General features: G+C 55.7%; 2 protein-coding genes across 6 annotated transcripts; one reads left to right on the top strand and one right to left on the bottom strand.

The window, feature by feature from the left end:
• The first annotated feature begins 10,905 nt into the window (after positions 1-10,905).
• Positions 10,906-55,792, top strand: TMEM179 (transmembrane protein 179). Of its 2 annotated transcripts, XM_015459383.3 has the most exons (5): positions 10,906-11,084; positions 13,033-13,942; positions 50,386-50,523; positions 52,125-52,203; positions 53,582-55,792. In XM_015459383.3, exons 2-5 carry the CDS (start codon positions 13,761-13,763, stop codon positions 53,756-53,758), a joined length of 576 nt encoding a protein of 191 aa, XP_015314869.1. In that variant the 5' UTR covers positions 10,906-11,084; positions 13,033-13,760; the 3' UTR covers positions 53,759-55,792. The 2 variants fall into 2 exon arrangements, with proteins under 2 accessions (XP_015314869.1, XP_002696834.2); XM_002696788.7 differs by lacking the exons at positions 10,906-11,084; positions 13,033-13,942 and adding an exon at positions 44,051-44,520.
• Positions 55,732-65,549, bottom strand: C21H14orf180 (chromosome 21 C14orf180 homolog). 4 transcript variants are annotated; one of them, XM_010817271.4, is made up of 5 exons: positions 65,335-65,549; positions 59,931-60,057; positions 59,504-59,630; positions 57,965-58,000; positions 55,732-57,577 (listed from the first exon to the last, which is right to left on the bottom strand). In XM_010817271.4, exons 2-5 carry the CDS (start codon positions 60,039-60,041, stop codon positions 57,372-57,374), a joined length of 480 nt encoding a protein of 159 aa, XP_010815573.1. In that variant the 5' UTR covers positions 60,042-60,057; positions 65,335-65,549; the 3' UTR covers positions 55,732-57,371.
• Positions 65,550-68,975: the final 3,426 nt, after the last annotated feature.

The raw sequence follows: 68,975 nt of genomic DNA, 5'->3' as shown, positions 1-68,975 counted from the left end.
CAGGACCACGGCGGGATCACTCAGGGCGCCTAGCTGGCCATGCCAGGGCTCCGTCCGTCACTCTGGGAAGCCTGCTCTTCCCTGAAAGGGCACGGGACCCCTCCCTGGAGCTTGGGGGCAGGAGCTCTGCAGAGAGAAGACCCACTTCAGGACCTTATATAGTCCCTGCTCCAGCAGGGGATCTCGGGGCCTTTGTGGAGGTGCAGTCCACCCAGCCCTGGGGACCCCCTACACCCGGCCAGAGCTTCAGAAGTAGGGCCACTGAAAGCAGGGTGCTGGCCAGGCCTCCAGCCAGGAGGTGGGGAGACCACGGGCTGAGGCAGGACCACCGCAGCCCCGAGCAGATACACGGGAGGCAGGAGCACTGAGCTCTCTGATGCTGGCCCCTGCCCTCCCCAACCCCGGGCGGGTGCAAGGACCCCCCAAACCTGCCGCAAGCCCCTCCCCAGGCAGGGGCGCGGCTGCCCTCCTGTCCATTTGGGGCCCGGCGAGCCCTCTGGTGGCGAGATGGGGCATCACCTCCCCTGTCTTTGGCAGGTGGTTCCAGACTGGGGGGCGGGGTCCCCGAATCTGAGTTTGTCTATATGAGCGACACCAGCCCCGGGTGGCACATGGCTCTGCAAATCAGCTGACCACAACAGTAATTTTTTTCTTTTTGGCCGTGCCATGACGCTTGTAGGATCTTAGTTCCCTGACCAAGGATTGAACCCATACACCCTGCAGTGAGACCTCAGAGTCCTAACCGCTGGACCACCAGGGAATTCCCAGGAATTTTTGATATTGTATCTTATGTGATTTTTGGAATTGCTGTAACAAAACTCGTACATACATATATATGAAAGTGAAAGTTGCTTAGTCGTGTCCAACTCTTTGCGAACCCATGGACTATACAGTCCATGGAATTCTCCAGGCCAGAATACTGGAGTGGGTACCTTTCCCTTCTCCAGGGGATCGAACCCTGGTCTCCTGCATTGCAGGTAGATTCTTTATATCTACATATGGGGAAAAAAGTTGCTTATTACTAACATGCTAAATATAAGTTAAATAAGCAGGGTGACAATATACAGCAGAGTACATCATGAGAAACGCTGGGCTGGAAGAAGCACAAGCTGGAATCAAGATTGCCGGGAGAAATATCAATAACCTCAGATATGCAGATGACACCACCCTTATGGCAGAAAGTGAAGAGGAACGAAAAAGCCTCTTGATTAAAGTGAAAGAGGAGAGTGAAAAAACTGGCTTAAAGCTCAATATTCAGAAAACTAAGATCATGGCATCTGGTCCCATCACTTCATAGAAAATAGATAGGGAAACAGTGGAAACAGTGTCAGACTTTAATTTTGGGGCTCCAAAATCACTGCAGATGGTGATTGCAGCCATGAAATTAAAAGACGCTTACTCCTTGGAAGGAAAGTTATGACCAACCTAGATAGCATATTCAAAAGCAGAGACATTACTTTGCAAACAAAGGTCTGTCTAGTCAAGGCTATGGTTTTTCCTGTGGTCATGTATGGATGTGAGAGTTGGACTGTGAAGAAAGCTGAGCGCCAAAGAAATAATGCTTTTGAACTGTGGTGTTGGAGAAGACTCTTGAGAGTCCCTTGGACTACAAGGAGATCCAACCAGTCCATTCTAAATGAGATCAGTCCTGGGTGTTCTTTGGAAGGAATGATGCTAAAGCTGAAACTCCAGTACTTTGGCCACCTCATGAGAAGAGTTGACTCGTTGGAAAAGACCCTGACGCTGGGAGGGATTGGGGGCAGGAGGAGAAGGGGACGACAGAGGATGAGATGGCTGGATGGCATCACCGACTCGATGGACGTGAGTCTGAGTGAACTCCGGGAGTTGGTGATGGACAGGGAGGCCTGGCGTGCTGCAATTCATGGGGTCGCAAAGAGTCGGACACGACTGAGTGACTGAACTGAACATGCTAAAAACCTAAAAAGTGGGAGTAAATTTGATGCTGCGCACTGTACCTTTTTAACAATAAGTAATAACCAGTCGTGGAAACAAGAATTAAGTGGGAAAAAGCCCCATCGATTGCATCAAAAGATGCAGTTCCAACAAAAATTTACTTTCTCTGTCAGCTTTCTATTGAAATGTATAATGTAAATTATTTACACCCAAATTTGTGCTTTTGATTGTGAGCTGACAACTGTAAAAATAGCCTAATTCAAACATAAAGGTAATTAAGAGTCTTATGAAGTATAGAAAATGACATTTCAGTTTATGTATATATTTTAGTGGGTGGCCCCTGTGGGACTTGCTGGGGTCAGGTCCATCCCTTCCTTATTTTTCACAAAGATGTGCACAAAATACATTACATTAAGATAAAATTCTAAGAGCAAAGAGGAATGAAAATACAGGTAAATCAGAAAGAAATTGTGCCTATTAAAGATTCGTCTTTTATCATTGATTATGGAGGGTTTCAAGTCACAAGGTTTTGTGGAGTCTTTTCAGTTTCGAAAAGACTGAGCCAGCACATTTCTGAAATGTCAACGCACTGATATGTGTAACATCATGAACGAACTTCAGAAACACGCTGAATAAACGAAGCTTTACCCATGAGCGCTTCTCACAGGAAAGCGCTCTCTCATTCTCTCTTGTCGTCTGTCAGAATTCCTGAGGGCTATCCACTGTCCTCAGGGAGCTGCTTTGGCTGCGTTCATGTTTTCTGGTAGGTAATGCCCTCGTTACCCACTCCAGTGTTCTTGCCTGGAGAATCCCAGGGACGGGGGAGCCTGGTGGGCTGCAGTCCATGAAGTCTCGCAGAGTCGGACACGACTGAAGCGACTTAGCAGCAGCAGTGCCCTCGTTATCAGATGTATCAAGAGTCGGTAATGGGAAGTTTCATTTTCTCTTTAACTCTGTGTGCATCCCGCCTGACACCAGCGACGCTGGCTGACGTTACCTGAGTGCTCTCTGGGCACCATACTCAGCGCTGCACTGCACTCCGTCTTCAGGACACAGAGGTGTGCAGCTGGCGGCATGGCCGTCCTTCTGCAGGTGAGGACGTGGGCTTGCCCGGCCTGCATGTGGCAGGACGGGTGGAGTGGACGCTGCTCTGTCAAGAAGTCGGAACTTTAAAAGTATCACCTGCTGTTAATTCTGTGTTTACTGCATATGTGTGATTTCTGACCTTAGGAACCGATGGAGATTTTCCGGGAGCTCTCACACATGCTCTGTTTGGCATTCGAAAGGAATGCACTTTCTTTCACGGGAATGCGAAGTCCCGTGCCTCTGTTAATTTATGATGGTTAGCCGCTCTATTAACGCTCCTTCCCTCTACTCATGTTTTCCATCTCCCAGTTGCCGCTCGAGGTGTGTTGGTCTCCAACTGTGACTGTCATTTAGGCAAATTCTCCCTGGGTTTCCAGCAGCTTTTCTCCACACATTTTGGAGCAAAAGGTTAATAACTGTGATGTGGTCTCCTGGATGTGTCAGTCTGGCCCAGGTGGAGGCTCTGCTGTGGTCTCTGCCAAGCCTGGCATCTCATTTCTAAATTTAATTTCCTACAAGACTGTGTGTGATTCTTGCTCCTTAAGGATTTTAGAAAACAAAACAAGCATCCCCGCTTCTTTTCCCAGTAAAATAGCTCTGAGGACAGGGAGGCAGTGAGGCGCTGAGCGCTGCCTGCGCTGGGTTTGGGGGCAGGTTTTCTTGCTCCCAGACCCACTGTCCTCCAGCCCTCTCAGGAGCTACTCGGCTGGTGGACAGAGGGCTCGTGAAGAATTGGCTGGGACTCCTCTCATGGGAGCTGGGGCTTCTGATTTGATGACTTCGATGCTCGCTGCTGCCAAGCTCAGGCGGTGTGTCCCCCAGCGCAGGGCGGCCCTGGGGAGTCCCTGGGAGGGCCTGCTGTGGGTTGGGCTTGGGAGCCTCACGGACGGGGCCGTGTTTGCCACTGGCGGCTCTGACATCACACCAGGGAAAGAAATCAGCTGTGGCCATGGTGGACAGCCTCATCTCCCCATCATTCAGGGGCCATGAGCACAGGCTGGAGATGCCAGGAACTCAGAAGTGAAGTGCTGACCCCAATTGTGTCTGGGGATGGATGGTTCACTTTAGTGTAGCTTGACTGGGCCACAGAGGGCACAGCCATCGGGTCTAACAGCACTCTGAGTGTGTCTCTGAGGGCATTTCTGGAGGCGATTAACATTAGAATCACTGAACTGAGTAAAGCAGATTGAGCTCCCCAGTGGGGGTGGGCCTCACCCAGTTGGTTGAACCCTGATTAGTGAAAATGGTCAAGTAAGAGGGAACTTCTCCAGCCTGACTGTCTCCCAGCTGGGACATTGGTCTCCTGCCTTCTGACTCGGCTGAAGCATACACCACTGGCTTCCCTGAGTCTCCAGATTGCTGGCAGCAGAGCGGGGGCCTTGTCAGATGTCATAATTGCACAAACCAGCTCCTTATAATAAATCTCTCTCTCCCTCTCTCCATATAGATATACGGATACAGGTGTTGTTGTTCACTTGTGACCCCATGCACTTCAGCATGCCAGACTCCTCTGTCCTCCACTATCTCCCAGAATTTGCTCAAATTCATGTCCATTGAGTCAGTGATTCCATCCAACCATCTCAGCCTGTCACCCACTTCTCCTCCTGCCCTCAATCTTTCCCAGCATCAGGGTCTTTTCCAAGGAGTCGGCTCTTTGTATCATGTGCCCAAAGTATTGGAGCTTCAGCTTCAGCATCAGTCCTTCCAATGAATATTCAGGGCTGATTTCCTTTAGGATTAACTGGTTTGATCTCCTTGCAGTCCAAGGGACTCTAAAGCGTCTTCTCCAACACCACAGTTCAAAAGCATCAATTCTTCAGCACTCAGCCTTCTTTATGGTCCAACTCTCACATCCATACATGACTACTGGAAAAACCATTAGCTTTGACTAGATGGACTTTTGCTTGCAAAGTGATGTCTCTGCTTTTCAATATACTGTCTAGATTTGTAATGGGTTATTTTCCAAGGATCAAGCATCTTTTAGTTTCATGACTGTAGTCACCATCTGCAGTGATTTTGGAGCTGGAGAAAATAAAATTGGTCACTGCTTCCACTTTTCCCCCTTCTATTTGCCATGAAATGATGGGGCTGGATGCCGTGATCTTAGTTTTTTGAATGTTGAGTTTCAAGTCAGCTTTTTCACTCTCCTCTTTCACCTTCATCAAGAGGCTCTTCAGTTCCTATTTGCTTTCTGACATTAGAGTGGTTGGTGTCATTCAGTTGCTCAGTTGTGTCTGACTCTTTGCAACCCCATGGACTGCAGCACCCAGCCCTTCCTGTCCTTCACCATCTCCTGGAGTTCGCTCAAACGCATGTTCATTGAGTCGGTGATGCCATCCAACCATCTCATCCTCTGTCGCCTCCTTCTCCTCCTGCCTTCAATATTTCCCAGCACCAGGATCTTTTCCAATGAGTTGGCTCTTCACATCAGGTGGCCAGAGTACTGGAGCTTCAGCTTCAGCATTAGTCCTTCCAATGAACATTCAGGCTTGCTTTCCTTTAGGATTGACTGGTTTGATCTCCTTGCAACCCAAGAGACTCTCAAGAGTCTTCTCCAACATCACCGTTCAAAAGCGTCAATTCTTTATGGTCCAATTCTCGCATCCATGCCTGACTACTGGAAAAACCATAGCTTTGACTACATGGACCTCTGTCAGCAAATTAATGTCTCTGCTTTTTAATAAGCTGACTAGGTTGGTCATAGCTTTTCTTCCAAGGAGCAAGCGTCTTTTAATTTCATGGCTGCAGTCACCGTCTGCATATCTGAGGTTGTTGATATTTCTCTCGGCAATCTTGATGCCAGCTTATGGTTCATCCAGCCTGGCATTTCACATGATGTACTCTGCATATAAGTTAAATAAGCAGGTTGACAAACTCAGCCTTGCCTTACTCCTTTCCAAATTTTGAACCAGCTGGTTTCTCCATGTCTGGTTCTAACTATTGCTTCTTGATCCCCAGATAGGTTTCTCAGGAGACAGGTGGGTGGTCTGGTATTCTCATCTCTTTAAGAATTTCCAGTTTGTTGTGATACACACAGTCAAAGGCTTTAGTGTAGTCAATAAAGCGTAAGTAGATGTTTTTCTGAAATTCCCTTGCTTTTCTCTATGATCCAACGAATGTTGGCAATTTGGTCTGTGGTTCCTCTGCCTTTTCCAGACCTAGTCTGCATACCTGGAAGTTCTCGGTTCATGTGCTGTGGAAGCCCAGCTTGAAGGACTTTGAGCACAGCCTTACTAGCACATGAGATGAGTGCGATTGTATGGTAGTTTGTCATTCTTTGGCATTTCCTCTCGTTGGGACTGGAATGAAAACTGATCTTTTCCAGTCCCATGGCCACTGCTGAGTTTTCCAAATATGCTGGCATATTGAATGCAGCACTTTCGCAGCATTATCTTTTAGGATTTTAAATAGCTCAACTGGAATTCCATCACCTCCACTAGCTTTGTTTGAGGTAATGCTGTCTTTTAGGTGGAGTTTGTTACTCCCAGGCTCAGAGGAATGAGGTCACTCCGCAAGGTCACAGAGCAGTGAGCAGTAGGGTTGGAATAGACACCAGACCTCTCAGAAGTTTTACATTTCATTTGTATTTCATTAGTGGTCAACCTTAAATTTTTTATTTTTTGACCACCCTGTGTGGCATGTGGAGTCTTAGTTCCTCCACCAGTGACTGAACCTGGGCCCCGCAGTGGACGCACAGTCATGGCCATTGGATCAGAGATGTCCTTTAAGGTTTTAAAACAAAAGCATCAAAGTGGTTTTTCCACTCACATTGCATTTTAATCACGTCTATTTCCTCCCTTGAACAGGACATGACACTTGGCACCCACTTAGTCCTTTCTTTTTTCATCCTCATCTCTTTCGTTTGGCTGACTGTCTTCCAGAATTTTAGTTTCCAGCTGTTATTAATGCCTTTTACTTTGATTATCTACTATTTTAGGAATCTTTTCTTAATAATCACGTTAAACGTTATGACTGCATTGCTGATAATTATCAAGAATAATTCTGTGTTTTACGGTTTCTTTGTTCCTCATCATTCCTTCGTTTCAGTTTTTCCCTGTTTCTTGAATTTACTTTTTCATTTTGCCACTGTCGGTGTATGAGTGCTTTCGCTCTTCCATCGAGGCTCTGAGCAGTTTATTAGTCTTTCCATATCTGACAATATGATTTCCCCTTACACTTGCATCACAATTGGCCTGGGCATTGAGGAAACAAATGTTTTCCTTCCATAGATGTTTTCCTTCGGAGGACGGTTCTGCATCGTCTCCTGGTCTTTTTAGGTTGCAAAGGAGCCGTCTGCTCACCACTCACCGGGTGATCTGTTTATTTACAGAGACAGCTTTTCTTTTTCATTCCTGATGTTCAGAATATTCATCTGCGTGTACTGGGTGTATGTCCTTTAAAGAAAAAATTATTCCATAAGTCAGACAAAGAGAATTACCATATGATATCGCTTATACGTGGAATCTAAAAAAAATAAGATACAAATGAACTTATCTACACAATAGAAACAGAGGCACAGACTCAGAGAATAAATGTACGGTCACCGGGAGGAAGAGTGGGCGGGGAGGATAGACCAGGGGGTTGGGACGATGCACACTGCTGTATTTAAAACAGAAATCCAACGAGGACCTGCTGTATAGCACAGGGAGCTCTGCTCAGACTCTGTAATAACCTAAACAGGAAATGAATTTGAAAAAGCGTGAATATATGTGTGTATATAAGTGAACCACTTTGCTGTACACGTCAAACAGCAAACATAACACTGTTAAACAACTGTACTCCAATATAAAATAGAAACCTTTTAAATTAAAATAAGTTATTCCTGCCTGATAGGTAGCTGACCATTGCTACCAGACAGTCATGGACCAAGTCTTTGTCAAGATCAGGAAAAGTTTCTTTACTTAAAAAAGTCTAAAAAATGTTTTATTTAAAATTTTATTTTATTTTTAAAATAGGAATTTCATATCCTGAACATTTAAGGTGTAAGGCATGATGGTTTGATATACATACACACAGTGAAATGATCACTGTGGTCAAGCTGACTGACACCATCTCCTCACTTAGTTACGATGACAGCGCGTGAAATCTCACATGACCAGGGCTCAGCACAGCCAGCTGGATCACCAGGCTGCATACGCTAGTCAGCCTACAAGGAATATTTTCTCTAAAAATACTTCTCCCTGCTTCTTCTTCTTTTCATCTTCCCTACTGTATCCGCCTGGGGCATCTGTTATACCCTAGGATCTTCCGGATTCCATCCAATGCTTCCCCACTGTATCCGCCTGGGGCATCTGTTATACCCTAGGATCTTCTGGATCCCATCCAATGCCTCTGGATCTTCTCTCACGTCTGTCGTCCTTTCCTAGAAAGGTTTACTCAGCTGCAAGTGACAGGCCCCGAGGGTAAGTGGTTTAAACCACGGGGACGTACGCTATAGTGCCTTGTGAACGTTTACCACTCATTCACCAAGAAGCTGAAGGATGGGGGTCCAGGGTGGGTTCAGTGGCTCTAAAGTCTGCAAGGCCCGAGGCTTTTGCATTCTCCTGTTCGCTAGATTTGCTGCCTCTTAGTGACAATGTGGCTGCCAGAGCTCCAGCCATCAGGTTCACAAGTGTTTAAAGGCAGGAAGGAGGGGAGGCCAGGCTGGCATGTCTTTCCACGAGCCTTTCTTCTTTTGTACGACGGAAGGTTCTTGCCCAGAAACCCCTCAGCAGGCTCCCAGCTGCGCGTTGTGTGACAGCACTTGCTCCAAAGGACACTGGGAGAATGAAACGCTGACTCTTTTCAGGCCACAGGGCAGGAGTTGGGCAAGGGGGGAAAGCTGGTGGCTGCAACAAACAGCTAACGCCCGTTCTTGTTTCTGTCTCAGGTCCGGATAGACTTTTGTGACTGCATTTCCTGGGTTCCTCCCTCAGTGCTCAGCCCAGTCTGAGCTGCTGGCCTTTCCGTGAACTTCACCCACGGACTTCATGGCAGGAGCTCTGATGCTCTTCCCTGGCGGTCCGTCTTGTCCTCTGGAATCTCGTGATCTCTCTGAACTTTCCCGTTTCCTGTGAGAACTCTATCTCCTCATGAGTTGATGTTTGTGATTTTAGGGCTTCCCTTGCACTTTGTTTGCACTCAGTCGCTCAGTCGTGTCTGACCCTTTGCGACGCCATGGAGCCTGCCAGGCTCCTCTGTCCACGGGATTCTCCAGGCAAGAATACTGGAGAGGGGTGCCATCTCCTATTCCAGGGGATCTTCCCACCCAGGGACGGAACCCATGTCTCCTGCATCTCCTACACTGGCCGGTGGGTTCTTTATCACTGAGTCACCAGTGAGGCCTGCACCTTCTTGCTTTCCCTCAGTTCTCTGGGCTTTCTTAGTTCTGTTTGCATTTGTGAATAAAAGACCAAGCTGATTACAATGTGTTGTGAATGGTACAGCTGACACGTCAGGAGTCTGGCTGTTTTTAAGGGGGTCTTCTCTGTCTCCCCAGAGCCGTGACCTTGGTGGACACCTGCTGTGTTGGCCGCTGGATCCCCGTTTGTACAGCCTGGGGGCCTGCGGGCCTGGGGTATGACCTTGTTCACCTGGGCGGCTCTCGCCTCCCCGTAGCCTCCTTCAGCCAAGTCTCCAGGTCTCACTGGGCTCAGCCAGTGAAAACGTTGGGAGGAAAGGGGGCTCCGGTCCCACCTGGCACCTCAGGGGAGGAAGCAAGTCAGACCTAAACCCAAGCAGCTGAGACACAAGCCAGGGGGAGGGAAGCTGTTCCAGACGGGGTGCTCTGAGGCGAGAGAAGCACTTGCCTGGAGGAGCTGTGGGGGTGGGCAGGGCCTGGCGGGGCATAGCATGGTGGGCCCTGGTCTCTTTCCAGAGAGCCAGAGATGGTCTCTAAGCAGGGTGGTGCTGGGACACACTGGTATCTAAGGAGAGCAGGAGGGGCAGGCATGGGGCGGGCATCCAGGGGAGACAGGATGGTGGATGCCAGGCTGGGGGGAGGGTGAGCGGGGCCCAGGGATGGTGCTGACCCTGGGGAGAGCAGGGAGAGGGGGCTTGCGGGGTCTGCTGCCCCCACCCCCCAAACCTCAGGAAGGACGTTTCCCTCCTCCTCCTCGCAGGTGGGGCAGATGGACAAGGGGGCGCTGGGGCTCGCCCTGCCTTCCGCTGAAATCCACCGGCCACCTGCCCTGAGGGTGCGGAGAGGGCAGGGCACGAGGACCAGGCCACAGGGACCCAGCCTTGGTGAGAGCCACTTAGGAGAGGCTGGCACCCCAAGGATGGAAGCCGGTCCCCCAGCACAGAGGTGACCCCAGAGTGTTTCTGGGGGGGGGAGGAGGAAGGCCCGAATGCCAGGCCCCCAAGGTGGGGCGGGGTGGGGGACAGAGGTTCTGGGCTCCTCCCCGGGTCCCTGCGGACAGTCCCCGGGCCCCCGGACCAGGGTGTGGGACGCAGCCCGGGCGGCTGCCGCAGGTCAGGCGGTCAGCACTGGGTCGCGGGAGTGGGCGGCCCGGCCGCTTGTGGGTGTCCGGGCCGCTTGTGGGTGTCCGGTTGCCTCCCAGCACAGGGCCCCGTTCCCGTCTCGTCCCCGCCGGAGTCTTGCCGGCACTGGCCACGCGAGGGGGCCCGAGCTCCACCCACGGCCCTGGCTCCCGAGACAGGGGGGCGGTGGGCGCGGCCTCCGGGACCACCCGGCTTCCAATAGGAAAACGCGGCCCTCTCCCGGCGCCCGACGGGGGGGGGCTGGGAGCAGCCCTCCCGGCCCAGGGGGTCGTTGGGCTTGGCGCCCCAAGCCCGCGGAAGAGGTCGGGGAAGAGGGAGGAGGCGGGCTCTGCCCCAGGGGCGGGGGCTTCCTGCGGGAGGTGGCACCTTTGGCCGCAGCCCCGGTGGGGAGGAGAGAGGGGCTCGGGCTGTCGGAGCGCGTCCCGCCCGAGGAGCGGTGTCCATCTCATGGACTCAGCAGCCCGGGAGGTCGCGCCACGGCCCCTTTCCCCTCCACGAGGAAGTTCCCCTCCCCACGAGCCCCGGAGCTGGGGGGCAGATCCACCCCGCTTGCTGGGGCTGGAACTGAGGTTCTGGGTGAATAATGGACGCTGCACAAACAGGTATTAACGCGGCTCCTGGGGCGGGGGAGACGCATCCTTATTAATATTTATTAAACCCGCGGCCCGTCATTCAAGAGCCTCATAAATATTAATTCCCAATTAAACATTTATATGAAAGAGATTGTTTCTCCTCCCCCTCGAAGAACCTGTTTGAAGCTGGGGCTGCTGGTGGCCGTAGGGGACATGGGGCCTCCAGGGAGGGGCACAGGGGCTGGGGCTGGCAGTGGGGCGATCCCCTCTGTGCCTGGGCCCTGAGCAGCTCCTCCCGCCCCCCTCACACCTCATGCCAAGTCCCGCAGAGGTTCCACTGCTGACCGGTCAGGACACCTGCAGCGGTCCAGGCTCCTGTGTCGCTGCTCAGCTGGTCTCGAGTGAGTTACCAGTGAGGTCAACTGCACAGGGCAGTGAGGTTTAGGGGGCAAGGCTGTGGGTGAAGGTCTGGCAGAGGGGGAAGGGCTGCCCCTCAGACAGACTGGCGAGGCCCCGGAGTCCCCTGCAGACTCCAGGCCACAGTGGCGGGGTCTCCTGCCCCGTGGGCCTCGGGTGTTGACGTGGAGGGCTGGTAACCAGTGGTCCTCAGCCCCTGCCCAGAGCTCCCTCTCTGAGCGTGTGTGACAGAGCAGGGTGGGCTCTGACTAGGTCGGGACACTTGCATTATGCCGGGGCGGTCGGGGGCCGTCTCTGTGGCCCTCGGCTGCGGCTCTGACCCCAGACACCACTTACCAGGGTGGCGTCCTGCAGCGCCTGCCTTTGAGGAATCTCGCGGCGAGGACCCTCCTGTCTGCCCTGCATGGCAGGCTTTCTGCAGTTGTGATGCATACGACTGCCTCCCCGCGTCCTGGCCCACCCGGGGCAGCGCCAGCTTTCTGAGTGCCAGCCTGGTGGGCGGGAGCCACGGCCCTGCGGTCTCCAAGCCTGTGGCGCAGTTGCCCGGCACACCCTGGGGCTCCCCTGGGGTGCCTGTGGGCAGTTGTCCCCCAGCGGCCCGTGCCCACAGTTCTCTCACACTCGCCTTCACGGTCCCGCCTGCGGTCCACCTGAAGCCAGCTTTGTATAAAGACCAGCCTTCTCTCCCCAGTGATGAGCTGCGTTCCCAGTGCCGTGTCTCCCTGGCCGGGCATGGGTCACTGGTACCCTCTGAAGCCCACGTGTCCCCAGGGGGGACCCCCGTGGGGTCATCTATGTTTTCAGGGAGCCAGCGCTGTCTTCCTGCTATTTTCCGGTCTGTGTCCCCATTCCTGGGCCTTCAGTCTCTGCGGGCAGATTTAGGAGGAGTTTCCTAAAAAAGCCTGCTGAGGCTCGGATTTGCAGGACACTGGTCTGGACACTCACCTGGGCACAGTCGGCCCAGCCGTGCTGACTGCGTCTCTTTATCGCATCGGTCAACGTCAGCATCCTTCCTTGGAGTCCTAAGACACGCACGCGCAGTCCGCTCGGCAGGGCTTAACTCCCGGCTTGGCTGCTGTTTGGGCTGCAAGCTGTGGCTTACCTCCTGCGTGTTACCAGCAGTGTGGAGTCTTACCATGATTTCTGGAGGTTTATCTTGTGGCCCGTCAGTGCCAGAGGCTCTCGTGTTGAATTGCTTACATTTTCTACGAAGACGGTCGCATTATCCATGCATCATGAGGGTCTTCTCCAACTCTCCCTCCTCTGACTTCATTTTTTCTGTCCCACACATTTCCTGGGTCTTTCAACATTATGTTCAGCAGAGTGGTGGCGGGGGACAGTCTTGATTTACCTCTGATCTTGGGGAGTCTTAGATTTGTCCTTTAAGTCTGCTGTCTCCTGAGGGGTGTTTGAAGATTGAGTTTATCAAGTAAAAATGTTCTCTTGCATTCGAAGCCTTCCAGGAGTTCTTAGAGATTAATAGGTGTTGAGCTTTGTGCAGACCTTTGCTGTGTCTGCCGAGATCACTCATGTGGCTTTTTTCCTCCTTTGCTCTTTTCAGGAGACTCCGCTCCTCTAAGGGCGAGCTGTCCGGACCCTCTGGACCGGGGAGTGGTGTTATTTTGAAGCAGGGCTTGTGGACTGGCATGGATCATGAGGAACATCATTGCTTTATGAACCTCTCGGAAAGAAAAAGGGCTGCCTGTGAACCCAGGAGCCGGTGCCTGCGGGCACAGCCGGTGCCTGCGGGTACAGCCCGAGTTTACATTCGCCGGGTGCTCTCCGGACCTCTCTGACGCGGGTCTGCACAGCGCGTGCTTGTGCAAGCGGAAAAAGAGAGGAGACGGACGGACGGGCTCAGGAGGCCCTGCGGTCCTCGTGCCAGGAAGGGCGCTCCCGACCACTTCCCACCCTGAGCCTTCAGGCCCCTGTTTTCTGCACGGAATGGTCCCGGGTCCCCGTGAGGGTGGACAACGCTGTGCTCTGGAGAAGATTCACCCCTGCTGTGCCCAGCTTGACGCTGGTGCTTCTGGAAAGGTGGCAGACGCTTTCCAGAAACCATCTGGGACAGCGGTCAGACGGCGGCCCGGACTTGGGCTCCTTCCTCAGATGGCCGTCCTGAGCTTAGTCCCCCGACGGCCAGGCTTTGCCTCGCTGCCTCCCTGATGGAATGGGACGCTCCCCGGGGACCCCAGCTGTCCCGTGTCCCGCCCTGCCCCCCTTCCTTGGACACACACTGAGGTGGTTCTGCGTGGACCCCTGCAGGTGGCACAGCCTCGTGGTGAAGGGATGTCCCCACCAACACCGCCCTGTGAGCGGCCTCTGACCCTCTGGCCACACCCGCGTTCCTGGGGCTCCTCAGGGTCCCTGAGTCACTCGCCTGACTCACAGAGCCCAGAATGCTCTCTGCTCAGTGACGGTTTTATCATAAAGGATGCAGACCAGGACCAGCCGAACGAGGAGACGCCTGGGTGAGCCCCGAGCTGCTAGGCTGGCCCCTCGTGGCTCAGGACGGCCCCCTCCTGGCCCAGCCCTGCATCCTGCCCGGAAGCCCACCGGAGCAATTATCACGTGGCCTGACGGCCAGATCTGGGCCACGCAGCTGAGTTAGGCTCCAGCCCCCTCCCTCCCCTCCACGCTTGATCTGTCTGGTGTCGAGCCCCCCACCCCCTCCAAAGCCACTCATCAGCATGAGCTCAGGTGCGGCGCTGGGTCTGGGGTCTGGGGAGTACAGAGCACCACCCCCAGGGCTCCAGGAAGGAGCTCTTTGATTCCCCGTCCCCCTAGCCTGGCCCCAGGGAGGCATGTGACACCCTGCAGCTTGGGCGGAGGGAGGAGGGGAGGGAAGGTGCAGGAGGCACTGGATCCCGAAGACTTCTGTTCGTCATCCCCCATTCCGTTCAGAGTCACATGAGTGAACGGTGGTCTTTCCTGTTCTTTGATTGCGGACAGGCTTGTCCCAGCCTCTCACAGGGAGTGTGGAGAGCCTGGTCTCCAGGGGTACTGGGTACTGGGTATTGGTTACTGGGGGCATGATCCTGGGGCAGCCGTGAGGATGAGGTGCCCCCGGGGGAGAGGAGTGCTGCCCAGGGCCCCCAGGGAAGGCTGCCCTGCAGGACGCTGCCCTGGTTAGTGCTTCCTGCCCCTCGGCCGGGTCGCCCCACTGCCTGCCTGTGGGTTCACACACGTGGCCCCGTGCAGGGCGGAGAAGTCGGGTGGGAGGTGGGGGTGCAGGTCGGCGTGGCTGGGCTGTCAGGCTGCGCCCACGAGGTTGGGCACCCAGGGACGCTGCACGGGGTGTGGTGGGAGGTCTGAGGGGCTTCAGCAGAGCCTGTGCCTCCCCCTTGTCCTTTCCAGAGCGGGTGTCTCTGCAGGGGCGACGGGACCTGTGTCTGCCGTGTGGAGCCGGCTCTCACGGGAAGGCAGTGGGTGATGCCTCAGCCTGGTGCTCAGGGACACACACTGTCTGTGTCCCCCAGGTTCAGAGTGCCATGCAGTTCAAAGCACCGAGTGAAATGTCTGTGTCTACAGCTTGGGTGGGGAGGGCGTGGGCAGGGCTCAGGGCTGGGGGGGTGGGGTAGGGGGGTGGGGTAGGGGGGTGGGGTGGGTGGGCCCCAGCCAGGGCACGAAACTCGCGTGTGGCTGCAGCTGTCCTCCCCCCAGCCCACATGGACAGGAGCCCACTGTTGCGGCCGCCCGTGCCCCCTGCATGGCACCCCCTGTCCCGTGCTGCTCCTACCTGCCCTCCCAGCTGGTCTCGGGGAGGGTCCGGGCAGCTGCGGACTGTGAGTTGGGCTCACTTGGGGTTGCGAGCTGCCCCTCACTCGACAGGGTGTGCCCTGTCCTGCTTCCCTGCCATGTGCCACCTCCGGGGCCAGATGGCACCACCCAGAGGTGCTGGGGGACAGGCTGCTGGACTGAACCCAGTTTCCTCCCCTGCCAAGTTCCTGTTTGAAGCTTAGCCTCCAACGTGGCTGTGTTTGGAGAGAGAAGGTAACTAAGATTAAGTGAGGTCAGGAGAAGGCTGCTTCGGTCCACTCTCTGCAGGGCTGAGGCCCGCAGCTCGGGTGAGGCCCACAGTGGGGCTGCAGAAACCCGGGCTGGGGCCAGGGGCGACCTAGGGTTTGGGGTCTCGGACAGCAGGTGGGCAGCCAGGTCTTCAGCCACTCTGCTGCCCACAGAGCCCGAGGGTCAACCCACGTTGGTGATTTTCCATGGTACACGGATGTTCTGATACAAGCATTTAATCAATGCTGCTGGGAGCGAGAATGGATTGGCTTGAAAGTGTCCAAAACCAGGCGGAGGACTTCAGAGTCTGGTGCGTGTCAGCAGGTGCAGGCCGGCCACGCCAATGCGGTGACGGCCAAGGCCGGGCCCTGGTGAAGCCAGTGTCAGCACCCAGCAGGAGGCCGCGTGCAGCGATAGAAGGCGCCCGAGACCCTCGTGGCCCCTGGACCGCATCCTCGGCCCGCTCTTCAGCTACGTGTCTTTTTCCTTTCCAGGTCGATTTTTTGTCAGAGTTGTTTTTATGTTCTGGATTCTAACAATTCACTAGTCACGCGCACGGCAATGCTTTTATCGAGTCTCTGTTTGCTTTTCACTCTGTTTGTGGGAAGCCTCTGGCGCTCAGAGCTTCACGTTCAAGCTGGACGGCTTATCAGTGCGCTCCTTACTGTCTGTCCTGTGCCTCATGTGAGAAGCCCTTCGCGTCACCAGCATCACAAGCAGGCTCTGTTTCCTGTAAAAGGCTCACAGAAAAGCCTGAATGAACTTTTGGGCCAACCCAATGGTTTGGTTTTTCACGTTTCACAAAACGTAACAGTCTATAAGGCGATTTTCATCGCCCTGCAGCTCCGTGCACCTGTGGCGGAGGCCGGCACGGAACCGAACCCTCCTCCCGTGGAAAGGCGGTGTCCTTGCGGCACTTGTGAGACAAGCTGTTTTCACGCCTACGCTGTTCGGTGTGGCAGCCCAGAGCCACATGTGCCGTTCACACGTAAGCAAACCGACATGAAACAAAATTTAAAACTCGGTTTCTCAGACCCCGTTGGTGGTGTTTCAAATGCTCAGTGGTCACACGAGTGGATAATTATAAAAATGAATACAGGTAGGAAAGGTGTAGAAACACGATTCCGTGATTGCGTGAACGCACGTGGACATCAGCACTAATTAAGGTCATCCTTCTGAAGGATGGAAGATTTACAAAAACTGGCCACATTTCAGAAATACCAACCTGTGGGGCCTGCAAGATGCATTCTCTGCTGAAAGAGTAGTCAACTTAGAAATCAGTAGTAAATGATATTAGCAAACCCCACAGTTTCAGAATGAAAAAAAATGCTTCTAAATAGTCCAGCTTCAAAGAGGTGCTCGTACGGAAATGAGAAAATAGATCTGAACAGTAACTGCTTACCAAAACTAGTGGACGAAGCGGGGAGGAGCCCGTCTGTTTTATGCATTTTTGTGTAAATCCAGTATTTTGGGATCTTAGTTTCCTGACCAAGGATAGAACCCACACCCCCTGCAGTGGAAGCACAGACAGCCACCGGACTGCCAGGGAAGCCCGCATACCTGAGACACTTTGGTCTGGGACTTCCAGCCTCCAGGACTATGCGAAAAATAAATTTCTTAAAAATAATTTTTTGAGCCTCCTACTTTGAGATATTTCTTTATGGCAGCCCTAGCAAACTAAGACATATGCTTTTCTCTCTTTGCTTTTAATATATTTTCTTTATCATGAAGTTCGGCAGTTACACTGTGGTATAATTAGGTATGTGATTGATTTTAAAATTCTGCCTGGAACTTATGAGTCATGGATCTGAGAATCTACCTTTCATCAATTCTGGAAACTTCTCAGCCCCTGTCTTGCGGAAGAGAGCTCGCAGAGAGGGGCTGAGACTGCTGTCCTTAGCAAGTTCCGCTTGCAAGGGTGACCTGTGGCTGACCTGTGGGGTCGTGGGCTTCTGGAGTTCCCGCCACCTCTGGAAGTTGCTGTGGCTAAAGTGCTTGTGCAGACAGCGTGGTTTATTGAACCTCTGATAGATAGAGCCTGCTGGCATGAGCTGCTCCTGATAAAATCCCCGGGCCCTGGGGTCCGGGTGCTGAACCACAGCAACTAAAAAGGCTGCTTTTACTCTGTGCTTCTGATCGAGTTCTCTCCCTGCTAACAACCAAAGAGGAACCATACTTTGAGGCAGAAAGTCATTTTAACACTCCAGAATATCGGGTCTGATTTTAAAATGCTGAAACTCACTACTGTGATTCTGCGCTAGGCGAATCTGCGTTCCACACACTCTGAGCCCTGCCCTGCACCCTTCGAGCATCCCCGTCCCCCAACAGTGGAGCACAGAATGGAACTAAGCATGCAAATGCTAAGCTAGGATTCCGAGGGTGGGGGAGAGAGGAAAGGATGTGGTATCTGGGTTAGTTCTGACATTTTGCAACTACGAAAGAGGCTGCAGCGAACAGCCTCGTGCCGTGGTATTTCCAGGGTGCGTCCTAGACCGTCTGGGTCATAAGGGAAGAACGTGTGTAGTGTCGTAAGACACGGCGCAGCTCCTGTCCCAAGCGTTTGTTTGTTTGCCTTCTCCCGGCTGTGTCGGGCGCCTCTTCCCCCACAGCCTCAGGGGCAGCATGAGTTGCCGCTCCTGGTCTCATCAATACGAAGTTGCATCTGAGTGTAGGGTTTTGTTTTTGGGGGGTGTGTGGTAGAATAACACCTGCACTTGTACCATTAACAAGAAAGCTCGTGAGTTTTTGTTTCTGTGTTTTGGCTGCGCTGGATCTTGGTTGCTGCGTGGGCTCTCCCCTAGTTGCACTCCGGGCTTCTAGTTGCAGCGGCTTCTTGTCTCGGGGCACAGGCTCTAGGGCGTGCCCGTTCAGTACTTGTGGCACACGGGCTTAGCTGCCCCTCAGCACGTGGGGTCTTCCCGGACCAGGGATCGAACCTGTGTCCCCTGCGTTGGCAGGCGGACTCTTCTCCACTGGACCACCGGGGAAGCACCTCGCCCACTTTAGCTCTGTGGTGCTGAGCACGCTGGCATTGTTGTGGAGCCAGCCCCGCCGTCGCCTCCTGGACTCTCCATCTCCCTGAATAGGCGCCCTGTCCCCGCCAAACACTGGCCTCTCACCCCTCCTCCCCAGCCCGGCCCCGCCATCTGCTCTCGGCCCCTGAATCTGACGCTCTAGGGCCCTCCTGTGAGACAGCTCTCTCCTCTGGTGACTGGCTTAGTTCAGCGAGTATGATACCCTCAGGGTTTGTGCCAGTCGAAGCCTGTGTCAGGATTTTATTCATTTTTGAGGCTGAATACCTTATTGTGGTTTTAACTTGCATTCTTCCGTCGTGTGTGAGGTTGAACACTATTTCGTGTGTTTAAGGGCCACTTTTACATCTTCGGGGGGGATTTTCTGTTCATGTTTTTCCTCCATTTGTTTCCAGTGGGTTTTTGTTCTCCCGTCTTCAATATTTAAGAACTTTTGATGTTGTTGTTTAGTCACTAAGTCGTGTCTGACTCTTTTGCGACCCTGTGGACTGTAGCCCATCAGTCTCCTCCATCCAGGGGATTCTCCAGGCCAGAACACTGGAGTGGGTTGCCGTTCCTCCCCCAGTGGATCTTCCCAACCCAGGGGTCAAACCCACGTCTCCTGCATCGGCAGGTGGATTCTCTAACACTGAGCCACCAGGGAAGCCTGAATTAGGACTATTTCCCTTTTATCTCGACTTCCTTGGTGGCTCAGCTGGTAAAGAATCCGCCTGCAATGCGGGAGACCTGGGTTCGATCCCTGGGTTGGGAAAAGCCCCTGGAGAAGGGAAAGGCTACCCACTCCAGTGTTCTGGCCTGGAGAAATCCATGGACTGTACAGTCCATGAGATGATACGTACTATACATACTTTTTCTTAGTTTCCCAGTTAGTTATCTTTTGACTTTGCTTACAGTGCCTTTTTCTCGGCAAAATTTTAGCTTTTGTTTAGTCAGGTTTATAATCCTTTTCTCTTATTGCCTCTGGATATTGAATCATAGTTAGAAATTCTTTCCCTGTGTCAAAGTGAATGGCATTCACTCCTAGTTCCTTCGGCACTGGTCTGGTTGGAATTTACTGTTGGGTATGGTGTGAGGCGTGGATCTAACTCACGTTTTTCCAAATGGCTTCTGAGTTGTCCCAGCACCATTTGTAAAAGGTGCGTCTTTTAAAAGAAGCCACTAAGCTTCCGGCGTGGCTGTGCTGTTTTGCATTCCCACCAGCAATGTCTGGATGAGCGACCCAGTGCTACTGTGGCATCAGCAGCATTTGGTGTTATGAATTTATTTTTGGCCATTTTGATATGTGTGGTTTTAATTTTTATTTTCCTAATTATTCATTATATTAAACATCTTTTTGTGTGCTTGTTTGCCATCTGTGTATCTTCTTTGGTGAGATGTCCACTTACGTCTTTTTCTCTTTTCCTTTTTTCTCAAACGTATTTATTTGGCTGCACTGGGTCTTGGTTACTGCATGCAGGCTTTCTCTAGTTGCGGCGAGCAGGCGCCGCTCTCTAGGCTGTGGTGTGCAGGCTTCTCATCGCGGTGGCTTCTCTTGTTGCAGAGCACAGGCTCTAGGCGCTTGGCTCAGTAGCTGTGGCCTGGGGGCTTAGGTGACCCAAAGCATGTGGAATCTGCAGCATGTGGGATTTCCCTGGACCAGGGATGGAACCCGTGTCCCCTGTATTGGAAGTCAGAGTCCTAGCCACTGGACCACCAGGGATGTCCTGCCTGTTTTCTAATTGGATTATTATTTTCTTCCTGTTTAGTTGGAGAGTTCTTTATATATTCTAGATACAAGCCCTTAGTCAAATATGTGGATTGCCAATATTTACTTCTGGTCTGTAATTTTTCTTATTCTCTTAACAGGGTTTTGCAGAGATAAAGATTTAAATTTTGATGAGGTCTAAAGTGGATAAAATGGACCTCATTTTATCCACTTTGGGGACAGTTTCTTTTCAAACTAGAAATGTACTCATGACCCAACAATTGTTACTCTTTGGCATTTATATCAGAGAAATATACACTTAAGTTCATGCAAAAACCTGTCTGTGAATACTCACAACAACTCTATTGATAATGTCCCCAAATTAGGAACAGCTCCAGGCTCCTTCAGTGGGCAAGTGTTGAAATGACCTGGCAAGCACAGAGCGGCAAGAGAAAGGGGCAGACTACCGACGCGCTGGGCGGGGCCCGCGGCAGCTGGGCGGGGCCCTGCCAAAGTGCCAGTGTCTGAGGCTGCCTGCGGTGCGGCTCCACTTACATAGCGCTCTCACAGGGTGATGCCATCAGAGGTGGAGGGCAGATGAGTGGTCGTCAGGAGGTCGGGTTTGGGGCGGGGAGGCTGGGGGGCTGTAGAAAGGTAGTCGAGGCCGCCCTGTGGAGCCCTCTGCAGCGTGATTGTGGTGGTGGGTGGACAAGGGCATGTGATGCATTAGGAAGCGCGTGTGACACGTTAGGAGGTGCATAGACCTCTCTCTCTCTCACACACACATCACACATGTGTAACTGGGGCAGTCTAGATGGGCCTCGTGGATTCTACCAATGCCAGTTTCATAGTGTGGACACACTGCAGTTATGTAAGATGCCAACCTTGGCAGAGATGGGGTGTGGCTACTTGGGGCCTCCCTGGACATTTCTTTGCAAATTCTTGTGTCTATAATTATTTTAAAATAACATATTTAAAAACACACATAACATATAGTCAGAGCCCATCTTTGCTCCTATGATTTGAGATGCTGTCTTTACCATATACTAAGTTCTCCTGTATGCATATGCTTGTTTCTGGACTTTCTACTCCATTCCCCAAGTCTGTTCATCTACTGTTGCTCCAGTGCCCGGCTACAGCAGCTTTACGGTATGTTTTAAGATCTGGTAGAGAGTGCTGCCTTATCGCTTTCTTTATCCCTCTCAAATGTTTTCCTGGATCTATTTGTATATGTCCCTTTTTTCCCATACAAACTTCAACTTGTCTAGCTCCGTAAAAAGCCTTGTTGGCATTTTATTGAGATACCATTAAGTTTACATTATAAATTCACTGAGAGGGAACTTAAATCTTTATGTTGACTCATTTTATTCAAGAACAGGGGATGTCTGGGACTTCCGTGGTGGAGCACTGGCTGTGACTGTGGTCCTTCTAATGGGGAGTGCGGATCAGATCCCTGGTTGGGGAACTCAGATCATGCAAGCTGTACAGTGTGGCCAAAAACTAAAACAGAAAACAAAAAACAGGGAAGCCTTTCCACTAGCTTAAGTCCTTCAGCTTTAAAGAAAACATTTTAAAGTTTTCTTCATAAAGGTTTTGCACTTTTTGTTGGTTTTTTCCCCAAGAATTAATACTTAATCTTTGTTGCTACTGTAACTGGTGTTTTCTGTACCATTACATCCTCTAACTAGGCTCCCCTGGTGGCTCAGAGGATGAAGAATCTGCCTGCAACGTGGGAGACGCGGGTTTCATCTGTTAGTGTTTCAGGTTTCAGTTCAGTTCAGTCGCTCAGTCGTGTCCGACTCTTTGTGACCTAATGGACTGCAGCACGCCAGGCTTCCTTGTCCACCACCAATTCCTGGAGCTTGCTCAAACTCGCGTCCATCGAGTTGGTGATGCCATCCAACCATCTCATCCTCTGTCATCCCCTTCTTCTGCCTTCAATCTTTCCCAGCGTCAGGGTCTTTTCCAATGAGTCAGTTTTAGCATCAGGTGGCCAAAGTATTGGAGTCTCAACTTCAGCATCAGTTCTTCCAATGAATATTCAGGACTGATTTCTTCTAGGATTGACTAGTTTGATCTCCTTGCAGTCCAAGGAACTCTTAAGAGTCTTCTCCAACACCACAGCTCAAAAACACCAGTTCTTTGGCACTCAGCTTTCTTTATGGTCAAACTCTCACATCCATACATGACTACTGGAAAACCGTAGCTTTGACTACACAGACCTTTGCTGGCAAAGTAATGTCTCTGCTTTTTAATATGCTGTCTAGGTTTGTCATAGCTTTTCTTTCAAAGAGCAAGCATCTTTTAATTTCATGTCTGCAGTCACCATCTGCAGTGATTTTGGAGCCCAAGAAAATAAAGTCTGTCACTGTTTCCATTGTTTCCCCATCTATTTGCCATGAAGTGATGGGACTGGATGCCATTATCTTAGTTTTTGAATGTTGAGTTTTAAGCCAGCCTTTTCACTCTCCTCTTTTACTTCATCAAGAGGCTCTTTAGTTCCTTTTTGCTTTCTGCCATAAGGGTGATGTCATCTGCATGTCTGAGGTCATTGATATTTTTCCAAGCAATCTTGATTCCAGCTTGTGCTTCATCCAGACTGGCATTTTGCAAGATGTACTCTGCATAGAAGTTAAATAAGCAGGGTGCCAATACACAGTCTTGTGTACTCCTTTCCCAATTTGGAACCAGTCTGTTGTTCCATGTTTTGTTCTAACTTGCTTCTTGACCTGCATATAGGCTTCTCAGGAGGCAGGTCAGGTGGTCTGGGATTCCCATCTCTTTCAGAATGTTCTGCAGTTGGCTGTGATCCACACACTCAAAGGCTATGAGGGCTATTGGTTTCCATATGTTAACTCTACATTCTGCTACCTTGCTGAAATATTTAATTATTTGAGTTAGTTTTATCACTGGTTCCTTATGAGTGTTCTAGAAATATGAGCCTATCATTTATAAATATAGTTTAAATTCTTTTCTCTCAGATGTTAAAGAATCTGCCTGCAATGCAGGAGACCTGGATTCAATCCTTGGATTAGGAAGATTCCCGTAGAGAAGGGAATGCTACTGACTCCAGTATTCTTGCCTGGAGAATCCCATGGATAGGGGAGCCTGGCAAGCTGCAGTCCACGGGGCTGCAAAGAGTCGGACACGACTGAGTGACTGACACTTTCACTTTCACATGCTTCTGTTTAATTTGTCTTGTTTAATTGCATTGGCTAATACCGCTAGAACAACAGTTAATAGTGGCAGAGACACTAGACATCCTTGCTTTATTCCTAATCTTAGAGGAAAGTCTTCTTAATATTGAACCAAGTCTGTATTCCTGAAATAAATCTCACTCAGTTGTGGAGCGTTGTTTTCTGTATGTTGGATTCTGTTTGCTGCAGCTTCACCTAGTGCTTTTGCATCACTATTATAGGTGATACTGGTTTGTCATTTTCTTTTTTATACTGTATTTATAAGATTTCAGTGCATCACTAAAGGGATTTATACGTCTGCCTGTGAAAAATTTATGAAACATTAGAACTATTTGATCTTTGGAAATTTGGTACAAATTCCCTGTGAAACCATCTGAGTGCGGGGAGCCGGCGGGAGGCACTCCGCCCATGGCAAAGGTCATGAGGAAGGAGGCTCGACATACGCAAAGGCGGGATCGAGCCTCAGGAGTCCCCCTGGAAATCCTCGAGCATCTACCCCCATAACCAGAGCCTGCCTGCTTTACTACTTTGTGCTCTCACCTACACCTCTGACTTTACGGGGGGCTGTCCCCCACCACCTCTTTCGGAGAAGGAGTTAACCTAGACCTCCAGTTAATAAAAACTCCCGGGCGTGACAAGAGTGTTTTAACCTACAAACTCCTCTGAAGGTTCTCTAGCCTGCCTGACAGGCTCGTCCGGCCACATGTGATCGCTCACAGCCTCCCAACTGTGAGAGGCACGAGATGCTTTAAACCGTCTAAAAACAGGTTCCTTAGAAAAGTTAGAAAACTATTAGTATAAGTATAGTGGGCTGATTAGAAATTGTGTTGGTGAACGGTTTTTCATTTGTTGAGCCAATGTTTGTTGCTAAGTCTCCACATCCCCTGCCCTTACACACATTAATGAATATAGAAGAAATAAGCATTAACCTTTGATATAAATCACGTTAGACCTTAGGCTAAGTAAATTCTTTCCTTAATTAAAACCCACTACACCCTCACCCTATAGGAATGTAACTTTATTTGGGTGGCGTCTGTTTTAAGAATAATCACCCCTGGAGAAATAAGTGTCCTGGTTGACTGACTGCTGTCACAAGGAGAGGGTCATAAATTGTCAGCAGGCCCCCTGGCCAGAAGATGATGTAACACCCCTAAGACCTCTGTATACATTTGTATGAACACCTGACTTTGATAAAAGTCAGGACTGCTGACCCCGCGTGACTTTTGCATAACATCTCAGTATATAAAAGCAGACCATGGAAAATAAAGAATTGGGATCAGTTCCTCGAAAGACTGGTCTCCCCATGTCTCTCTCTCTCTCAAACTCTGGCTGAGTCTCCATCTGGAGCGTGGAACCCACCATGCTTACTTATTATGCCTGGGCTTCTAAGATCCGACCGAGGAGGCCTCAGTGTCTCCTCTCCTTCGGGAGAATGGAAGGACGCCTGCGGCCTATCTAAGTGGTGCAATTTCTTGTCTTAAAGTTTTATTGGTCTCCCGCGTAAACCAAGCTACTCAGCCTCTTTTCTCCACTGAATTTTCCTACTGAGCTATCCTCATTCTATTACTTTTTACATCTTTAGTTAATATCTAATTGAAGCTATTGTATCCTGATCCTCGCCGACTCCATCCCCGCTTCGAATACCCCGGATCAGCCGGGGCTGGACCCCAGCAGTCTGGGCCTGATGGCTTTTTTAATGGGGAAGTTCCTTGACAACTTTCTCAGTTTCTTCTCTGGAAATTATTCTGTTTATGTTTTCTATCTCTGGTTAGGTCAATGTTGGTAACAGGCAATTCTTTAGGTGAATGCATGCGTGCTGTGTGCTTTTTTAGATGGGGACACAATTTAACCTGAAACATCGGGGTTTTAAATTTTATTTGCATGGATGTCTACAAAGTGGTCCCATGATTTTAAACATTTCTTATGCTCCAATGGTTAGTTTCTTTTGCTCCAATGGTTAATTTCTTCTTGTCATTTCTTATTTTGTATTTGATCTTTTCCCTTTTTTATGTTCAAATTAGTTAGTAGTTGCCTATTTTGTTAATTTTAAAAAATCAGGGTTTTGATTTATTAATCTGCCAGTGTTTTTCTGTTCTCTAACTCATTAATTTGAACTTTTATCTTCATTATTTCATTCCTTGAGCTTTTTTTGGTTTAGTCTGTGTTTCTTTTTTCTAGATATTTGAGCTGGCAATTTTGTTCCTTCTTTCTTTCATGTTTATTGATAAAAGTGTTTGGAGCTATGAATTTTCCCCTTGATCACCACTTTAAATATACCCCTGGGAACCCTATATGTGGCATTTTCCCTATTGTTATTTTTAAAATAAAGTACACAATCTCAATGTGTATTTCTACTTTCATTTAAGAATTGTTTGGTTCCAAAGAGAAAATGTCCCAGAGGAAGGGCCTTTCCCCCCCTCACGTTGTTGTTAAATTCCAGTTTCATGTTATGAGCTGATTTTTTATTGCAATACCTCTACTTTATGGAGCTTACTGATGTTTTATGACCCCATCTAGGACCAGTTTCTGTGACTGTTCCATGAGTGCCTGAGAAGGGTCTCCCTAGGCCTATGGCAGGTGTGTGTGTGCCTGTGTGTGTATGTGTGTGCATGTATGTGCATGTATATGTGTATGTATGTGTATATGCATGTACGTGTGTCCGTATATGGCATGTGTTTATGCGTGTCTGTATATGTGTGCGTGTGTATGTATGTATGTGCAGGTATGTGTGTGCATGTGTGTGCATGTGAGTGTGAGTGAGTGTGTGTCTGTATATCTGCATGTGTGTTTATGTGTGTGTCTATGTGTATGTATGTGTGCACAGGTGTGTGTCTGCCTGTGTGTATGTATCTGCATGTGTATGTGTGTGCATGTGTGCATGTGTGTATCTGGGTCTGCATGTGTCTCTGTGTGTTCATGTGTGCATGTGCGTGTGTGTGGATGTGAGACCTGTCCACAAGCCCTGCCCTGTGGGGCGGATGTGAAGCCGTCTGTCTCCTGTGGAGGAGTGTGTGCATGTGTGTGTCTCTGTGTGCCTCGGTGTATCTCCTGGTTAGAGTCACGTGTTCTTCTTTCCTTGTCCTCGTGTCCTGCGAGGATGCGTGAGGTCGAGTCCTCCTTGTGTCTGCACGACTCCTTGGCTCCCTGAGTTTCTCCTTCAGTCAGCTGGCTGTGCTGTTACTTCCTGCGTGACGGTCCCGGCTTGTTTGGAGCTGCATCTGCTTGCGTTAGAGGCCTTCGTCACGTGTAATGCTTTCTGCTCTGACGCGCACTTTGTCTGCCTCTTTCCTCACAGCGTCCGTGTGTCCATCGCACCTTTTTAGGTGGGTCCCTCCTGTAGCGTATTGAGCAGGCTCGTAAGCCTAATTGAGTGTTTTTCTTTAATGATGCCCGGAACCCGTTAACGCTTATTGCTGTGGCTTGCGAGTTTGGTGTTGGCCGTCGCGGTCTGTAACTGTGTGCATATCATCATGTTTGCATTTGATGTGGGTTCTCTGCTCTTTTTGCTGTTGTTTTTGTGTGGCTTTGTCTTTTGTTGCTGTGATGCCCTCCGTGCTCGTACTTGCTGAGTGCCTGTGGTTTCCTGTTTTCTTATTTACGCCCTCACTGCTGGCTTGTCAGTTTCTGGTGATAACTCCCGCCCCTTGCTGTCTGTGCAGCGCAGACGAACACCTTCTCTTTTCCTCTCTCCTACGAAGGCCTGCTTCTAAGCGTGGCCTTATTCCTATCATGACACACACGTAGTATTACTGAACTAATGTTCCACCCCCCTCCCCTCCACCACATTGGTCCAGCTGAAGTCTTCTGAGTCATCCTTTGGGTTGGATGAAGTTAATCATCTGGAAGTTTCCTCAAAAAGGGCTCCTGGTTCAGCATTTCCTAAGTTCTAATATGTTTGAAACCGTTTCCTATGGCCTTGATACTTGAAGGACACCTTGACTGGATATGGATACACTTTTGTATCTAAACTTATTTATCTCATGCTGAGCGTAAGTAGGCGTGGGATCCTGAACAGCTAAGCATGAGATCTCTGGGTTAGAGGAAGGCCTTGGGTTTGCTTGCAGAATATCTTCGCATCTGCTCCCAGTCACGGGTCCCCACTAGGGGCAGCAGACGAGAGTAGCATGGACCCTGTCATGCAGAAGGAGATTTGCCCGCTGGAGACGGACCCAAAATTATGAATCCTGCGGCTCATATATGAACCACTATACAGATTACTCTCTCCCCAGCCCGGTGCTCACCTCCCCAGGAGCCCGGGAGAAGAAGCTTCTCTTTCTAATGCAGAGAACAGAAGGGACCGGCCCTCGTTTACCACCTTGGGGATGTAATGGGATAGCTCTCAGTTTTATCCCATTTTGAAGTGTAAAGACGTGGCAAAGGGAGAGAGACCTGGATCCTCTCCCCCGGGTATGTCACCGTCTGAACCTTCAAGGCTGGTCTGCCCCCCTGGCAGCTGTAACCCAAGTCACCCACACTTTCGGCTCTGAAATCCACAGCATTGCAGAAACAAGAAGTGTTTTCTCTACAGATGCAGACTCCTTGATTCAGACTTTGGTGTTTTGGGAAGATTGCCCCACTACTGCCTTGCTGTTATTTCTGATGCCAGGAGAGCTCTTTCGCTCTTCTGAGTCGTCTTGGGTTGTTCCTGGAAGTGTGGGTGTTTCTTCAGGAAGCGTCTCAGAGTCGATCATTGCAGGTCAGTCCTCCCCAGTATCCTCGGGGATGGACTTTCACCGTATGACTCTGGGCTCTACTTCTGGGCCCTTTTCCTGGGCTGTGATCGTGAATACTGTTCCTGCCCGTCTCCGTCCTTAGAGGCTGCACTTACGCCTTGGAATCCCTTCTTTGCTGGTGCTTCTCACCCCCTCTTTCTCCCTGGCATCCTTTCGCTTCCTGCATGATCTAGTTTTCAGGCTCCTGGTTGCCTGCCCCCTTTCCCTGATGCCTTTATTCAGTCTGCTCTTTCTTGAGTGTCTTGACTTTGATCTTTACTTCATGGATGATTTTCCCTGTTCCTTCTTTTTCTCTTCTGATCTCCACCAACCTTTTCACTTCTTTTTTTTTTTTTTCAACCTTTTCACTTCTTCCCACTTTTGTCTATCTGTGTTTTTATTTTTTATTTTTATTTATTTATTTTTATCTGTGTTTTTAGAGTTTGAATTTCTGACTCAAGATGGTTTCTGTATCCCTCAATGCTTTTTTGAGTATGAGGTTCGTGACATTGTACAGGAGACAGGGATCAAGACCATTCCCATAGAAAAGAAATGCAAAAAAGCAAAATGGCTGTCTGGGGAGGCCTTACAAATAGCTGTGAAAAGAAGAGAAGCAAAAAGCAAAGGAGAAAAGGAAAGATATGAGCATCTGAATGCAGAGTTCCAAAGAATAGCAAGAAGAGATAAGAAAGCCTTCCTCAGCAATCAGTGCAAAGAAATAGAGGAAAACAACAGAATGGGAAAGACTAGAGATCTCTTCAAGAAAATTAGAGATACCAAGATAACATTTCATGCAAAGATGGGCTCGATAAAGGACAGAAATGGTATGGACCTAACAGAGGCAGAAGATATTAAGAAGAGGTGGCAAGAATACACAGAAGAACTGTACAAAAAAGATCTTCACGACCCAGATAATCATGATGGTGTGATCACTGACCTAGAGCCAGACATCCTGGAATGTGAAGTCAAGTGGGCCTTAGAAAGCATCACTATGAACAAAGCTAGTAGAGGTGATGGAATTCCAGTTGAGCTATTTCAAATCCTGAAAGACGAGGCTGTGAAAGTGCTGCACTCAATATGCCAGCAAATTTGGAAAACTCAGCAGTGGCCACAGGACTGGAAAAGGTCAGTTTTCATTCCAATCCCAAAGAAAGGCAATGCCAAAGAATGCTCAAACTACCACACAATTGCACTCATCTCACACGCTAGTAAAGTAATGCTCAAAATTCCCCAAGCCAGGCTTCAGCAATTTGTGACCTATGAACTTCCTGATGTTCAAGCTGGTTTTAGAAAAGGCAGAGGAACCAGAGATCAAATTGCCAACATCCGCTGGATCATGGAAAAAGCAAGAGAGTTCCAGAAAAACATGTATTTCTGCTTTATTGACTATGCCAAAGCCTTTGACTGTGTGGATCACAATAAACTGTGGAAAATTCTGAAAGAGATGGCCATACCAGAGCGCCTGATCTGCCTCTTGAGAAATCTGTATGCAGGTCAGGAAGCAACAGTTAGAACTGGACATGGAACAACAGACTGGTTCCAAATAGGAAAAGGAGTACGTCAAGGCTGTATATTGTCACCCTGCTTATTTAACTTATATGCAGAGTACATCATGAGAATCTTCCATCATGGACTGGAAGAAGCACAAGCTGGAATCAAGATTGCTGGGAGAAATATCAATAACCTCACATATGCAGATGACACCACCCTTATGGCAGAAAGTGAAGAGGAACTAAAAAGCCTCTTGATGAAAGTGAAAGTGGAGAGTAAAAAAGTTGGCTTAAAGCTCAACATTCAGAAAACGAAGATCATGGCATCTGGTCCCATCACTTCATGGGAAATAGATGGGGAAACAGTGGAAACAGTGTCAGACTTTATTTTTCTGGGCTCCAAAATCACTGCAGATGGTGACTGCAGCCATGAAATTAAAAGACACTCCTTGGAAGGAAAGTTATGACCAACCTAGATAGCATATTCAAAAGCAGAGACATTACTTTGCCAAGAAAGGTCCGTCTAGTCAAGGCTATGGTTTTTCCAGTGGTCATGTATAGATGTGAGAGTTGGGCTGTGAAGAAAGCTGAGTGTAAAAGAATTGATGCTTTTGAACTGTGGTGTTGGAGAAGACTTTTGAGAGTCCCTTGGACTGCAAGGAGATCCAACCGGTCCATTCTAAAGATCAGCCCTGGGTGTTCTTTGGAAGGAATGATGCTAAAGCTGAAACTCCAGTACTTTGGCCACCTCATGCGAAGAGTTGACTCATTGGAAAAGACTTTGATGCTGGGAGGGATTGGGGGCAGGAGGAGAAGGGGACGACAGAGGATGAGATGGCTGGATGGCATCACTGACTCGATGGACATGAGTCTGAGTGAATTCTGGGAGTTGGTGATGGACTGGCGTGCTGCGATTCATGGGGTCGCAAAGAGTCGGACACGACTGAGTGACTGAACTCAAGTAAAGAACCCGCCCGCCAATACAGGAGAAGCAAGATACTGGAGCTTGCTCTCTGAGTCGGGAAGATCCCCTGGAGGAGGAAGTAGCAACCCACTCCAGTATTCTTGCCTGGAGAATCCCCATGGACGGAGGAGCCTGGTGGGCTACAGTCCATGGGGTTGCAGAGAGTTGGACACGACTGAGCGACTAAGCATGCATGCGATTCAGTTTGGAGTATTGCCTCACAGTATTTTAATGCTTCATGTTTTTTCCCAGGAAGTTTTTATCTTTTTGTTTGAATCAGCCAAATTGTGTCAATGTTCATGGTATGATTTTTGTAATAAGGTGGCTCAGATGGTAAAGAATCTGCCTGCAACGCAGGAGACCTGTGTTCGATCCCTGGGTCTGGAAGATCTGCTGGAGAAGGAAATGGCTACCCACTTCAGTACTCTTGACTGGAGAATTCCACGGACAGAGGAGCCTGGCAGGCTGAGCGACTAACACTTTCACTTTCACCTCAGAATAGAGGTAATTTTGATCTGTTCATTTTGTGGATTTGGAGTGGGAGTGTTGACAAGATTTCTGGTTCAGTGGCCCCTCTTGCATCTGTGCAGCAAACAGCGAAGTCCGGGTTCCTGAACAGATTTATTTCTGGTGGTGGTGGGAGGGGGACAGGTCCCCTGAACTTCGCTTCAGCCCTTCCAAGGGGACCTGGAACCTCCGTGTTGTACTCCTTTCTGCCTTTGCCACGTGACTCCTACAGGGCAGGTCTTCCTTCTGTTTTGCTTCTCCTGACGCGTTGCTTCTCAAAGATCCCACTTTACACGGGCGTCTCCGCAGTCGGTGCCCTGATGCGTGGCATGCGTGTTGTTGTGCAGGCACGTGGGGCCGCCCGCTGCCCTGTTGCCGGGGGTTCTGTTCTGCGCCAGCTGTTCGGCCAGCCCTCGTCTGCACCCGCCTGCCCCCCGTCGTCCTGGACTGCTCTCACTGCTGCAGAGCAGGGGCAGCCTGCCTGCTGGCGTCTCGTCCTCTCTCCTTTCTTTTGCACTTACGGTTGTTTTGAAGTCAAGGCAGTCTCGTCTTCCAGTCGTGCTGAGGGCGCGGTTTCCGTCCGGTCGTGTTTGTTCTTGCTCTTCGCTGTTTCTGGCGGCTCTGCAGGGGATGCAGACCCAGGCCGCTTCCATCCTCTTTGGTTCCCCAAGTCCTATTCCGGGAGCTTTAGGGCACATTTCTTATGTGAGTGATTTAAAGATCCCATTCATGTGCTTAAGACTCAGTGGGTTTTATTTTCTAATGTTTTGTCTTGTTTGAAACTTTCTTTCTGCTGGCTTGTGGGCCTTCTCTTACTGGCTTTCAGAAGGTCTTTATGTATTCGGAGCAGTGTGACATGTCTGCATGACTTCCCCCAGGTTCTTAGGTTTCCTGTTGATTTTGCTGATGGAGAGATGTTGGCAGCACTGAGTGCAGGGCGAGCTGTTAGGCCTTGACTTTCACTTGGGGATAGGAGGTTTGAGAGCAGGACCTGCATGTATGGAGGAAGGAGGCAGGATTCAGGGAGGAGGATCCCGGGGCAGAGTGCTGAGGAGGAAGGGGAAGGAGGCAGCAGAGAGGGGCCCACGGACTGCGGAGGAAGAAGACAGGAGAGTGTGCGGTGGGGGTCCGGCTGGAGTGGTGACAAATGGGGATGTGAGGGCATTATCTGCACAGCCTTGCAGAGTGGGAGACTATTTGCATAAATATTGTTTGCAAAAAGCAATTAACGGTTCATTTACATGCAGCGAACCAGCAATTTGCACTTTTTTTTTTCAGGAACAATTTCTTTGCTTCTGTGCACAAATTCGATGCATTGCAATTGGCCTTTGATTGTGGGGCATGGCAGTTTTTTATGTTTGGTTCTTCTCTTGGTTTCCTGGGTTATAAACATTTTCTTTTTAAAAAGGAAGTGCCAAATAAAGGGCGGAAGTTCTCCAAACTTGTGCTCCCTGCACTGGTCCCTTTACCCTCTCCTGCACCCTGTCTCATCCCCCCAACCCCCGGATGTTCTCCACCTGGAGACTGTTTCCACATTCTGTCTGTGGCCGCAGCTTTCTCACAACAGTGAGTGGGGACATCTGCTCTGTGGGTGGCAGACAAAGCCGTCCCTGGGTGTGGGACAACCTAGAAATCAGACATGCTTTTGCTCAGGGCACGGAAAGGGCCCTCAGTTCCATAAGGGCTTGCCCCCACCCTACGCAAGCCGTTTCCTTGATGTCTTATGAAGGGGATGCTTGTGTGTAAATGAAGCTTTCTCACCTGGGCACTGATTGGCTGCACTTGCCCCCTGCCCTGCCCCCCCAACCTGGGGTCAACCTCAGTGATTAAGGGTCTGTCTAAACTAGGATCAGCGACTGTGGGATCTTGGTTTTAAAAGGCAGGGCATGTCCGGGTGTCTGGTGGCTCTGGGAGGGGTATGGAGCACTCAAGCCCGGTCTGGACCCAATAACCTCCACCAGGCATGATCTGCCCTTCCACTCTTACTGGAGATTGAAGACTCAGCCTTTAGCCTTCCTTTTGTAAAAGAGAAAAAAAAAAAAATAACCTGGACAAGGAAGACTTTATTCAAGACTATTGCAATAGAAGAGAGAGACTGGGCTCAACTCTGAAAACACAGGGACAGGCGGGCAGGGTGAGGGAACGGATGGAAGGTTAGAGGGACGCGGCACGTATCCCAGGTGGGAGACGTGGAGCTCGGCTGGGTATTGGGAGTTGGGGATTCTTTTTATTTGTTTGCTTGGCTGTTGTTTGGTCACCATGCTGTGTCCCACTCTCTGCAACACCATGGACTGTAGCATGCCAGGCTTCCCTGTCCTTCACCATCTCCCAGAGTGTGTTCCGATTCACGCCCATTGGCTTTGGCTGTGCTGGGTCTTAGTTCTGGCATGTGGGGTCTAGTTCCCTGACTAGACGTGGGACCTGGGCCCTCTGCATTGGGAGCGCAAAGTCTTAGCCACTGCGCCACCAGGGAAGTCCTGGGGGAGGTGGATTCTTGATGAGCTGGGCTCAGCCGGCCAAGGACAGGCTGATTTGTGAAGAGTGCGCAGAGGTGACTGAGGTTCGGTCGCGAGAGGCTGAGTCGCCCCCAAGGGTGTGGCAGGTGACCCAGCAGGGGCCTCATGGGAGAAGCCGCAGCTAAGGTGAGCTCACCGTCACACATCGCCCAGTTTCCAAGGGATGTGAGCCTCCACGAGAACAAAAGTCAGTGGAGCCAGCGGAGAGGGTCTGAAACGCAGGACTGGAGTCCTGGGAAGTGAGACGGAGGGTGTGTCGGAGAAACTGAGAGGCCTGGGATTTAAATAGTCATTAGGAACAAACCAAACGTGTCTGTGGCTGGGCGGCGTGAAGACTGGAGATGCCGTGGGGCAGCCAGGGGGCTGGGGCGGGAGCTGAAGCTTCTACTAAAATGGAGGCGAAGGGACAGAGCACCCAGGACGAGCTGAGACGGGGCCTGCAGATCTGAGAGCCCCGGCATCCATCTTCTGGGGTTCCGAGAGACAGTCGGGGGTAAACTAACCTCGCCAGGAGAGACCACCAGGTGCTGAGCAGGATCAATGCAGACAACTCCCCCACCTCACACACACCAAATCCGCAGTGCAAAACGATGATACAGAGAAGATCCTAAAGTCTTCCAAGTTGGGTGAGGAGGAGGCAGGGGATGTTACTGAAAAAGAGCAGGGATCAGACTGACACCTGGCTTCTCCATGTTGGAAGTGACAAGACAGAAAAGTCTTTCCTGTTCTGAGAGGAAATGCCTGGATAGTCCATTATTTATGTGTAAGAAAGACATTTGGCTCCCAGCACCCACCTTTCTGAAAGAACTGCTGGGAGATGTGTTTCAGCAGGAAGAAAGGAAACGAGGGTGCTGGCGATGGTTATTGTTGGAATTCTGCCAAGTGCTGCCCACGGATGACCTAATTTGAGCCTCGGGGTGAGGCTGTGGGTCAGGTGCTGCTGTTCACATTTCACAGGTGAGGATGAAGTTGCAATAAAAAAAAAAGGCAGTACATTGTGAAGCTCAAATAAATAGATATCACCTGTAAGTGAAGTGAAGTCGCTCAGTCGTGTCCGACTCTTCGAGACCCCATGGACTGTAGCCCACCAGGCTCCTCCGTCCATGGGGTTTTTCAGGCAAGAGTACTGGAGTGGGGTGCCATGTTAACAATCTGAAGCTAAAATTTCGTGTGGGGTCAACAGGGGAGGCTTGGGGGAGATGTGAGACATGGAGACAGATACAAGTCCACTGGGAGCCTTGCCTTGTTCTGAGGGCATCTAGGCCCAGGCCGCTGCCAGAAAAGCGTAAGTTTAAGTCTACAGGCAATCAGGAGAAGATTGGAAATGGAATGTAAATATTTCAAAGCAGTTACGGAAACAATGGAATGAGAAAAACTTTTTCTGTAAAATAAGATAAGAAAGGGGGAAAGCAAATAAAATAGAAAATATGAAGTAAGATTTTATTTTATCACAAATCACAATAAATGTCAATGGGTTAAGTACATGTGTTAAAAGATTAGGACTTTCAGGTGAAATTAGAACAAATAACAAAAAAGGCTGAAAAAAAAAACCCTATCAAAAATACCAAAAAATGTAAGTAATGCAGTATATATTATAGAAAATAAAATTCAGGGCAAAATATTTAAGAGGGACAAAGGAGGGTATTTCTAATTGGCAAGTAGAAAAGCTCACAAAGAACACAGGAAAGCCATAAACTGCAGTACAGTGAGACATGTACAAAGCAAAAAGGAATTTGTAAACCCAGAATCCTGGTGGGAGGCCTTCCCCTCCAGCTGTGTGTCCCCCTCCCACCACCAGCCCCCCACCCCTGTTCCCCCAGGCCAGAGGAGGTGGTGAGGCCTGATGGGGCGTTCCTTCCGGAGCCTTCCATCTGTGAGTCTCTGACGCTGAAGAGCTCGCAGTGTCTCTGCCTCTCTCCCTCAGGCCCCTCCCAGATCTCCTGGATCCTTCTGGGCCCTCGTCAGGTCAGCCTCTTCCTCTGGCTCGGCGTGGCCGACGGCTTGAGCACCTGTGCTACCTGCGTCTCACAGAGGTAGAAGTCAGTCCCCCATCCTCCGTGCCTGGGGGCTCCGGAGGGGGAACCGGTGCTTGACTCAGGGCCAGTATGGAGCAGGCGCCCAGACACAGTCCATGGAGGAGAACAGCTCACGGATGTCGTCCTGAGAACAGCTCTGGGTCGTGGCCCTGTCCCCGCACACGCCTGGCCTGTGGTGTGAGATATTAGCCCAGCCTGTAGATAAAGACGCAAAGGTTCAGGGAGGCAAGGTTTGCAGCCGATTGGCCACAGGCCTGGGAGGAGGCCAGGAGGAGGCCGGGCACTCCTCTCCACTCCGTTCCGCAGACAGTCTTGCTTCAAGGACGCTGGGGGAGCTGCCAGCCACCAGCAGACCCTGAGAGCAGCCTCCACATCTGACTCCGGGGTGACTGCCTTGAAGTTGCAGTGTTCCTTCAGACCCCAGCAGCACCAGGTGCCTGTGGGCCAGAAGGGGCAGACAGACGTGGGCCCGGGCCGCCTGCAGGCTCCGTCCCCCCCGAGGCTGCGGGCTGGCCTGCTGCCTCCTGCTCTGGGCACACCCGTCTCACGTGTGCGCCAGATAAACAGCCAGACTCTGCTGTGCAGAAGGCACAACAGTGCACACATTACTTTGCAATTTGCTTTTCAAATTTTGCTCTGTGATGGTTCATCCTTCAAGCCGAAGCCCGGAGCCCTGGCTCCTTCTGTCTCGTGTGTACATTTTTCCATCGAGAGGAGGCACGGGAGTGTATTCAGCCTGGCCCTTGTTAGTAAACATTCTGCTTGTTTCTGCGTTTGGGAGGCACAGAGCGTTGTGATAAACATTCATGGACATATGTCCTTACAAGAGGAAGATCCGGGGGGGTGGTTCTGAGAGGACGGAGCAGAGGCAGCTTCTCAGATGTGCCCCCAGCCCCCAGCCCCAGCCGCTCTCCCTCTGCAGCCGGAACCCCGCCTCCTGGTCTGGACACACCTGCCCCCCGCGCCCACTACTGACCTTTTGCATTTGGAATGACTTCCGTTTTGCTTTGCGTCTCCTCACTGCCCGAGTGCAGGCACCGTTCTGTATCCAGGCTTATGTTTCCACTTGCATGAACCCTCCGTTTATCCTTCATCTCCTCAGTCTGCGGGAGCTCTTTGTACAGGTGGGGAATTAAACCTCCTGATTACATGGGCTGTGCGCGTTTTCTGTTGCAAATGGAGAGACAGCTGTGCAAGTTACAGGCCCCGGTGTTTGTCTTTAGACTCAGCACTTATATATTTTAAACACACAAATGTAACATTTTTATATTTAATATGTAATATACTCATGTAATAGGCTTCCTTGTACCAGACAGTAAAGAATCTGCTTGTGAAGCAGAATCCCATGGACAGAGGAGCCTGGTGGGCTCATGGGGTCATACAGAGTCAGACACGACTGGGGCAACTAACACACACACACTAATGTAGTATTTAAAAAATTGCTAATGTATTGTACTTTGCCACAGAGGATTTAACATTTGTTCTAATGGCTGAACCTCCTCTTTTTTTGTGACTGGACTTCCTGTCTTGGCTGAAGGTGTCACCCTTACCTGGAATTATGCAAATAGTCTTATATTTTTTTCTTATTGGATGTTTTTTTTTAGTTTTGCATTCTGGTCCTTTAAAACAGACTAAGTTTATCCTTGTATTGGGATGAGGCAAGGGTTCAGCGTGCTTTCCTCCCCACGTCTGATGGGCTATGGCAACCCCGCTGTGCAGTGGGCCCCGCCCCCCGCCGGCCCCACTGGATGGATGGGCCAGTCTTTCCTCTGCGGGTTCCTGCACTTGGACCGTGTCTGGCCCTCTAGCCCGTTCCCCTGGGTGGTTCTACACCTGTTTCATGGCAATACTTAACACTTTGCAGAACGTTCTGACAATCACGGAAAATCCGTTCTTTATAACTAAACTTTAAAGTAAAAAAATAGGAGTTGGGTTGGAGTGGCAACACCCTGCAGGTTTCTCTGGGAAGGACTGGCCTTCAGTGGCGGGAGGATGGCTCACCCAAAGCTTGGTGCTTCCCTCCGGGCCTCCAGCCTCGCTTTCTGTCCTTCCGTGGCGCGGATGTCCCTTTGTCTCGGCCACGTGCCCCCTCCAGTCTCCTCGTGGTCGGGGACTTTGCGGCCGGTGTTCCATTCCCAGCGGTCGGCTGGTTCCTGGGGGGCTGGGATGGGCCACATGGAGGCCCCGCAGGACGGAGGTCACCTGCCTGTGACCACCAGCCGCCTCCCCGTATGCCAGTTTGGGGCAGCTGAAGACGGGGGCCAGCTCCTCCAGTGCCTCCCGGGGTGGAGTCCATGTCCACTGACCGGCCAGTCTGGGGTGAAAGGTCCAGCCCCGGCTCCAGTCTGGGACCCTTCTCGGGGGGCCGCCGCGGTGGGGTCAGCCGGCTCGCGTTGCCTCTGAGTCACTGAGTGACTTCTCCAGGCCTCGTCCTGCTGCTCCTGTTCACTCACGGCTGCTTTCCCAGGAGGCCCCTCGCCCGCTCCACAAAGCACAAAGCCCCGCGTCTATTTCCCGCCCATGAGGTCCCAGGAGTCAGTTGCAGACACGGGATGGAGGTGGGACCGGAGGCCTCGGCGCCGCTGCTGGTGGCGAGGTCGTGCTGGGACGCCGCAGCCCCGGTGCCTGGGGTGCGACACTGGCCGGGGCGCCGTGGTTGCTGTGCCCCATGCTGGGCGCTTGGTGGCAGGAACGGGGTCACAGCAGCACCGCGGGATCAGACGGCTGCTGCCGCCACAGGAGAAGGCTGCCCAGCAGCTGAGCCACCTGCGGTCCGGCCGAAGGCCAGCGTGAGAGTCCGTGATGAGGGCGGAAACTGTGGGGGACCAGACCCAGGGCTTGGCTTCAAGGAGGCGGGGTGCTTGACCTCGGCAGGCCTGCCCTGCGGCCCCCGAGCTCTCTGGCGGAGCTGCTTCAGAAGCTGGGCTCAGTCCCCTGGCTGCCCTGAGCACTGCCCTCTCCCTGTGCCTGGCGAGGGGTCACCTCTGCCTGGGACCGCTGCTCCCTGTGACTGGTCAGTCCTGGTGGCCAGGGGAGGCCCGGGCCCCAGGGGCAGCTGAGGCCACCCTGGGAGCCCATCCTGGTCTGTCCTGACCTTCCCCCTGTGGGTCACCGAGCCCTTCCCCGTCCTCCAGGGTCTGCTTCCCGGGGAGCCTCCTGGGACAAACACTCGGGAGCCCCGGCTCCCCTGGTTCTCTTGAGCCCCGGAGCCCACAGAGGATGACAGCAGACTTCCACAAACATGACCATGTAGAAATCTGAACCTCAGCTCCGCCTGGATGCGGCGTCTCTGCTGGAGCAGAGTAACGGACCCGCGGCCCCCGGCACCCAGCCACTCGTGTGGCCGATATATTCCTTTCCACCCTGCGGCGACAGCTCGCCTTTGCGTGGGAGGAACAGCAGTGCTCGTTAGGGTCTTGCTCCAGGGCTGTTAGCTCTCCTGTCTTCTGTCATTGCATCGCCGAAGGGCCTGAACCGTCTGGACAGACTTCACACGCTCGAGAGGTCCACTGTGACCGTGATCATCCGACGGAAGGAGCTGGCGGGGTGGGCATGCAAGGCCTCGGGGAGGTGCCGGAGCCGTGCAGGACTCAGGGCCTGCCACGCTGGCATGTGTGTAGGGTCCCGTGGTCTACGGCATGCCGGGGCGCCCTCTGTGAGTCCAGAACAGACCACCCAGTCCAGCACCTGCTGCCACTGAAGAGGAGGAAGGACTAGGCTCAGAGGCCTCTTTGAACCTGAAGCTCACACATGGGGGCCCTGTTCCAACTCATTTACTGAGTCCTGTGGAAGGAAGGCTGCCAGCTTTGGCTGCTCCCAGAGCAGGAGAGAGCCCACAGAAATTCTGAGCTGGGATGTGGGCAGCCCTGTGCTCGGGCCATACTAACGGGCTGGTGTCGTGCCTCGTGTCAGAGGTGTTTATGTGGGAATCGTGCCTCGTGTCAGAGGTATTTATGTGGGAATCGTGCCTCGTGTCAGAGGTGTTTATGTGGGAATGGATGCTGCGTGGGGTCACCAGTGCAGACGCTCAGGTTTGGAACAAGGGCCTGCCATCCAAATGGGCGAGCTGATCACTGTTTATGCAACAGCTCCGGACCAGCCACTGGCCCTGGTGGAGACAGAGGGCCTGACACGGGGCCTCAGCTGACCACGTGGCCAGGCCCGCCCCGCACGGGCTGCCTCACAAGGTCAGCGGCAGTCCGCCTGAACATGGAAGTGCTGCTGCTGCTGCTGAGTCGCCTCAGTCGTGTCTGACTCCATGCGACCCCATAGACGGCAGCCCGCCAGGCTCCGCCATCCCTGGGATTCTCCAGGCAAGAACGCTGGAGTGGGGTGCCATTTCCTTCTCCGGAACATAGAAGCAGCTCACTTCAATTGGGAGGGGTTGCAGTGAAAGTCACAGGTGAGCTGTACGGGCGGGGTTCTGTTGGCATCTACCTCGGAAAACTCAGGAGAGGAGGGTGTGTGGCCCAAACACTCTCCGCCTGTGAGTCCGGGCCTGGCCACGAGAGAAGGGAAAACTCCGCAGCGGGTTAGAGCTTTCGAGAAGCCTGGGGTCGCTGTGCAGCACTTGGGTCGGGGCTGCTCAAGGTGGGGACCAGGAGCATGCTGTGGTCTGGGGTGCACACCCGCTTCAGGACAGGCGGACCTGCTAAGGGACCACAGCCTAAGGGACTCTCTCTAGAAATTGCCCTCTGCCTCGGGAAGCTGCCTCGCCTGAGACAATTCGTGCTGCCATATCCCTTGGCGTGGCCCCCGGGCCTCAGCTTGGGACATGTCCACCGACGCTCAGAGCCTCCCGAGGGACTGGCCAAGGCCTCGCTGTGGCTGCTCCCAGGCCGACAGCCGCTCTGCCCAGTTCTGCCGCCTCACTTCTTCACGCATGCTGCCGCGTGTGGGTTTCAGTCTTCAGCGTCTGTTTCCCAGGGAAGCAGACCTAAGCTTCTGGCTTAGAGGATGGTGGCTATTGAGTTTTGTATGTTTGTCTCCTGTCTGTCCATTCATCTCACAAAATTCTCTTGTAAATTCTAGTGTTCTCTTAGCAGAGTATCTGGAGTGTTGTAGGTATCCAGTCATGTGTGCAGGCATGCTAACTCGCTTCAGTCGTGTCTGACTCTTTTGTGACCCCATGGACTGTAGCCTGCCAGGCTTTTGTGTGTCCATGGGATTCTCCACACAAGAATACTGGAGTGGGTTGCCATGCCCTCCTCCCGGGGATCTTCTTCACCCAGGGATGGAACCTGGGTCTCTTGGGTCTCCTGCCCTGGGAGGGGGGCTCTTTCCCACTAGTGCCACCTGGGAAGCCTCGTATGGTCATATTCTCCAATGAATATAATTTTGTCTGTTTCCATAGATATCTAGCTCATTCTTTTCTCTGACTTGTTTAATTGGGTAGACTTGCCAAACAAATTGTAGTAGGTGTGAGAGTGCAACTTCCCATCTTGTTTCTGGTTTGAATGGGTGCAGATTTTTGATGTTGCTTTTTTATATACACTGTTTCTAAAAATTAGTTAATTGATTGATTAGGTTGTGTTGGGTCTTGGTTGCGGTGCCTGGGAGTTGCTCCGAGGCACGTGGGATCTTAGCGCCCCAATCAGGGATTGAACACGCACACTCTGCATTGCAAGGTGGATTCTTAACTACTGAAGCACCAGAGACGTCCCTTGATGTTGTTTTAAGGTAGTTTTTTTTTTTTTTTAAATGATATTCAGGTACTTTTCTTCTTATTACACAGACTTTAAAAAAAGGAATGGGTATTCAGTTATATGAATGACTTTGGGTATCCCTGCATAAAAAATTTGCAATTTTCTCCTTTGCTTGTTGATGTAATAAATTATTGATAAATTACCTAAAGCTAACCTGTTCTTACATTTTTAATAACTTCTGCTTGATCACATTTTCTTATTACACTGGATTGTATTCAAGATGCCAACATTTTCTTTGAAATTCTTTATATCAATATTTGTAAATGCAATTTCCCGTTACTTTCTTTCCTTCACTATTCTAAGAGGATTCTGGCATTAGTGTAACACTGACTTTTAAAACATGAATTTTGGAGTTTTCCACACTTTCTATAGATTGAAATCACTTTAATGACGAGGGAATTCCATGACTTTTGAGGGGTAAATGGAACCATCTCTAAAAATGCTGGAGTCTGGCACCTTTTACAGTGGCAGATACCGGACTCCCCTGGTGGTCCAGGGGTTAATCCTCTGGCTTCCAGTGCAGGGGACGCAGGTTTGACCCCTGGTTGGGGAGCTCAGATCCCACGTGCCTCTCGGCCAAAAAACCAAAGCATCAAACAGAAGCAATGTTATAACAAATTCGATAAAGACTTTAAAGACGGCAGATATTCCATAATCTTTTCATTTATTCTGCAGCTCTCCCCTTGGGTCACTTGCCTGTCTGTTGCTGTGGTCTTTTTTGTTTTGGCCAAGCTTGTAAAGTGTAAACCTCTTCACATGTGTTTTTTAAAAACAGATGTGTTATTCCAGAGATGTCTCTCTCTTTTTAAACTTTAAGAAATGTATGTACTTGCGTTGGCTGTGCTGGGTCTTCGTTGCCGTGTGTGGCTTTTCTCTGGTTGCAGCGAGCGGGGGCCACCCTCCAGTTGTGGTGCCTTCACTCGTCGGGGAGCTGGGGCTCCAGAGCGCAGGCTCAGTGGCTGTGACGCAGGGGCTTTGTGGCTCTGCAATATGCGGGATCTTCCTGGACCAGGAGGGATTGAACCCACATCCCCTGCATTGGCAGGCAGATTCTTATTCACTGGACCACCAGGATAGTCCCCTGAGGTGTTTAAATTAGCCAATCCACTGTATAATGGGCTTCTGTCATGGCTCAGACGGTAAAGCGTCTGTCTGCAATGTAGGAGACCCAGGTTCAATCCCTGGGTTGGGAAGATCCCCTGGAGAAGGAAATGGCAACCCACTCCAGTGTTCTTGCCTGGAAAATCCCATGGATAGATGAGCCTGGTTAGGCTACAGTCAATGGGGTTGCGAAGAGTCAGACATGACTGAGCGAGAGGCTGTCTGAAATATGGATATAAAGGTGAATTTGTATGACATTTTAAGAGAGCAGTTTGCTAATTTCTGCCAACCCTCAAAACATGCAAACCCATGACCCAGCAATGCCCCTTCTAAGAATTTCTCTTCTAGGAAATACTTGTAGCAGTGCACAAGCATATGTGTGCGAGGAAACTCACTCAACAGCATGCGAAACAGCAAAAAGGAAAGGCATTAATCAGTTACCCAAAGAGGGACAGTTATGCAAATTGTGGAATCATCATAATTATCGACTGTTACACAGTTATTAAGAAGAATGAAGTAAATCTCTATATGTGGGCAGGGAATAATGTCCATGGCATGTTGCTGAATTAAAGAATCAACCTGCAGAATGGTGTGTATAGTGTAAAGCATATGTGTAATTTGTGGGCCTGTGTGCTTGTGTGCTTAGCAGAATGCCGAGAAAAGTAGAAGCCGGACTGTGAAGAGTGGTCATCCCGGTAGTGTGGCAGGGTGGGGGTGGGGGGGCAAGAAGGAGACACTGTCTTCTTATTTTATACGTTTCTCTGTGGCTTGACTTTTAAAATGAGCATATATTACTTTGGCAATAAAACAGAAAGATTTTTTCATGCTTGCAACAAAAACGCTGATGTAATTTTAAACCACTTGGCAGTTTCTTTTAGGAGGAGGCTTTCTCTGCTCTGGGAATTGTACTAAACGTGCCTTGGTCTCAAAAGGAACTAGAAAAGGCCTTAATTCTATTAATTAATGCACCAGCAGATTCCATCTCAGCAAAGGCTGTCTTAATGAGGTGCTGGGGCATCCATTGTTTATCTCACCAGCACCAGCGCAGAGCTCGGCTTGTCAGGCCGTGTGAGAGATGGCCCTTCCGAGGGGGCCGTGGCGGAGAAGCAAAGGAGCTCACAGACCCGCTCCTGGCTCCAGGTTCCCGGCTCTGTGGATGGCCTGTGTGTCATTTTCACGACCCCAGCTCCTCCCCTCTCTCTGTCTCATGTCCCCTGTACTTGGTGCAAGCCTGGAGTCCCGAAAGAGAGTCGTTCCAGCCTGGACCGCAAACCTCACTCCCACCACTCCCTGTGGGCATCTCGGACTCGTCCCTCTGAGCGCCTCTCTCCGGGCCTTCGCCCCTTAACGCTGATGTGGGTGCTGGGGACCAGGGAACCGTTCCATGTGAAGCCAACACACGTAACTCCTGGTCCCAGAGTCGGGTCTCCGTAAGCCGACATCGCGGCCCTCCTGCTTCCTGATTCTCGTTCCGCTTCCGCGTCGGCGCCCAGGTTCCCCGGCGTGGCCCTCCCACGCCCGCTGTCCAGCTTTGCGGCCTTTCCGCCGGCAGCTGTCCGCGGTGCTGACCACAGGCGCGGCCCGCGCTCGGCCGCTGCGCACGCGTCCCGGGCGGGGCGCTCAGGGCCCGCCGGCGCAGCCACTGCGCAGCCTCCCGCGCGGCTCCGGCCGGGCCTGCGCGCGGCGCCGGGAGACTCAGGCGCCCCGGGTCCCGGCCGGCGCCCCTCGCCCCGCGTCTCCAGCCGGCCTCGCCGTGTCCTCCGGCCGCTTCCTCGGCCCGCCCGGCCTCGCCATGGCGCTCAACAATTTCCTCTTCGCGCAGTGCGTCTGCTACTTCCTGGCCTTTCTGTTCAGCTTCGTGGTGGTGGTGCCGCTGTCTGAGAACGGCCACGACTTCCGCGGCCGCTGCCTGCTCTTCACCGAGGGCATGTGGCTGAGCGCCAACCTGACGGTGCAGGAGCGCGAGCGCTTCACCGTGCAGGAGTGGGGGCCGCCTGCCGCCTGCCGCTTCAGCCTGCTCGCCAGCCTGCTTTCTCTGCTGCTTGCCGCCGCTCACGCCTGGCGCACGCTCTTCTTCCTCTGCAAGGGACACGAGGGGTAAGTGTGTGTGTGGGTGTCTCACGGCTGCCCTTCACCGACAGACACAACCCTAACCCCTGGCACGGCGCCCTTTCTGTGCCCACAGCTCCCCAAGGAGGAGCCCGAGCCCCTCCATCTCCCCACGGTTCCAGAGGCCTTAAAATATCAGTCATGGCTCATCACTTCCAGGGAAACTGCCCTTTGTCTCCACGCAGAACCCAGGGGCCATGGCCGTCTCCGCACAAGGCCAGTGCTTCACCGGACAAGTGCGCGTCACCATCCTCGTCCCCGGGGGCCCAAATGTTGCATCGTCATCTCTGAACGGACTTGGGCCTCCTTCGCTGGCTCTGCGGGGCCCACACCCGTCAGCACCGCGGACAGCTCCCTGTGGGGTTGGGTCGTTGGGGAAGAACTGGGCAGGCAGAAGGCCCACCAGACGAACAGGGGACCCTCCCCGCGTCCCCATCCTCCTGGGAAGGGCGGCAGTGGAGGGAAGCTGGAGGGAAGCCCCTCGAGGCCCACCGCCGGCACTCACACCTTGGCTGGGGGATGTGGGAGAGGGAGCGGCTGGCGAGTGAGGCCCCTGCTCGCTCCTGGCCTCCATCATCCTCTTCCTCTTTCCCTGTCTTGGCTCTATTCTGTGAGAGAGGGGGATGTGGCTCCGTGGGGTGGGGGGTCCTCAGTCAGTAACACTCCCTGGGCCTCCACCCCTGTGGGACTCGCTGTGTCCCCTCCCCCCACGCCCAGGTTGTGGATCGCCATGCCCTGGAGTGGCCAGAGCTCCTGCACAGGAGGTCAGTCCTGCCTGTTGTCAGCCCTCACATCCACGTGGAAGCCCTCTCCCAGACTCTGCCCCACTCACCCCATCCATCATCTTCTGGCAGTTCTGAGTGGCTTTTCACTTCTTTTGGGGGGAAGTAGGAGATGAGCAGAGGCCCCTGAGAGCTCTCAGTTTTGGCTTTGGGGTGGAGAGAGTGGTGGAGAGATAACGGGAGGCTGCAAGCTGAAAAGGAAAGGGGCAGCTGAGGCTGGGGGATCCCAACCCGGGAAGGTGTGAAATCCCAGGAGCCCACGCGCATGAGCTTCTGGGGCTGCTGTAACAAAGCACCGCAAACCGGGGGCTTAACACGATTTATCCTCTCACAGTCCCCGAGGCCAAAAGCCCAGAATTAAGGAGTTGGCAGAGTTGGTTCCATCCGGGAAGAGAACCCTTTCCAGGCCTCTTCCTGGCGCCCAGTGGCCGCCTGCCACCCTGACGCCCCTTGGCTCAGGCCTTCGTGACTCCAGTCTCTGTCCCCCTCTCCGCAGGGCCTCCTCTCTGTCTCTTTCCTTCTTCTTAGGAGGACCCTAGTCACTGGACCTAGGGCCCACTCTAAATCCAGGATGACCTCATCCTGAGATCTTGAGCTTAGTGATGCCCACAAAGACCCTACTCCCCAGCGAGGTCTCACTCGGTTACTGCGGTGCCGATGCAGGCCAGTGCTGCAGAGGATGTGGTTCAACCCCGTGGACTCAGGCCCTGGGGTCTGCAGGAGCCACGTGTCGGCTGGGGGGCTGTCTGCATGCTGCGGGCTGGGGGCTCTCTGGGGTGAGCCCAGGCCAGTCCTGGAGGGCACCTGCCCTGCTCACCCCGCCCCCAGCCTTCACGACGCTGTGTCCTGAGGAGACGTGTGAGGCGCCACCTGCGCCTGCATTGCCGAGTGCAGTGCCAGCCGGTCAGTGCCCCTGGGCCAGGTTGGGGCTGGAGGGGCAGCTTGATTATGAGACGGGGTCTGAGGAAGAGGACGGGTGGCCAGCAGGTGGGCAGGCGGAGGTCCCTTCAGTCTGCGCAGCTGAGGGCAGAGGGCACCAGCCAGGTGGGGGCCGTGGCTTGACCATCAGCTCACGCCCATGGTTCCTGCTCGTTTCTACAAGATAAGTGGCCTCAAGGTGTTCAGCGTCTACCCGGTGAGGACATGTAAGTGGCTCTCTAGGTGGGGCTCAGCCCCTGTGGCTCTGAGCGATGTGAGATTCCAGAAGGACCACCAGGGGCTGGTGGAGAAGGGAAGGGCAGTCCACTCCAGTATTCTTGCCTGGAGAAGTCCATGGACAGAGGGGCCTCGCGGGCTACAGAGTCCACTCCAGTATTCTTGCCTGGAGAAGTCCATGGACAGAGGGGCCTCGCGGGCTACAGTCCATAGGGTTGCAAAAGAGTCAGAAAATGACTGAGCAACTAACACACACACACACACACACACACACACACTCGAGGCTAGGAGCAGGCGGGGTGCAGAGAGCCCAGAGCCTGCAAGAAAGGAGTCCTGGTCATGCACGCCGCCCACTTCACACAAGCTGGGCAGGAACTGGGGTCAGCTTCTACCCTTCATTGTCTCATAGAAGGCATCCATCAGCTCTGTGAAACCATGAGCATCCTCATTTTCTTTTTCAAATTAATTTTTCTGGGAGTATGGTTTCTTTACAATGGTGTGTTAGTTTCTGCTGTACAGCAAAGTGAATCAGGTATACGTGTGTGAAAGTCGCTTAGTTGTGTCTGACTCTTTGGGACCACATGGGCTGTAGCCTGCTAGGCTTCTCTGCCAATGGAATTCTCCAGGCAAGAATACTGGAGCGGGTAGCCATCTCCTCCTCCAGGGGATCTTCCCCACCCAGGGATTGAATCTGGGTCTCCTAAATTGCAGGCAGATTCTTTACCGTCTGAGCCACCAGGGGACTGAATCAGTCACACGCATATATCCCTTCTTTTTCTTTTTTAGATTTTTTACCGTCCCTGTTTTAAAGACAGAAAACTGAGCTCGGCAGTGTGTGTGCCTCCCTGCACTCCTTCCTTGCGCCCGTCCCCTGAGGACAGAGGGAGCCTGCTCTCCTCTGAGTTGTCCTGGTTGGGGGAACATCTTGGGTCCTCTGTCGCTTTGCATCAGTTCCAGGGGCTCACCTGTCCTGCCACCAGTGGCCTCGACCCTGGCAGCCAGGGCTGAGCCAGCCTTCTCTTCTCCAGGCACATCTGTTGCGGAATGTCCTTCTCGGCCATCAGGAATCACGGCCGCGTGGTGATCCACTTGTGTCCACCTGCCCCCCCCTGTCCATCACAGGACTCGGTTGGCAGTCGGTCAGCTGTGATGCCATCTGTCTCGAGTGTCATTCTTCCATCTTAGCTCTGGTTGCAGGCCCCGGCCAAAGCTCTCATGGACCCAGGTCACAGCTGTCCATCCGAGGGGAGCCTGGGATGGCTGTACCCACGGGGGGCACATGCCTTGTTCACCTCTGTGTGCTCAGGGCTGAGTATTGGGCATGAGCATTGAGCATTGCCCAGGAGGCACCAAATTAGTGACTGTGGAGTGAATGACAGAAAGGTTGCTTCCTCTTGACTTCCGCTGCTTCACGCCACTCCTGGCCCCAGACGCCTTTGAAGATTCATGGTCTGGCCAAGGGATCAGCCCTCTGGGATCACTGTGTCTGGACCTGCCATGGGCAGAATGGTCAGATGCGGGCAGCCAGTTCTGGCGCAGTTGGTCAAGCTGTACAGACCTGGGGAGCAGGTCTGGGGTGGGTCAGGGAGAGCCAGGAGGCTGGGAGGGGCAGTAGATAGAGCGTGTGATGGACAAGGCTCTCAGGGGCGTTGGTGGCCCCTGGAGTCCAGCGCACGGAGGACCCACTGCCCTGGTCAGACTCGGGTTTTTAGAGGGTCCTACCTGCTTAGGGTTTAGCGTGCACCTGAATCTCTTAGGAGACCAACTTCAGAGACACTGAGGACGCCTTTGCTCTGTGTGAGGGGCTCGTGGTTGGGTCTCGCGCTCATGGTCTCGACACCGTGTCCGTGGTACCAGCTCCCACCTCGTGCAGAGTGCGTCTGCAAAGTGGGTGCCCCGACTTGTGCCCGGGGGGTGTGAAGGGTTGGGGTGGAGGCTGCTTTTGTACAGGGGGAGTCACCCTGGTTGCTGCCTGGAGGGAGGGGTCTGTGGATCCGTGGCGCCTGTCTTCCTGGGGCATTGCTGTGTCAGGCCCCTGGCTGAGCTGAGGGTTAGTCTCAGGCCTGGGGGCCTGGGGCAGCCTTGTGTGTCCAGGTGGCTGTGGTTTGTGATTGACGGCTGGGGAGTGCTGGGTTAACACAACCCATCTGCCTGCCCACACGTGTCCCTCAGCCTGCACATCACTCCCAGAGCTTCCCAGGATAGCTGTCACTATGGAGACGGCACATCCAGGCAGGGCACCCTGGGAGGTGGCAGGAGGAAGGCGGAGTTAACCCTGTGAGTGCCAGGCTCCCATTCCTGTACTGGGAACTCTGTGGGGCTGGGTGAGGCTCCCACACACCCAATTCTTCAAAAGTCTGTAAAGCCTGGGACAGATGCCGAGGAAAGAGGCAAAAAGTGAGGGAAGAGTCGGAGGCGGCTGTCGGCCGGCGGGACCCCAGCACGGGTCCCTCCCTGTCTTGTGGGATGAAAAGTAAAAAAGTCGCTCAGTCCTGTCTGACTCTTTGCGGCCCCAAGGACTCTACAGTCCATGGGATTCTCCAGGCCAGGATACTGGAGCAGGTAGCCATTCCCTTCTCCAGGGGATCTTCCCAACCCAGGGATTGAACCCAGGTCTCCTGCATTGCAGGAGTATTCTTTACCAGCTGAGACATAAGGGAAACCCGGCCTGTGGGATGGAGAGCCCCAAACTGCGTCCCTTTAACAGGGATGCGGCTGGAGTGGCTGGGGCTTCTGTCTCTCAGAGACTGTTGTAAGTCACCCTCAGAGGTGGGAAGGGGCAGCTTTTGGATAGGCCGGCTGTGTCTCAGGCCCGCTGTCCAGGGGTTCCCTGAAGGTGTCTGTCTGCACGGAGGGTGAGGCGCCCGCCTGGGCTTGAGTACAGATTGTGGGGAATGGATAATGGATGGATCGTGTCCATCGCCCCTTGGCCTCAGCCAACAGTCACCACACTCAGGGACAGTAACTTTGATGTTTTCTTGGCTGAGGTCCCAGCCAATACCTTGTTTGATGAATGTTCTCTGTGAAGCCATATTTGGCCAATCATTCCACTCAGATTTGATGTCCTGAAAGCACTGATGTTCACGTGAAACCTGTGGCAGGTGGGAGGTGGGCCCGGGCTGCCGTCCCACCTGAGGGAGTTCCCTCTGCCCCCTGGCCCTTCTCGGGGGGACAGCCCTGTCCCCTGCCCCCTGCAGCCTCAGCTGGGCTACCTGCTCTCCTGCAGGACTCTGGGTCTCCAGGGGGTGGTTTGGAGAAGACAGGATGCTCATGGGTGGCTAGGAGAGTCTGGAGGGTGGGTGGTCCCACCATGCCCCCTCGCTTGCCCCATGGGAGGGCAAATACTGGCGCCGTCTGAGAGCATCCCAGTGGGGACCTGCCCATGTGCACCCTGGGAGGCCCTGGCCCCCGGGCAGTGCAGCCGCCCTGAGTGAGCTCTGCTCTCTCGGCCTTGCCCCTGGGCTCGCCTTGGCCTTTCAGGTTCCAGTGGGGAAATCAGAGCAGGGTCACGTGGCCCCCAATGCAGGTGCCGCTCAGCCGCGCTGATGGCCGTGTGGGTAAACGGCCTTGGGGGTGCCCGCGAGGGTGAGCCGCCAGGAAAGGCAGTCTGGCCGCCAGCATGCCTGCTGGCCTCGACGCTTTGGGACCAGGTGGACTTGCGTTTAAACAGAGGCCCCATCTCTGCTGTAAGATGGTCCCCACTCCTGGGCTTTGGGAGGATGGGCTGGGCAGCGGGGCTGTGGGATGAGGGACGCTCCAGGAAGGGCAGGGACCCTGCTTGGCCCCACCCCGTCCTCTGGGGCCCAGAGCCCAGCTGGGAACCTGAGGGCCGGGGGCTGCCCTCCCCCGCTGCCTGGCCCTGCAGCGGCGCTGGGGGCCCAGGCAGGCACGGTGACCGCCCCTCCTTCCCTCGCAGCTCCTTCCTCTACGCCTTCCTGAACCTGCTGGTCAGCGCCTTCGTGGTCTTCCTGGTCTTCATCGCCAGCACCATCGTGAGCGTGGGCTTCACCATGTGGTGTGACACCATCACCGAGAAGGGCACCGTGCCCCACAGGTGCGCCCTGGGCCCCCCTGACTCCCCACCAACCTCTTCCTGCACGGACCCTCCCGTGCCGCCCCTGGTGCCCCCATGGCCTGCGCACACCTGGCTGGCCCCTCCGCTGGTCCGCGCCCCCTTCCCAGTTCAGGGAGCCTGCAGCAGCTTCACACCAGAGCTGGTCCCCCAAGGACCCTGGGGGTGGGTTGGGGTGGGGGTGGAGGTCCCGGAGGTCAGAGGTTCCAGCTTCCCCATCATCGCCAGCACGTGGTTGGATGACGGGACCCCTCGGGGTGGGTTCCAGGTCCTAGGAGGAAGATGAAGATGGAGTGAGCGGGGTCCTGAGGGGCAGGACTGGGAGTTTCTGGTCAGAGGGGGTTGGGGACAGAGGCCTCGGGCCGGGAAGGATGCTCTGGGCCCTGAGTGAGGGGCTGTCTCTGGCTTGGGGGCAGCCCCACGTGGAGCATGGTGACTGCCGGACCCTGGCCTAGGGCTGCCCACTGCCCAGCCTCAGGGCAGTACCCAGTGCCCCAGGACAGGGCTCTGGAAAGGCAGGGACACTCGGGTCACCACTTCCAGAGGCTCCAGATTCTTTCTCTAAGAAAAATCTGATCTGGAACTTGAACATATAAATCAATGAAAGAGCTGAAGTGAGAGTTAGGGGTGGGGGCACCTACTTGCTACCCTGCGCCTTTGCCCTGGGGGTCCCCAGTGCCTCTGCAGAAGCCTCGGGCGCATAACAGAGGAAGGTTAAAGCACCCAGGGTGGGTGACTCCCTCAGGGCCCACAGCAGGGCAGCCCCTCTGTGTGTGGGGGTCTTACCCATGCTGAGCTGTATGGGCTCTCCCCGCTGAGCCCCCAGCCACGTGACTCCTCACCACCCCTGCCCCGTCCCGAGCCCTCAGAGGGCGGGCGGGCCCCTGGGATGGCCTTGGGCTCCTCTGGAAAGGCACCCAGCGTTTCTTTACCCTCACGAACTCCATTTCCAGCCCTTCAGCCTCATCCCACAGCTCCTTCCAGTGCGTGCCTGGGCCTCTGGGCCTCCCTCTCTTTGGGCACCAGGCTCCCATTCCTGTGTCCTGATGTTTGAGAGGCTACAGGTCCCTGAGCCCAGGCCTCGTCCATTCCAGGCTTCGGAGGCCCAGCCTGGACCAGCCTGTCCACATACAAGGAGCTTGTGCAGGTCATTAGGACTCTGAGGGGTGTCCTGCTGGTTGCCGCTGGGTTTGCTGGCCTGTGCTGCCAGCCCCAGGCGGTTAAAGGGGTGCCCCCGGATGCCCATGAAACTCAAGCAGGGCTGCCGTGCAGCTCAGTCTGGGGACTGAGGGGCCAGAAGCTGCAGCCCACACCTTCTGTAGCCCCTGGCCCTGCAGTGCCATGGGGCCACGGGGGGCAGGGCCGGGGGCTTCAGGGGAGTGATGGCCAGGGCTGGTATCCCCCACCGTTCAGGGTCAGATGGGGTCAGATCTGCAGGGTCCCTGCCCCACAGATGGGGCCCAGCAGCTCCCTGTCTGCCCCACCTTGGGGACAGTGCCTCCTCATCTGGGGGTGATGCTCTGCTGCCCCCCTGCTTGGTCCCCCCAGCGGTCACCGTCCACCCCCTCGTCTTGCCGTTTTAGCTGTGAAGAGCTCCAGGGCATCGACTTGGAGCTGAACGTGGACAACTCTGCTTTCTATGATCAGTTTGCGATTGCCCAGGTAGGCGGGGTGCCTTGGTGGGCGGGTCTGCTCAGGGGCGGGGCTTCTTGGGTAGGCAGGGCTGTCCGGGTGGGCGGGGCTTCCCGGGTACCAGGGAGGGGACCATTCTCTGCTGAGCATTCACTGAGCGCACAGCCCCACCCCATCCAGGAGGAAACACTCTTGGTTAAGGATGGTGTCTTGGTAGAGGAGGCACAGTGAGCGCAGTGCTGGGGGAGCAGTCAGGAAGGCTTCCTGTAGGAGGGCTGGATTTTGGAGGCAGAGGAATTGTGTGGGTGGGGAGGAGTGGGACATGGAGCATCCTCGGAGGAGGGAACAGCCTGAACTAAGGGCAGAGGCGGGAGGCCTGGGGGCTGAGGGGGGGCTCTGTGCTGCTCATCTGAGACTTCAGGCTGGGGCCCGGGGTCTGGATCCTGGTTCTGGTGCCACGTGGGCCCTCAGATAGATGCTTGAGGGCCCACGGCGAGGCCCCAGCTGGAGCGGCTGGGGCAGGGTCTGAGGGAGGGGATCCCTAGAGGGGATCCGGCTTTCCCATTTGGAGGAGCCCCTAGCCACTGTCTGGGGGACTCTGCTCTGCCAGTCCTGCCCCTGGATCAGCTTCGTCCCCTGCCCTCCAGGAGACCATGGGTCAGGCCAGGGACCCCGTCTGCTGGACACAAGTGTGTCGGGACATGCGGTCAGAGAGGGCCTGTCCCTCAACATCTGCGCCTGACCCTGACGATGACCCTGACGGCAGGGGTGGCGGGGTGCCTGGGCAGGCGGGTTCTTTCGGCTCCGGGCAGGTCCCGCCAGCCTCCAGGTTAACTTCTGGTCCTGCATTGGCCAGTGGCCGGCCTGAGGATCCTTTCCATAGTGAGGAGCCCTCTGGGGTGGGGGTTGGGGGGCTGGACGTTGGTGGGTCCAGCTGAGATGAGCCGAGCCTGTCAGAGACACCTTCATGTAGATTTAGTGGGAAACGCTCCCACCCGCGTTTGTGCGCGGTAGATAAGGAAGGTACGGGCTGAGTGATGACAAACACCTTCCACTGAGCCAGTTTAATTGCACCTCGAGCCTGGTTCTGATTAAATTGTTTCCCCTCCAACTGTTTGGAAACAGCAGATAAAGGTCAATTTGTTCCAGCGATTGGAAGAGGCTCCCTTACAGATGAAACGAGCTCTGCTTGGAGCCGAGTGGGCCCAGTACCGCCCCCCGCCCTGGGGGCCCCACCTGGGTGAGGGTGGGCAGTATTCCTGAGGCAGGGGCGCGGCTTGGGGCCAAGAGGGCTACCAGATGCTGGGGGGTGACGCCCCCATCCTATCTGGCCCTGGGGGGCGGGCGGGCGCCCCCGGCAGTGGCCCCTGGACCTGGCCACCCCCTGACGTGCTCTCCGCTCCTGCAGTTCGGCCTCTGGGCCTCATGGCTGGCCTGGCTGGCCATCACCGTCTTGGCCTTCCTGAAAGTCTACCACAACTACCGCCAGGAGGACCTGCTGGACAGCCTGGTCCATGAGAAGGAGCTGCTGCTGGCCCGGCCCGCCCCCCGCGCCGCCTTCCAGGAGAAGAGCGCCGTCATCTAGGCCGACTGGCCCCCACCTGGGCTGGGGGCACGTGCTGCCCTGGGCCGCGGCCCCGGTTCTGCCCAGCCCCCACGCCTTGCATGCCTCCCCTCGGCTCTGTGTGCAGTGCTGAGCGACCCCCTCACCGGGCACCCGGTTCCCACCCCGAACCGGCCTGGCAGCTGGCGGGGCTGGGGCCACCCTCAGCCCTGGGCCGGGGGCGCCTCCAGGCTCCATGCAGGGGCCTCCGCCTGTCCCAGGGGTGAGCCTCGGGGAGGCCCCCGGCCAGTGGGTGTGCTGTGGTCACGCCTCCCTGCGGGCCTCGGCTGGATGCCATCTGTGTGACCTGCCAGGTCCCGTGGCAGCAGCCTGTGGCCCCAGGGTGACCCCAGTGGCCCACGATGGCCACACGTCACTCTCGTGACCCACTCCTGAACCGTGCGGGGGATGAGGAGCCCGCCACCTGCGGGCCAAATGCTGCGTGTGGGAAGGAGCCCCTCGCCCTGGTGGCCCCCAGGGCTGAGAGCCCCTCTGCGCCTGCTCCAGAGCCCCTGGGAAAGCACAGGGTGGTGGGTTGGCCTGGAGTCAGGCCGCAGCGGTGGTGCAGACTTCCTGGGGGCCTGGCCTGGGGAGGCCCCAGGGCCCCGCTGTGGGCTGGGCCTGTGCTTGTGGGGTGGAGACATGGGCTCCGCATGTGGGGGTGACATCTTGCAGGGGAGAGGGGCCAGGTGCCACGGCGGGTGTATGAGTGCATGTGAGGCGTGTGAGGGTGTGGACGTGTGTATGATGTGCGTGCACGTGGTCACAGCATGTGCGAACATGCGTGAGTGTGCACGTGAGCTTGCACGGCGAGGTGTGAGCGTGTGTGAATGTATTGTGTGTACGCATGAGTGTGCCTGTGCACAAGTGTGTGTGCGAGTGTGCGTCTGTGGGTAGAGACTGGAGCGGGCAGCTATCTGCACCCCCATCCCCAGGGCCCCCCATACCCCAGAGGAGGGGCCTCTTTCCCATCTCAGGGGGCCCGAAGGGCGCAGTCCCGCCCCCGTGGCAGCAGGTGGAGGACCTGGGGGAGGACCTGGGGCCTGGGATTCGGTGCTGAGCCGCCTGGGGCTGCCTGGCTGTGGACGCCGCTCAGGGCTCCCAGCTCAGGAGGCAGGCCTGGCCTGTGTGATCATTTGCAGTGGCTCCATCTCCCTGAAAGGAGGGGCCCGGGTCTGGGGACCCGTGTGGCAGGCGGCCTGGCCCTGGGGAACGCAGTGCAGGTCACTTGTCTTGATGTGCTCGGCTGGTACCTTTCCGGAGGGGCTCGGGGTGGAGGTGATAGAGGCTCCTGGCATGTTAGATGCTCTGGCCCTTGGCCTGGCTGGGGGTTCTGGCCAGAGGATCAGGGACCTTGGGGAGGGGTTTTGACAGAACCTGAGGCCCCCAAGGGGATCTGCCTGCCCAGTCCACTGGTCCCTGAGAGCTCCTGGTCTGTTCCCCACAGAAGGGGGTGGCTCTGCCTTGTGCCCCAGCAGGCGGCAGCCATCTGGGCCCTGGAGAGCGGAGCAGGCCCTGGATGTGGGCTTCCAGACTGGAGGCTCTGCTGCAGGTGTGGCTGTGCCGGGGCACTTGTGGGTGGCCTGGAGCGTCTGGGCAGCCCTTCGGTCAGACCAGCAGAGACCTGTATCCACGTACAGGGCCACCTGCAGAGCAGAATGGTCGCTGACACACAGGCTGTCGTGGGCCAGCTGCACTGGCACCCCCAGACTTCCCATCCTGGGGGCTCCTGGGAAGGGCACTGCTGGCCTCGGGGAGGGTGCCCTGGGACAGGAGCCGGTGGCCTAGAAGTGGGCTGGGAGGGCCCCCTGGGGCTGGACAGGAGAGGCCGGCCGTGCCCCAGGGCCCCTGAGGAGGGTCTGCCCTGCTTCCTCAATGCCTGCTTCTCCCCACTGCTGTTTGATAATGGACATCCTATTTTAATTCTACTCCAGCTTAACTGAAAGTGAAAGGTCTTCAACGCAAATGTATTTATTTCTCAAGTCAAAATAAAAACAAAAATACCTGAGCCTCTAATGCGGGCGAGCGATTAGGTGTCTCTTTATCCATCTTTTCTGCATCTTCAGTTTGCCTTTGTTTCTGTTGTTCTGTCTGCTTTCAATTTAAGACTGAAAACACTGCCTTCTGTGTTTGCTCCTGGAGTTTCCCAGACTTACTAGGAACCGGGAGTCCCCCCGCCCCGGCGGCTGCAGTCTCCATCTGCACGTTTCCTCGTGGGTTCCGTTCTGCTTCCCGTCACTTCTCGGGTGTGAGGATGGATTTCGTGTTTCAGAATTCTCAGCGTTCTCAGATGCACCTTGAGCGATATTTTCCCCAAAGCAGCGGGGTTCCAGGTCTTGCAGACCCTCCGGAGCTGAGCGGGTCTTTGCAGAAGCCCTGAGCTGAGAGCGGTGGGCCGTGAGGAGGGGTGTCGGGGAAGCTGGGCGCCTCCGAGTGCCCCCCTCACGACGGGCTCAGGGCTGGTGGGGCTGAGCCCCGTGGGTTCGGGTCTGCCACTTAGCCTGCCCGTCCTCTTCAGGGGGTGGGTGGGCGCAGGGGGTGGCGGGTGTCCGTGAGGGAGGCAGCTGTGACGCTGGAGGGTCCCCAAGGGCCGCTGACCCCGGAGGTGGGCCTCTGTCCTCTGGGCTCCCGGCTCAGGGCTCCCTGAGTTCTGAAGCCCAAAGGGACCCTGGAGACGGGTGCCCCGGCCCCTGAAGCCCTGGGGGGCTGGCTCCCACAGCACCCCGACCTCTGCAGCGGCTGCCGAAGCGAATCCATAGCAAGTCGGTCCCGACTTCCCTCCTTGGGGCCAATGTCTCCGGGAGGAAAGAGGTGGCAGTGTTTCAACAGAAAACCAGCGTCTCCCCACTTAACCCGTGGGGGCAGATGGCAGGAGCCCAGGTGGCGTGCGGATGGCTGTCTTCAGGCTGTGGGGGGCTTCTCCCCCAGTGGGGCCTCCCTGCTTTGCTCAGGCCCCTCTCCCTCCCTGTGTCTGAGGGGACCCAGGGTCTGTCTCCGCAGGGCCCCCTCGGTCTGGCTGTGTGGGCTACACGGTCACGGGGCTCCTGGGCTCCACACAGCCCAAGCGGGGCCGTTGGGACCCAGGCCCAGACGGCCGCCTTCCGAGGGTGGCGACCCTGCCTCTCAGCCCTCCCGTCCCCTCTCTGCTGCCCCCAGGCCGGCGGCTTTAGAGATGCCAGGTGGCGCACATGCCCCGGACAAGCAGGGCTCCCCAGGCCGGGGGCCCAGTGCTGGTGGCAGGTAGGCTGGGGTGCTGGGCCCCGCACGTGACCGCAGGAGAGAGCGTGCCCCCAGCCACCTCTCCCGGCGGGGTTTTGGGGTCTGGGCTGCGGGTCCCCAAGCAGCAAAGTCCAGTTTCCTTTCCTTCTCTGGGTGCCCCGGAAAGAGGGAGGGTGCCCCCAGCTGCAGGAGCTACACGCAGACACCTCCAGGCCCAGCTCAAGGTTACCGAGAGTTCCTGCCAGGGTGAGGGGGCGCCTGAAGGGTAGCCCCAAGGGCTGGAACCCGTGGGTGCCCGGGTTTCAGTGGTGACATTCTTGTTCGAAGGAGACCTCCCAGGGGATGCCCCTGGGCCCCCGGGGGGCGGGCGTTGCCGTCAGAGCTGCAGCAGGCAGCGCCAGCAGTCCAGGGCCGCCAGCCGCAGGTGCAGGAGGGCGGCGAGGAGCCGGGCCCGGAAGTCCTCCAGGGCCCTGGCCATGGGCCCGGCCTGGCCGCAGCACATGCCCAGCGCCAGTGCCAGCAGGATGCAGGCCGTCAGCCGGAGGAGCAGGGAGCCGCCGCGGGGTCGTGGCCGGCTGGGCGCTGGGGGCCAAGGGGGCAGGTTAGCACGGCCGGCAGTCCTGACCCCGGCCCCGGTGGGGACCCCGTGGGCGCCCTCCTCCCTGCGGGGGCGGGTGCAGACACTGTGGAGCTCCCCCAGGGGCTGGCACCTCAGTGACCCCCAAGGTCCCTGGGGGGCCTGGGTCTCCCTGTCCCTCTCTGGCCAGTGGGTTCCTTGCAACGGGGACCTGCTGCAGGCACCCCGCCCTGCGCCCTCCCGTGGAGGGCAGTGAGGGGCAGAGGGCAGCCCTGGGGAGCTGCTGCCCACCCGCGTCCGTCAGGAACCCCAGCTGAAGGCGGGGCCCTGCCAGGGTGGGGGGTGCTGGAGCCATGGGGGTGGGGGGGGTGGGGTGAAGACACTGAACTTACCCTGGACAGCAGTGGTGGGCTCCCTGCAGGCGATGTCTGGGGAGGAGAGTGAGAGTGGGCTTGGACGGGGAGGGGCCTTCCTTCTCGGAAGGTGTGCCCACTCCACTAGCCAGGCTCCCCGAGGGACTCCCCCGTCAGCCGCCCTCCTGAGGACCCTGAGTCTGACCAGGTCAGACAGAGCTCCCCGCTTTGCTGATGGAGACGAGCTCCTGCAGGTTCTGACCCGGCCAGGTGGTCCACCCCCTGGCTGGCCACTCTCCCAGCGCTCCCTGGGGTCCCGCCCAGCCTCTTAGGCTTCAGGTTTCAGTTTCCAGATGCTGGGCACCTCTTGGGGGTCCTGGGGGAGGGGTGTATGTGGCATCTGCAGGGGTTCTGGGGCGAGGGCAGCCAGACGCCTGGCCTCCTGTCCATCCTGCTCGGCTCACTGGAGGCCCCAGGCCAGTGCTGACGGGGCCCTGACTCCCCGTATGAGGGTCTCTGCTTTCGGGTGTTGGGAGCTCCTGGGGGTGGGGCCGATCTGCGAGGGAGGGGCAGCTGAGTGTCGGAGCAGGGGCCCTGCTGGAGGCCTCTCCCGCTGGTTACCACCAGCCTTCACAGGAGACGCTGACATGTGTCGGGGCGGCGAGCTGCACTCACAGCTCGGCAGGACTCGGAGCCCCGTCCTTAGGGGCCGTGGCAGCAGAATCTAAGATGCCCCCAGCCCCTCCCGGTCCCTGCCTTTGTGTGGTCCCCCCTGCTTAACGTGGGGGCCTGTGATGCGCTTCCACCAGCAGGACATGGCAGAGGGGCCAGGGTCCCGCAGCTCCGATGGGAATCCCCACGGGGCACCGAGTCAAGAGACGGGGTCTCGGACGAGCTCTCCAGGCAGAGGGTCTGGAGGTCAGGGAGAGGCTCCGCTGCTGGCCTTGGAGGTGCAGCTTGGAGGACGTGAATTCTGTAATAACCCCCGTGTGCTTGCACTAGGGCCCTGGGCCCCGGGTGAGGCCCGGTGCTGGCGGACTCCCTGATGGCCACCTCCCCGAGGGAGGGCTGGCGTGGCTGTGCCCAGGGCCCCAACCCCCAGGGCTGCTGAGACAATCAGCGAGGGTTGCTGAAACGGCTAAGTCTGTGGTATTCATCATGAGGCGTCGCTAGCTGATACAGGGCTGTGAGCCATGGGCAGGGGTGGAGGGGGCAGGGGTGGAGTGGGCTCTGGGGCGGCCCCGGGGCGCTGGGAGGAGTGGGGAGGACTGGGGAGGCGGGCAGTGAAGGCTGGGGGCAGGGAGGAGCTTCAGGACGCGGGAGGGGAGAGTGGGCAGGCGTGGGGAGCCCTGCCCTCTGGCCTTTCCTCAAGGAGACGGGGTGGCCCGGGCGGCTCTGCTTCTAGGTTCCTGTCTGTTGTTGTTTTCCCGACTGCCACTCAGTCCTGACCGACCCCACGGGCCCGGGTTTTGCTGTGAGGACAGGGTCGTGACTGCGGTCCCTGGAGACGGCCCTCCACGAGATCCCGGCGATGGCCCCCCGCCCGCCCGGCCGCGGCCCGCTTGCCTCCTCTCTTACAGTGGACGGCCACCTCCAGGGGCTCTCGGAACCGCACGTGTCTCGTGGTCCTCCGTGGCTCGTCCCCACGGCCGCAGCGCTCCTGCGGGCTTCGTCTCAGGATTGAGGCGGGGCCCTTTCTGCCCTCCTGTGGGGTGGGAAGTAGAGGCAAGTGAGTCCCTCCCGTCTGGCCTCCCGGAGGCTGGAGAGGACAGGCAGCCTCGTCAGCGCGCCTGCTGCCTCCTCTGGGCTTTGGCAGGGGGACCCCTGGGCGGGCGGGGGGCTAGGCCTCCTGGGTCTCCCAACCCAGCCCTCTCCCACTGGGGTTCCTGGGGCAGAGACCCAGCCCTGCTTCCTTTCTCCGCCTCCCGCGGAGGCCCAGCTCTCGGGCCTGTGCACGGGGCCGTGGGCCCCCGGAGACCAGCGCCCGCCCAGGGCCCTGCCGTACCCTCCCCGCCCGGGGCGTTGGTGAGCCTGGAGCCGCCTCCTCATTCTTCCTGGTCTGATGTTGAGTCTCTGGCCGGGAGTCGGGGCTCAAGGCGTGCACCGCAGTCTTCATTTACTGGGACATGGTCCTGAGATAAGCACAGGCATTATTTATTACCCAGGGAACATGCGCAGGAATAAAATAAAAGGGGGAGAGATCCTTTCCAGGAAGCTGAGCTGGCATCCCCCCGCCCCTCAGACTCCCTTCGACCTGCTCCCGGCGCGGAGGAACCCTGCTTGCTGAGAACGGCGTGGTCAGCGGCCTCCCTGCTGCCACCTTCCGAATCGTCAGCTTTAATGGCGCGTGTGCTCCGCGGGGCTGGCCTGCGACTTAAGGCCCCATCATTAGCGGGAGGCTTGGGAGGTTTGCCTTTTGCCGTAGCCACCTACGATTTTTTGAGGCCGCAGAAAAGACCGCGGTGAACATCACTGCTGCCTCCTTCCTGGGGGTGCTCAGGCTGAAAGCCAGCATCCAGGGCTGGGCTTCAGCAGGGCTTCGGGAGGGCTGGGAAAGGCTTCTCTGGGGCTCACGGGGGCTGCAGCTGCTGGGCCCACCCCCCAGGCCCGCCCAGACTCTCTGCCTCTCCCTCTGTTGTCGTGTTCCTCCCTCTCTCTCCCTCTGGTGTTTATATTGCTCGTGGACTAGGTGTAAGGTGGTACTGTCCCCTCCGGGAGCCTCTGAGTGCGGCCTGTCTGGTGTGAATTTTCTTTCAGGTCCGTTGAAGGGTCCTTGACTTTTGAGGCCTCCCCCATCCTGTGCGGGTGAAGCCAGGCAGCCCCAGGCCTGCTTTGAGCCTGTGCAGCAAAGTGGGCGCCGGGGGTGTGGCCAGGCCCTCTGTGCGTGGACAACAAGAGCGGGGTGGCGTGGGCGCTCCTCCCCTCTCCTCCCCAGCCCCAGGCTCTGCCAGGGTCCTGCTCTGGGGTCCTGGGCGGGCCTTCCTGCTCCCTCTCTATGGGGGCAGATGTTTGTGCTTTATGAGGGGTGTCCTGGCTTCCATCCATCCTCCAAAGACCCCGCCCCCAAGGATGGAGGTGGGGCTGAATCAGGTGGGAGCTGCCGGGTCGGGGAGGAGTGCCGGGGAGGGGGGCTGGTTTGGGGGAGGGCTCTCTCCATCTGGGAGATAACAGCCTGGCCATTCAGTTATTTCAAAAAGGAGCAATTTTCTCCTGTCTCAGCATCAGGCTTTTTATTGCAAACAGGGTCACGGGGGTGGAGGGGTGGGGAGGGAGGCCTGCTCTTGCGGAGGCCCTGGGGGGCCAGAGCTCTGCCAGTGGCCCAGCGGTTGAACCCCTACTGGGGTTCCCAGGGCCCCGCCCCAGGCCAGGGGTGGTGGGACAACGTGTGAATGTGTGCGCACCCGTGTGAGCACTTTGGTGAGTGTGCACGTTGGATGCCCATAGATGTACACGTGTGCACACATGTGTAAGTGCTGTGTGCACACGTGTGCGTATGTGGGTGCACAGGTGTACCTGCCTATGTTGGGCAAGAGTGTGTGTACAGCTGTGTGTGACCGTGTTCACTGTGTGTGTGAGTGCACACATGTATGTGGAGCATGTGTGAGGATGAGTGTCAGCGTACATGCCTTCTGTCTGTGCACACGTGTGCCAGTGTGCATGTGTGAGTGTGTGAGTGTGCCTGTGCACGTGCATGCGCCCGTGACTGGCTGTGAACGGGCAAGCGGTGAGTGTCCCTGGCAGCTCCGAGCCTCCGGGGGGGCAGCCTCACTCAGCCCCATCCTGCGCCGCCTGTGACCTTGTGTGACCTTGGCAAGCCCCTTAACCTCTCGGAGCCTCTGTTTCCTCAGCTGGAAATGCCCCGCAGCTCCGGTCGGGGTGAGCGTGGCAGCTTCTGGCAGGGCGCAGGGGTGACCGGGACCCGCCTGGGCTCACAGCCAGTCAGCCTGGGTCAGCTCTCAGGGAGAGGGAGCGACCGTGCCCAGCACGGAGCCCATGTGCATGGGGGAGCTCCCCGCGGGGTCCCCTGCCCACTGTCTCTCAGGAGTCCCGGCCTCTCTTGCTCCCATCGGCCTTCTGCCGCACCCACAGCCTCGCCCAGGCTCCAGCTTCTGTTAAAGGGCACACCCGGCCCCTCCCCAGCGGAACTGGGGCCTCTCGACCCCCAGAACTGGCCTGAGTGCTGGGCTCCGCCCTTCTTAGGTTCAGTGGCCTCGGTCAAGCCGAGGGGCTGGGCCTCAGTTTCCCCCCCAGGAACTTGGAGGAAGGCGTGGCTCTGGTCTGCCCAGCGAGTGAGGCTGCTCTGGGCCCTGCCTCCCACCTGCCCGCAGGCCCCTCTCCGCCCAGGGGTAGACACCCTGTGTGGGGGTGGGCAGGCCTTGGGGCCTCCGGCAGGGACAGCGTGTAACATGAGTGTCCTTCTCCGAGGCCGCCTTGTGACAGATGGGCGATAAGGGTGGAAAATAGCTCTGGGCCTGCAGAGTGTCACCCGCTGCCCCGCCCCCTGTCGCGGCAGGCACAGCCTGTTAGGCCACTGCCTGGGGGGGACCCTGTCATTCCCTGGGCTGGGGACCTGCTGTGGGCTCTCCCAGAGCTCCTGGTCCAGTCCTGGGGGCCCTGAGGGGCCAAGCGGGGCTCCTCAAGGTTCTGCTTGCTTCCCAGGAGAAGGGGTCTGGCCAGGGCTGCACCCCCCAGGACCCCCGCCCCCCGATGGCCTGTGGGCTCTGGCCTAGCACCCTCCCTCCGTGACCTGACACCTTTGGGAGCCGGTGACGGTATCCACAGCAGTCCCCCGACCTGCCTGTTCCCCGGCCTCCGGGGGTGCAGGGTGGGCTGGGCCGGCCGGCTCTCTCCTGGTTCAAGGCCTTGGACAACGCCGAGCCCTGGGCCCCGGCCCTCTGCCGTCTGCCCCGGCCCCACCGGGCTCCTGACTCCTGCAGGCCAGGCGGTCTGCACCCTGTGTCCGCCCCCCACCCTGCCCCTGGCCCGCCGGACTCTGTCCTCATCGGGGGCCCTTCCTCAGCTCTGACCCCACCATTGCCCCATCACCCTCCAAGCCTCCCTGTGCCCGGCTGCCTGCAGGGCCCTAGACTCAGGCAATGGCCAAGCTGGGCAGGTCCTGCAGCCCTCAGGGGCCCTGAGCCCAAGCCAGCAGCGACTCGGCCGGCCTTCCCGCTGTCCTGTCCCTCGGGACATCACCTCCAGAGGCGTCCAGCTGGCAGAGGCGGGAGAGCCAAGCCAGCCAGGACCCCACCCTGGAGGCTGAGCTCACGCATCCCCCAACTCACACATTGTACATGTATACACACCACACCAGTCACACACATACCACACACATGTACACACCACACACACACACACACCTACACACACACACACACCTACACCCACACACTATGTACACACACACACACCACACAGCTCACACACACACCGTACATGTGTACACACACACACACACACACACCTACACACTCACACGTTGTGTACACGTACACACCACACAACTCACACACACCACACACATGTACACATACATACCTCCACACTCACACACTATATACACATACACACATCAGACACACTCATATATGCCACACACATGTACACACCACACACATATACACATACACATGTACACACACACATACCTAGACACTCACGCACACATACTCCACACACACACACACACACACACCTCCATTCTCACTCCGTATATACCACATACACACACACACTCACACACACTCACACACACCACACACACCATACCCATTTGTACACTCACGTATGTACACCACACATATACACGTAGCACACAGCACACACATGTCACACACGTGTCTCCACACTTGCTGACACACATGCGCTCTCGCCTGCTGCCTGGCTCACCTGGCTCCTGGCTGCCACACCCGAGGCGAGCTTGCCCACCTGCACCCGCGGTTCACTGGTGATCAGAGCCTCTGGCAAAGAGGGAACCGGAGCCGGGGCAGCTCGCGGGCGGCCGAGAAGCTTCTCTTACACTACGGGGCGGCGGCTTCAGCGGCCCTCTGGACGGCCCTGCTGGAGGAGGCCATCGCTGTGGGGCTGGTGGCCTGGTGGCGTTTGACTCCCGCCCAGAGTGGCAGGCTGAATTCAGGGCACTGACCCCATGGACTGTGCCTTTTCTGAGCTGCGGGAGGAGATAGAAGGCTGTGGACACCCCCATGCCGGCTCGCTGCGGGCGGGTGGGAGTAGGGAGGCTGGCCGGCCAGCAGCCCTGGCAGCTCTCAGCCTGGCAGCTCCCCAGATAGCACCATTTCCGAATTGAGCCAGGGGAGGACTCGGGGGAGCCCCATGGGCTGGTCTCACACACTGGGGCTGCCCGCTGCCTCTGGCCCTGCCTAGAATGGGGAGTCGGGGAGCGGGAGCTGGCCGGGGGTCCCCGAGGTCCCTCCACACTGGGACGCTCAGCCCGCACATTTCTGGGGTGCATTTAGGACGTGGGGTGGCAGCAGGCCCTGGTGACATCTGTGTGACCGAAGCAGGGGGCAGCCAACCTCGGCCTTGAGTGCCCCAGGTGATGGGGCCTGTGGACCCCGGTCCAGACCCTGACCACGCTCACCCCGAGCTCCACTCCTGGGTTCTGCCCACTCCAGAGTGCTAACATCAGGTTGGAGAGCTAATGCTCCCTGGGTGCCTGCACATAGCAGGTGCCAAATAAGTGGTGCGTCCTGAGCTCCCCACGCGCATGGTGGGAGGGATGGGGATTCCCTCTGATTGAGTCAACTCAGAAAAGAGCCGTGTCCCTGGGGACACCCGAAAGCTGTGGCCTGGGCTCCAGTGACCCCAGGAACGTGTCTGTTCCCTCCGAGCTCGGTCCTCCGCAAGTCCCCTGAGGCCAGAGGGCTGGCAGGGGTCAGGATCCCACCCTGCAATCCAGGCTGCGGTCCCCGCCAAATGCCCGGAGCCGTCCTGTGCCTCAGAAGGCCTGAGCCAGGGTGTGGGCGGCGTGTGGAGGGCCCCGCATGGTGGCTTTGCCCATGCATGGCCTGGCCTCGGGCAGGAGCTTGGATGGAGGGCCAGCAGGGCCCTCGGCTCAGGCCTGGCCCCTGGAGAGACGCTCAGAGCACCGGGGGCCGGGACGTCACTGAGGGCACTCACCACCCTCGCTGGGCAGACCAAGCATGAGGTCCAGAGGGGCCGGGGCTCCTGGCACTACGAGCGCCTGGCTCGCCTGGGACGGTGCCCAGGTGAGCCCTGCAAGCCCCCAGCCCCGGCGAAGGAGACGGGCGGCCCCCAGTGTGAGCTCCGTCCGCCCGCCCGCCCGCCTGCAGCAGGGTCCCCACCTGCATCCGTCCTGGGGCCTCTCCGCCCTGAGCCTCACTCCTAAACAGGAATGAGCATCCCCTGCTCCCTGGAGCGGCTCTCACCTGGCTCCCTCCCGGCTCTGCGAGGGGTGGTGCGGCCGGCTCCGCGGCGGCCCCAGCAGCGGTCGTCCAGCACGCTCTTGGCCCGGCTGGCAGTGCCCCTCCTGTGCCCCGGGGAGGTGGGCGCTGGGTTGCTCGGGTGAACGGGGCCACGCCTGCCTGGCCTCCCACGGCTCCGGTCCGGAGCTGCTGCCTGCCTGCTCGCAGGGCTGATTTCTGGCCAGTCTACGTTCCCGCCCCAGGCCCCTCTGCCGGGTTGCAGAGCTCGGTCAGCTGGCAAAGGCTGAGCTATAATTACTCTTCTCTTTGGCAGAAATAGCAGCGACCCCGAGGACAGGCCGCTGGCCCCAGAGCGGGGAGGGGGTGGCCGTTTCCCAGGCCCTGAGAGCATAGGCCGGGCCTGCAGACAAGACGAGGGGTCAGTGCCCTCTCACTGCCCTTCAGGCCTACGTGTGACCTCCCAGGCCGGTTCTGGAGACAAGCAGTTCTTGGAAAACCCAAGGGCAGCGTCAGAGGCATAGTGTTGCAGGGAGGAGATGGGGGCCTGACGTGGGGGCTGGGTGGGTTGATCACAGTGACCAGCCGCTGACTGACCCGGCCCAGAATGGAGCCCCAGAATGGAGCCCCAGAATGGACAGGGGCCCGCCCTGCCCCCTGCTCCTGCACCCCACACATCCTGCCTTGGGAGTCTCCGGAGGAAAGGACAGAGCACAGATCCCAGGCTGCAGGATCAGGGCACCACATCTGAGGCCCAGGATTGCCCCGGGGTAGAGGGGCCACGGGGCTGAGGGCCCAGCATTCTCATGGTCTGTCCTGGGCTGGGAGCTGGGGGTTCAGCTCTCTACTGTATCCCATTGCCTGGCAGGGGCTGAGCCGCCCCAGACCTGTGGATGAGGAAAGAGCAGGTCAGAGGGGGAAGGTGACTTGCCCGAAGTCACACAGCCTTGAGGGGCCTGCCTGGCCCAGTCTTGGTGCCCCCGTCCCCCGGCCCCCAATCCAGACCAGCTCCTGATGTGCTAGCTCATGTGGCAGCCCCTATGGAACGAGGTCTCAGAGGCGTGGAGGGACCCAGCTGCTGGGAGGATGGTATAGGTGTGGCTAGTGGCTGCTGTCACACACATGTCTGCACACAACTTGCCTTGACACAACCCACATTTCCCAGTTCATGGCCCCAGCCATCTTCAGAGCCCCAACTCGAGCCGCTCCAACCCCCCACCAACCCCCTTTCAACAGTAAAGACCTGTGACTACATTGCCGCGCCCCCTCAATCCAGGATCATCTCCCCATTTTAAAGTCATGCAATTTTAACTCTGTCCTCAGCCTAATTCCCTCTGGCTGTGCGACCTATCACATGACAGATTTAGGGGCTTTGCACGTGGACATCTTTGCGGGCGTTATTCTGACCCTCAGCAGATGGCAGGGGTGCAGGTTTTGGGGGTGCTGTGGGATTATGAGATGAGAGCCAGTTAATTTGAGATGCGTAGAGGTTTCCTGGGGTGGGAGAGTTGGATGTACGTGTCTGGCTCAAGGTGACTCTAGCAGGAGATGTGAATTTAGGGTAACCCTCTTGGTACCTTGAAAAATGGTCCCCCAAAACACAGCTGTATCACTGGTCTGAAGCCTGTGAATGTCAACAAACTTGGGGCCACCACATGTGTCCCCATCACGGGGGGCATTTAACACAGAAAAGGAAGCAGTGATGTGATCACAGATGCAGAGTTTGGAGGAAGAGGGCCAGGAGCCCAGAACTCTCACAGCCACCCAGAAGCTGAGAGGGGCGGGCGGGGCCTTCCCCTCGAGCCCCCAGAGGTCGCGTGATCCTGCCAAAAGCTTGATTTAGGACCCCTCCGAACCCTGAGAGAATCAGTTTCTGTTGCTTAAGTCGAAGGGTTTGTGGCAGTTTGTTATAACCGCTACGGCCAATGAACCAGTCAACTCAGAGGTGGTACAGAAAGCCACGGGGCTGGGGGAACGACCCTGGGGGGCTCTGAGCACAAGCCCTGAGCGCTGCCGTGTGATGAGGTCAGGTTGGCATGGTGGGCAGAAGCTGGGTAGGGAGGTGCAGCTGGGGGGCCTGTGGGGTGGGGGGCAGGAAGAAAGGGGGTGCTTTCAGGACCACCGCCAGGCCAGGAGGATCGAGGAGCGGAGATTCACCCCAGGCCGGCTGTGAGGAGGTCGCAGGTGGACATGGAGGGTGGTGAGCATGAAGGCTGAGGGTGGGGGACTCAGGACTGGGGGGCAGGGCAGTGAGGAGGGGAATGCGGGCTCTGGGTTGGAGGGGCTGATGCACAGTGTGGGAGGGTCTGAGAGAGGAGCCTGGGGTGGGGTTCACAGGTGCAGGTGAGGGAGAATTTCTACCAGGAAGGAATAGCCAACAGTAAGGTGGTGAGTCTCCTGTGACTGGAGGCAAGCAAGGGGGGATTCCTGCCTTCGGGGCCTCTCCAGGATAGTGTGGGCGGTGGGCGTGTGTGCAGAGAGAGGGAGAGCTGGAGGTCAGGCGGGCTGGGGTCTGGCTCCTGTGGGCGCCCAGGAGAGGAGCTGCTCTTCTGGTGTGGGTGCAGGTTGAGGGTCCACCCGAGGTCACGGCCTGGACCCGCCCCATCGATGCCCTTCATGGGAGCCCACAGCCTGTCATCCTCAGCCTCTGGCGGTCGGGGCCGCATCTGCTCACCGGCCGGGACCGCCGTTCACAAGATGGGGTGGCCGGGCGGTGTCCCCGCGGAGCCTGGCGGGCCCTGGTCCCCGGGCCGGGCGCTGGCGTCCTCGCAGCTGCGGTAATGGGAACCTCTGGGCCCTATTGTTCGCTAACAGAGAGGCCCCTTCTCCCTTCTCCTAAATTATTCATGACCTCCAGGAGGCCGTAAAAGTCCTCCGCTCTCTACAGGAGCCGTAATTACAATGATAAATTTTATTTATAAAGCCCGTCCGTCCCAAGGGCCAGCTGCCTGGGGGGCCGTACATAAGCCATAACCGACAGAGGGGCCGCGGAAAGCTGCCTGTCACAGCTGTTTTTCCTGGCAGGGCCTGGGCGGCGGAGCGGTGGGGGGCGGTGGTGGGAGAGGGGAGCTCGGGCTGGTGGCCTGAGCTACGATGTGGGTCCGTTTGGGCTTTAATGGGGCCATCGGGTGACTCCGGCCTGGGCCCCTGGTCAGACATCAGTGGGGGGCGGTGGTGGGAGAGGGGAGCTCGGGCTGGTGGCCTGAGCTACGATGCGGGTCCGTTTGGGCTTTAATGGGGCCATCGGGTGACTCCGGCCTGGGCCCCTGGTCAGACATCGGTGGTGGCCGGTCCCCCCTTTTGCGTCACTTCCTTCCTTGGGCTTCCCTGGTGGCTCAGTCAGTAAAGCATCTGCCCGCAATGTGGGAGACGTGGGTTCGATCCCTGGGTCAGAAAGATACCCCTGGAGAAGGAAATGGCAACCCACTCCAGCGTTCTTGCCTGGAGAATCTCGTGGACAGAGGAGCCTGGTGGGCTCCAGTCTACAGGATCACGAAGAGTTGGACACGACTGAGTGACTCACGCTTTCTCCTCTTCTTGGTCTCTGGGACCTGGCTCCAGCTGGTCCCAGGGTTGAGTGTACACACCCATCACACACCAGGATTGTGCGTTACCCCCACCTCCACACACACACACACACACACACA

This window comes from Bos taurus, chromosome 21 (genome assembly GCF_002263795.3).
Source record: "Bos taurus isolate L1 Dominette 01449 registration number 42190680 breed Hereford chromosome 21, ARS-UCD2.0, whole genome shotgun sequence".
Lineage (NCBI taxonomy): Eukaryota > Metazoa > Chordata > Mammalia > Artiodactyla > Bovidae > Bos > Bos taurus.
Note: the sequence above shows the minus strand (reverse complement) of the source record. Positions and strands in the feature narration are given on the sequence as shown.

Excerpts from the sequence above, each read along its gene's own strand:
- C21H14orf180 (XM_010817271.4), bottom strand. The coding sequence starts at position 60,041 with ATGAAGACTGCGGTGCACGCCTTGAGCCCCGACTCCCGGCCAGAGACT. Across the intron at positions 59,631-59,930 it reads CAACGCCCCGGGCGGGGAGG|GAGGGCAGAAAGGGCCCCGC; the intron begins GTACGGCAGGGC and ends CCCACCCCACAG. Across the intron at positions 58,001-59,503 it reads CCTGGAGGTGGCCGTCCACT|ACATCGCCTGCAGGGAGCCC; the intron begins GTAAGAGAGGAG and ends TCTCCTCCCCAG.
- TMEM179 (XM_002696788.7), top strand. The coding sequence starts at position 44,216 with ATGGCGCTCAACAATTTCCTCTTCGCGCAGTGCGTCTGCTACTTCCTG. Across the intron at positions 50,524-52,124 it reads AAGGGCACCGTGCCCCACAG|CTGTGAAGAGCTCCAGGGCA; the intron begins GTGCGCCCTGGG and ends TTGCCGTTTTAG. Across the intron at positions 52,204-53,581 it reads ATCAGTTTGCGATTGCCCAG|TTCGGCCTCTGGGCCTCATG; the intron begins GTAGGCGGGGTG and ends CCGCTCCTGCAG.